Raw genomic sequence first — 72,089 nt, forward strand, 5'->3', positions numbered from 1 at the left:
TTTTCTAGACATATTTTCTATTGAGCCTGTGGTGTCAGCTGCTCTTTTTTTGTTACCTTCCTTAACAAACATTTCATCATGCATTGTCTGTGAGTTCTGGGTAAGCATCCTGATGGACATTAGAACACAGAGATGTAAAACAGAGAACACTAATTAAGACAATACAGACACCCCTCCCCCGATATAATCTTGCTGTTGATCTTGCCATCTTTGTGGATGGAAAGATCTACTTGGATATATGAGTACCTCAAACATCCCTGGAGTCCCTGGGTGATGAAGATGGTTAATGTGCTCAGGCGCTAGACCAAAGGTCCTCAGTGTGAGCCTGCCCAGGGGCACCTTAGAGGCTTGGTGATCGACTTCAGAAAAATCAGCCTTCGAAAACTCTATGGGGTTTAGATATGCTACAGATCTTCTCTGACGCACATGGGTCACCCGGAATCAGAGGGTAACTGGTCTGTATGTGCCGGAGCTGACCCTTGAAGAATAAGGTTTTATAGCAGAAGCCTAGTCTAAGATCTCTTTTCTCCGTAGAGTTTTTTTTCTTCTAATTACCATAAATTATCTGCCATTTGAAGGTAATCTACATTATCTGAAGCCCTAAAACAAACAAAAATCTAAAAAGGCTATTACACTTGAAAACATAAAAGGAGACTCAGCAGGGAAGTGCTTTTTCTGCCACACCTATAATTTGCTTTCTGATTACAGGGGCGTTCCACCCTCTTTGAACTTTGTTTCCCATCCCCACTGAAGAGAAACCAAAACCTTGCTGCTGTCCTGTCTATTGGGACCCATAGTGACCTTAATTAGGGTTTCTGAGGCTGTAACTCTTCCGGGGAGCAGTTGGTGGGTTTGAACAGCTAACCTCCATGTTAGGTGTCCAGTGCTCATCTGACAGTGCCACCAAAGGCTCCTCACTAGAGAAGTGTGGGTCAATTAAACCTAGGTCTTGCCCTGGCCCTTGCTAAAATGTCCCAGCAACTGTGCAATTCATTAAAGGTCTGGATGTTTCTCTAGGTGGGCCTCCCTTTTCCTATTCCTTCGCTTCTGGCAGCAGGAATTAAATTCTATTCTCGCTATCAGAGTACCTGGGCACATTACACCTTTCTATCACAACAGTATGATTTCCATCTACTGCCCTGCTAACAGGGCGATGATGAAACTGGCGTGAAGCCATGACCAAAACACCAACCCCACTGCCATTGCACCAATACTGACTCAGAGCGACCCTATATAGTGTTTCTGAGACTGTAGACCTTGACGGGAGGAGACAGCAGCCTCCTCTTCTTCCCGTGGACTTCTCTGTTAGCAGTCCAAAGCTTTCCTGACAGTGCCACCAGGACTGCTTTAAAGCCATTGGTGGGAGCATGCATTTGCTCTGCCCGTGCATTCATCATCAAACATCTCTTAGACATCTTTTTTTTAAATTAAAAAAACCTTTTTTTTCTCGTAGACATCTTAAGATGTACGGACCACACTTTGCACAGTCCTCCAGGAGTGGAACCCACCCGAACTGCAGTACGAGAGTTCCGGTGGAGGGTTGAACAGTGGGTACTTGGTGCCCAGAGCTACCTGCTCTGCAGAAGGAATTGAAACAAGAGGCGGATAGACCTGTTTATGTAAACACAAACCAGGTCCTTAGTGGTGCAAATGAGTAAGTGCTTCACTTCTAGACCAACAGTTGGTGGGTTGAACCTAGCTAGAGGTACCCCAGAAGATAGGCCTGGCAATCTGCTTCCTGATGGTGGCAGCCTTGGAAAGCCTTCGGAGCAGTTGTACTCTACACACCTGGGGTCACCCTAAGTGGGATGTGACTCCTTGGCAATTAATAACATGTATGCAGTGTAGCTACTGTGCTCTGCCACTTGCCAAGTCTGTACAAAGCACTTTCAGGTTCAAGTCCTTGACTCCCAAGGCAGAGGTGACTATTCTTCCAGCATCACAGGAACCGGGAGGACCTGAGATGACAAGTGAGTTGCCCTCCATCATCCAGTCTGCAAGCAGTTGAGTAGGGATCAGACCTGCAGTCTGACCCCCCCCCCCCCCCCCCCCGTTCTTTGGCTCCTGAACACTTGACTGCTCCCCCCTCCCCCCATGGGGCAGGGATGGGGATGTGGATGCGAGTGGGCAAAGGCAGTGTATTTGTTCCAAGATAGGCACTACCTGAAAATGCTTGGGACCGATTAGAGTGAACATGTAAAACCTCAAGCCAAAACAGTGTCCCTGTTCTCAGCCACTCCCAGCCGTTTTTAGGTCCCTGCAAAGAAAATGTGCCAGTGACTGCTGCACGGAGAAGGGATGCAAATGCGGCTTCAAGGAAGAGGCACTGGAGTGAGTGCCGCAAAGGCTGGCTCAGGAAGCTGCCTCCGGGCTTACATCAGTCTTTTTCTGAGCCAAGTGTGTTTGAAGACAAAGCTTTACAGGTTTCCGGGCTTCTTTTCCAATTTGATATTCTAATGATAACATATTGATTAACAAAACACACTAGTGGGCTGAACTGAGCATGCTTATGAGCACGGAGGGTAATTGAAAAGAAGAAATGGCTGTGTATTTTTTCATTTAGGTACTCTCAGAGCAATCTGCTGTATCCTGGCTCTTCTGAAAAGTAAAAAAAACCAACCCAACAACCCAAGAAATCCAGACCCAGTGGAGTTAGTACAACCCAAGTGTTGTTATATACCATTTGCAGAGCTGTCAGAACACACAGCTTCTGAATCTTGGACTCGTGTCTACCCTCTTAAAAACCAAACTCACTGCTATCAAGGCAATTCTGACTCACAGCCACCCCAAAGGGCAGGGTAGAATTGGCCTTGTGGGTTTCTGAGACTGTAACTCTCAGAAGAGAAAGCCTTGTCTTGCCTGGGGGAGGGGTTGGTGACCTCAAACTACTGATCTTGGGGGTTAGCAGCCCAATGAGTTATCATTACACTGCCAGGGATCCTGTACCTCTACCCAAGTCTATATGAAAATTAAACTGAAGTAAAACCCAAGAGCACACCTCACATCTGCTCCAATGAGAACCCCTGGTCGGTCTCAAGGGGGCATTGGGCAAACGACCCGGAAAGTTCTGGCAGTTGGTGGGCAGGGCCGGGCATGTTAAACTTCTACAGGATCGTCCCACACAGCAAAGAACTGATCCCTTGGTGTTCCATATCAGTAAACTGTTCATCCTGACCTCAGTCAAGAACAAATAGTTGCTACATATAAATACAAAGTATTTTTGCTACACACAGAATTTCTCAGGAAAGCCAGTAGTAGATTAAGGAAAAAGTCTAGTGTTTTGTTTGAAACATTTGTTTCAAACTAAGCTCACCCATGAGTTCGCCATTTGAAAAATAAGGTTTTCTGCTGTGTGGGAAAAAGCTACGGCTGGGCAGTCCTGGAAAGATGTACTCTCAGACACCCTGCCATGGGGTCATCTATGGGCAGAGCTGTGATCCATAGGGGCAGAGTGAGAAACCACCAGACGCTCCGGAGAGCAAGACAGGGCTTTCTACTCCCGTAAATACTAAAGTTAACTCTCTGAAACGCAAAAGGGCAGGTCTGCCCTATCCTATATGGTGGCTATGAGTAGGCATCAACTCAATGGCAGTGAATTATTTTTTAATGAGTCCCAATGGATGCCAGAGCAGAGGGTTTGTGTGGCTGGATTTTTTGTTTGGGGCAATCTCTCTTAGTCCTGCAGGGGTATTTACATATTAAAACACACATGTTTAAAGGATTTTGCTTTAATTTCTGTAGGTCATGTTTTCTGAAATTGGTTGGGTAGGTTCAGGTTTCTCTAAGACTTGGTATTTCAGGTGGTCAAAGAGGGCCTTACACAACAAATGTACAAATGTGCTTGACACAATGAATGGATGGATGGATGGACTGTGATAAGAGTTGTACGAGCCCCCAATAAAATGATTTATTAAGAATTATTTTTTTAAAGAGGGGCGTACAAGTGATTTGTTAGAAAAAGGAGTCTTTTACAGGATTGCTTCTTTCATAGATGAGGAAATTCGGACCCAAAGCAGTTAAGCAACTAGCCCCAGGACACGGTGTTATATGCTTACTCTATCATTTGAATTTGCTTTAGTTTTAAATTTTGGAAAGGGAGAGAGATTACGTATGCGGTAAAATATGTGATGAGAACAAGCTATTTGAATTCTGGCAGCTTAGATCCTTTGGGGGTTGGTGGAGGGAAAAAACCCCAACAATCCTGCGTCTTAATTCTCTGTCAGGGTTTGGGGCTAGAAGAGTGGGGGGGGGGGGGGAACATTTATAAGAACCACGGATCTGCCAGTGAACACGTTTTCTATGTAAGGGCCTGTGGCATTCACGCTGGGATGCACGGTGGCTTGTACCGCCGCTACAAGAGGGAGTCCTTCCATTCACCACGCACTGCAGCAACCTGAGTGTCACCTCGAGTCCAGGCCGCCAATCTCGTCGCAATTCTTAGGCAGAACGATTCCACCCAGTCACAAACACTCCGATTCCCTGGAGCCCCAGGGGAGGCAGCCATAATCCCAGGGTTCCCTGGCTTTGGGGGAAGCAGAGCAGTGCTGGTGGGCACAGCGCTGGGAAAACCAATACAAAACAACAAAAGGCAGGGAAACGAAAGACCCAAAATAGAGTCCGCACAGGTTTGTCGCAGAGGGCTCGAGTCCTGAGACGGTGAATAACACTGGGTACCCTTCAGCGCGTGATTGTCTCATTGTTTCATTACCGCGGCGGGGGGGGGTGGAGGGGGGCGGGTAGAGGAGAGAAGGACAGAGGGAGGAGAGTGAGCGCGCGCTCCAAGCGGGTGAAGGGAGGGGTCGGCTAGCTCATAAACCACGCCCCCATTGCCTGGGCAACGACGCGGAGCTGGGCGGGCCAGTCGCGCGCTCTTTCACTTCCCTCCCAACCCCGGTCCCCCTCTGGTCCTGCTCCCTCCTCCTCCTCTTCCTCCTCCCCCTTCTTTCCTCCCCCTAATTCTGAGCACTCCATTAAGTCAGTTTCTTGCTCCACAAAATGGCCACCGAGTTCGGCACCTGCGGTCACGTGACATGCAGTTTCGAGTCTCTTTTTGCTTAACTCCAATTTCGAGGGTATGTGAGTCACAGCGAGGGCTGAAAAAAAAAGGGGGGGGAATATTACAGTATAGCCAAGTCGGGGCAGGGTTGAAATAAACATATCTAGGGCGTACACTGGCAAGCAAGTAACTGGAGGTTACGGAGTAGGAATGGGGACATCAAAGGCCTAGACTTTACGGCCTCCCTGATGGTAGAAAGCCGGAGACGACGAATTCTCTCGAGGTTTCGAGAATTTCAAACCCTGGGATACCAGCGGTAAACCGGGAAAGTGAAGCCCTGGGCGTTCCGAGAATTCTCAGGTCGGGCGACCGGAGAAGCGGAGCAAGCGGAACTGACTAGGAAATCCCGCGAGGCTAGGGCTAAGCGAATACACAGTAGCCAGGCAGAAGTCGTAGCGGTAGGGGGAGGGCACACGTCTTGCGTGCTGACGTAAGCAGCCTGTCGTGTGGGTATATTAGGTCCGTGGCCGCGCCGTGCGCTCCAGACCCGCAGTTCTCCCGTGAGAGGGCCTTCGCGGTAGTTCAAACTCACTCGTTCAGCTGTGGAAGACTCCGAGTTCTCGGTATTCTTCAGGGATGAGTCATGTGGCGGTGGAAAATGCGCTCGGGCTGGACCAGCAGGTAAGCGACAATGAGCCTGGCTCTCGTCCTGCAGGATTCCCTCACGTAACCCATCTATTCGAGTCATCGCGCAGGGTTAATTAGTATCCTTAGTGCCCCTTTTCTGAGGACTCGAACTTATATAGCTCGGTGCGCCGGCTCCTGGCGGCGCGGGGGGGGGAGGGAGTCAGGACGGCGGTAAGAATGCCGTTGGGGCTGTTGACTGGGCTAGGGTCCCGACTTGGCCGGTGGTATTGTCCCCCGGCCGAGCACAATGGCGGCTTTTGTGTGTGCGTGCGCAGGCTGGAGGGGGGAGGGGGCGCGTGCTCGCAGCGACGCGCACGCGCGAGCCCTTTAGCTACTCGGGAAGGGGGGAGGGGGCGCTACGGAGCGCGGAAGGGGCCCCTTTGTCGCGAGCGCTTTGAGCCTCGCAGCCATCGCGGCTGGGGTTCTCTGAGAGGGGGACTGCGGCCGTGGAATGTGGGCGCGGGGGTGGGGGAGGGCGGCCTGCGTCGCAGCCTCCTTTGTGTGGCTGCTTGGCGCCGCGGCCCACGAGAACCAGGGGAGAGGCTAGACAGAATGGAGTGGATATTTTGTATCTTCCTGGGCTTCCTTCCGCTGGAGCGAAATGCCTCTAGGTTCCACCGGGTTTCTGTAGACCCTGCGCGGCGGCCCGCGAGGCCGCGTTTCCGGAGTGGAAAGTTTTGTGACGCAGATAATTCTGGGAGGAGGTGGGGGGAGCAATGAGCCGCTGCGTGCGCGGTGGCGCTGAGCTCTAAGAGACTGGGGGGCGGGGGTTGATCATCGGCGGGGAGACCTCCGGGCAATCCAGGGATGGGCTTGACCCTTTTCCTGCGCCCTCGATCCAAATAGCCCCGGTAGAATTCTGCGGAGGGCTGCGCGCTGTTTGGGGCGGTGCCGCCTCCCGTAGGAATGTATGTTGATGTTTGGGGCGTTCGATCCCGGGATCGGCCCGAGGAAAACGTGATGTGACTTCCAACTCCAAAACCCAATCAGTCGGGGTTGAGTCGTCCAAAGCTATGGCGAACCTATAGAAAGAACAGAGTTGAAGTGCCCCGTGGGGGTTCCGAGGCTGGAAATAAAATCGTTACCCATCTTTACCTCACGGAGTCGCTGGTGGGCTCAAACGACACTTACCTTTTCCGTTGCTGGCCAAATCCTCACCACCACCCTCCCCCCCCCACCCCCACCCCCGAAACGAACCCTGGCGGGGGAGTCACAGTGGCCCTGTGATGGGGAACGTGGTTTCAGAGAAAATAAGCCGTTTTGTTGATCACTTGTTGCCCGTGGAGTATTTTTTTTAAGTAGGTCGGGCCGCGGGTTTTGTCATCTTAACCAGAATCTTCTGTCCCTTGGAGGCAGAGGAGAGAATGATCCGAGGAGGAGGGACCTAGAGACTGAACCTCTGGGGCTGGAAGTTCCTCTCCTTTGGAGCCTCGAAATTTTAGAGTCTAAAAGTGTGTTACTTTTGCCTAGTGCAATTTACAGGAAAGGAGGGAGTCGATTTCAGAAATGCTAATCAGGGACAAATGAAATTTACCCTAGATTTTTTTAACGAGTTGAGTCACCATAACCTTTTCAAATTAAGTTTCCATCTAATGGTGCCTTATTAAAAAGATTCTAGGCAGGCATGGACCTAATTTGGACTTGAAATAAATTTAACTTAATATGTAAATTGACACATTGGAAATTATTATGGCAACATGTACAAATGTGCTTGACACATTGGATGAATGTATGGATTGTGATGAGATGTAAGAGCCCCTAATAAAAGTATTTAATAATGAATAAAGAAAATTGGCACATTTATGCCAGTGGAAATTCTGGAACCGAGGCTGTATATAGCCATCTTTTCTTTTTTTTTCTTTCTAAGGTACAGCACTGCTGCTAATTTCAATATCCCCATTAATGTTTGCAATTGAACCATATCATTTTGAGCTTTTACCATAGGCTTAAATTTTTTTCTAGTATAATTCTCCTTTGCAAACAAGTGGCCACAGTATTCTGTGATAGTTCAGGGCCTTAAAAAACCCACTTAAGTCAAGTAATATCTGAAACCTAGTGTAGAGTTGCTACAAATTGGAATTGACTATGGGGGTTTGGCTTTCTGGGTGTGTGTGTGTGCTTCTAAGTAGTTCCTGGTTAGTCGTTATAAAATTGTAAGTATGTTAGGCTGTGGGTCAGTGTAAGGGGATGGCTAGAAGTTGAGGTTGGAGGCAATGAAATATCTTAGCTCTAAAAGAGCATTGTGCTTTTTTTTTTTTAAGCAGCTGTCTGACCAAAATCATGTTTGAATTTTTTGTTAAAATGCAAGAAAATACCACCACCTTTTGTTAGAGTTGAAATTGAGTGGCGCAGTTATATGTAAAGTGTCCAAATGCTATTAATTAAAAATAAATACTTGGGGGGGGGAGTAAATAAACAAATACTTGGGCAACCTTAGGAAAAGCGCTAAGAAATGAACAATTGAGAATTTGAACATTTTCAGGTGTAAATTTTAGGTTTAAAATAGTTCCAAGTAGAAAGTTGTTGGATTGAAAACCAAATGAATCTTTTGTATTTGAGATTGTATTATGATTTAGATATAATATTAGATTTTTTTGTTTTAGTTTGGTGGTGGTTGGGTGCTGTTGAATCATTCCAACCTTGTATGCAGAGAGCTGTTTTCCAGGCAGTGGCCATCCATGAACTCTTTGTTTGGTGATTATATCAAGTCCATTCCAATTCATAGCGGCCCTATAAAGATATCTGGGCTTGGCTGTTCCCTAGGACTTTGAAGTAATAAAATCTTTACAGAAACAGGCTCTGCCACATCTTCTAATGCAGTGGTTCTCAACCTGTAGGTCACAACCCCTTTCACAGGGTCGTCAGATTTCCTAACAGCAAGATGACAGGAAGTAGCAACGAAAATCATTTTATGGTGGGGGGGTCACCACAATATGAGGAACTGTATGAAAGGGTCATGGCGTTGGGACGGTTGAGAACCACTGGTTCAGCCCTCCAATCTTTTCAGTTAGCAACTGAGTGCTTAACCACTTCAACACCAGAGATCCTTTGTTTAATGATTAGGAGCCTTTACTGTGAAGAAGTCATAGAGAAAACATTCCCCTCCCCCTTTTTTGTTAGAAAATATTTCATACATGAAGTTTGGATCTGTTTTCTACTGGATTGCACCTTCTGCGGTGTGACATTGATTGCTAAGTAGTAGTCTTGTCACATTCATCATTACGAATTTTACTTAGACAAAATGGGAAACTTTGAAGGGTAACTTTTCTCAGTATAATGATTCAGAACTCTTTTCTTCTCTAGTTTGCTGGCCTAGACCTGAACTCTTCAGATAATCAGAGTGGAGGAAGTACGGCCAGCAGTAAGTCAAACTGGATTTAAGTATTTCATTAGACTTGCTTGAAATGTAGTCACGTCCCTTCCAGTTTTTACTGTGTAATGAATTTGTCAACGAATCCATCTAAAAAGCACCAGTTGATTCTCTTGAGTAAAGGTGTTAATAATTTAAAAAGCGTAAATGTTTAATCATTAAAGGAGCATTACACAGTAGCCAGATCTTTGGCAGAGTTAATAAAAGTGATACTTCAGTTTACACTGAATCTTGGTGTGGTAGTTAGACTTTTGAATTAAATTACTAAGTTGTTTGTTCAGCCCTCACAATAAATTTTAGAGAACATTGTTTTATATCCAATATTAGCTCCCCAACCTCCCCTGCCATAACTCCAAGCAACTATTAATCCAGTTACTATCTCTAGATTGAGAAATACAACTGCAAACTTCTTTGGGAGACAATGTGGGTGTGATCATTTGGGGGAGGGGGAACTTGTTAAAGATTAGTGTTAGGGGCCACTACTTGGAAACTGACTGCTTTACCTGCAGTTTCTTCCTGTCTCAACCAAAGACAGCAGGTGAGTGTGGACTTTAGGCTTGGGAGGGACACTGTTTAGGCAGAACACAACACCCCCCCTTTTTTTAAACGACTGAGGACCTTGGTGGGGCACGAAATTACTTGATTAAAAAATTATTTTCATTTTATTTGCCATTGTTTAAAAATCTTTTAGGAATTAATCATTGTAATAGAAATCCTCAAAATTGATTATTTGATCTAGAAGTGAAAATGTTAGAATTAATAATAAAGCAGATTGCTTTGACTGCACTTTTTGAAGCCCCCCTTGCACATTGTTTGCTTATGCTTGTCTACAGTAGAATCTGAAGTTATAATATTTAACTGTTTTTCTACATTTTAGTATTTTTTCAGCTTACCAAACCAGAAACAATGAATACTCTTAATGAACATGATTTATTACATCAATTCTCTGAAATCATAGCAGGCCTTTTTTTAATGTGTGCGGTAACCACTAGTGGCTAGTTAAATGTATTTGAGATTTCAGCTTGGGTTCCAAGTTGAATTTATAAGATATCCTTACAGAGGATAACTAATTTGAAATTAGATACTCTGCCTCCCCCTTTCAATTTCCAGATAAAAGTAGCTTTATTGGAATGCTTAATGATGTTTTCCAAGAATCTTTTAATAGAAATTTTGGTGAGAAGGTTTGGGGCTTTAAATTTTATTATTTCTTTTAGAAGGGCGCTATATTCCTCCCCACTTAAGGAACAGAGAAACTGCTAAAGGTAAGTTTTTACCTAACAGCATCTCACAGATCTAATTACTTGTGTTGAGAAGTTAAATGAATGCCAGGGAGAGAGAAAGAGACACACTGCTCACCTCATCTTGTCAGGATTGACTCAATACTAGGACTTACTACTTTGGGGCAAAGTCATTTACTGTCACAGAGGACATTTCTTTCCCCCTCTTGAGAGGTGAAGGGCATGCCTTATACATTTTCCCTAGTCTTGTGTTTACTGTGTGTGTAAACATTCACAGTGTGGCTTCAGTTTGGCAAAGGAAAGATAGTAGCTAACATGTCGTCCATGGATTATAGCTGTAATTTAGAGCTCCAGTAAGTTGGAGGTGAGTCTCTAGTCTCCATTTTAAGGGTTTTTTAAAAAAAAGTTTTACACTACTGCAGAGTTGGTTTAATCATCGTGAGAGTTCTCAGTATTCTTTAGAAAGTTCTAACTGGTATTGACATTGTTTACAATGTACTAACGTGTTGACTCATGTTTTAGTGATTTCCCCCCTTGGAGAGGCAGTATCTCAGAGTTGAAGCTGGAAGAGATCTATCGTGATTCTTGCTTACAAAGGCTGATGGTAGTGGGAGGTATAGAACGGAAGGAAGGAAAGTAGCTTCATCAACTTGTAAACTATCTCTGAATATATAATAGGTGTCATTGACTAGTTAAATCCTTTAAACCTGCCATTGGGCTAATTTATACTCTAACCATCCCCTCTTACCTAGGATATTTATTACCTGTACCTTAGAAACAATGTCCATAGCAGAAGTATAGAGAGATGGTTTCCTTTTTCTGTGTATTTTGTGTTTACCAAGCACCATTCTCAGAGTTTTTATTCTGAAACTTGCAGCTTATTTTTATTTAAACAAGCATACTGACCTGCTTGGGAATGTTTTGGGTGAATACTGCCTCAAAGAAATTAAAACAATATCTCCTAGAAAATTCATTCATGTCTATAAAATGACAAAATTGTGATGATCACAGATCATTTACTTGGTTCATTATAATAGTGCATGTTCTAGTAGCGAATTTAAGTTTTTTTTAATGCTGATGTAAGTCAACTGTTTACATTCCCATTTAGTGCTACAATTTCCACAGAATTTTGGTCATAACAGCGAGATAGTGTTGAGGGCTTCCTATTAAGAAATAAAGAATCATATAAAGCATGTTGATTTCTCATTAATAGATTAAAGTGGGCTTGTAATTTTTTTTACTGTTGAAGGGTTCTACGATAAAGACAGTTCTGGGTGGAGTTCCAATAAGGATAAGGATGCATACAGCAGTTTTGGATCCCGAAGTGATTCCAGGGGCAAGTCTAGTTTCTTCAGTGATCGTGGAAGTGGGTCAAGGGGAAGGTAAGTACTGTGTTTTGTTTATCTTTCACATGATCTATGTGTACAATAGCAATTTAGAACTCGGGTCTCTTATAATTACTGTCTTCACTGTAATTTTATTAACCCTTTAGAATTCCTCCACCCTTAATATAGATCAACCTTCTTGTTTGGTACTAAGCAAATGCCTGCTTAATTGTGCTTTCTTAGCTGTAAGAGGTCTTTACTAAGGTGGACCTGTTTCACCGAAATTAGATAAAAATTGTTTCTCCAGTTTTATATATCTATTAAGGAGTAAATTCATATATTGAATGGCCTAATTAGGTTGAGGTTTTTGTGGATTCTCAATGACAGGTTTTAAGCACCTTGTGTTTTTTATTACATTACACGAGCATGGTTAACTGACCTCATGCACCTAAGAGCTGTGGTTAGTCCTGTGTCCTGATTTTTCGCAAATAGGCCTAAACCTAAAAACATCTTAATGAAGGTTGGATAAAAGGTAGATTATTTTCTACCTTTTATCCAACCAAAGTCTGTCATGCAAGTAACTTGCCCATAAAGTGCGACATCCTACTGTAACTGGGACAATTGAAAATTAGTATGTTTTCTTCTTTACTTTTATTAAATATTCTTGTACGAGCATTTTTAAAAGGCAGGTCTAAGCTACTTATTAATTACAAGTATTTGAGACCTGGTTATTTAATTGAGGTTAGTTGTGATAGAGTAGTTCACCAGATTTCCTGGCATTATTGGGTTTCTATTCTAATAAGTTGCTTGTGCTTTTCAGGTTTGATGATCGTGGACGGAGTGACTATGATGGCATTGGCAGTCGTGGGGACAGGAGTGGCTTTAGCAAATTTGAACGTGGTGGAAATAGTCGCTGGTCTGACAAATCAGATGAAGATGATTGGTCAAAACCACTTCCACCAAGTGAACGCTTGGAACAGTAAGTTTTAGAAATGTATGTCAATGGTGAGCAAGCCATACTGCTTAGTATAACCAAAAGGAAACTTAACCAATATTTTATTCTTAGGGAACTCTTTTCTGGAGGCAACACTGGGATTAACTTTGAAAAGTATGATGACATTCCAGTTGAGGCAACAGGCAATAACTGTCCTCCACATATTGAAAGTGTACGTATTTTTACTGACTTTTGAGACATTGAAGGCAGTATAAATGGGGTCTTGTTATTCATAGAAGTCCAGTGTCACTTTCATGACTAAGTTTTCAGGCCACTATTGAAGAGTTGGGTTTAGACATATGAAGACTTTTCTCAAAATAAGGTGGTTTGTTTTCCATTCTTGTATGTATGTCTTAGGGTAATAGAGGAATGAACCAGATAAGCATTTTTAACTTTTAAACCTGTTTGAATTTCACAGTTCAGTGATGTTGAGATGGGAGAAATCATTATGGGAAACATTGAGCTTACTCGTTACACTCGCCCAACACCAGTGCAAAAGCATGCCATTCCTATCATCAAGGAAAAAAGAGACTTGATGGCTTGTGCTCAAACAGGTAAGATCACCTAACTAATGCAAGGAAAAATTGTTCAAAATGATTTTTAACTGGGCTGCTTCTAAAACTGTACAGCAAAGAGGATTTGTCTAGATTTTATGGGGAAGCTTGAGTACCTACTATTTTTAATGTGCCTAGTACAAGTCAAGAGTAGCCAGATGAGTACTTTGGGTCCTCTATTGCCACTTGCCATTTTGCTACGGAAACATTCAACACTATGGAGTAGAAAGGCAAAGATTAGCAAATAACCCATGCTCCACAGGAAATGTAGTTTGGGTAAGGATCCCTTTATGATATGAATGAAGGTAGCACCTGTCTTAGGAATAGGGAAAATTAGAAGCTTTGAATTAAGACTGTTTAAAATGAATTTAGTCAACATGTAAGAGGCGGTATAAAATTGCCCCCTTTTTCGTTTTATTTTTTAAATCATTTATTGGGGGCTCATAACTAATCACAATCCAAACATACATCCATTGTATCAAGCACATTTGTACATTTGTTGCCCTCATCATTCTCAAAATGTTTGCTTTCTACTTGAGCCCTTAATATCAGCTCAGAATTGCCCCCTTTTAAGAAATATACAGAACCAAAATCATTCAATAATTTTGCTGCTTCCTTAAGGAAAGGTGGTAATGCTGCTATGTACTACCAATATAACATACTGTAAGGGAATGTAAATTTTTAAGGGCAAACTTATGGGACTCCATGAACAAAAATGATCAGTAATTGGCACATTTTCTGTAAAGGACCTGACGCGATTCTGGAGTACCTACAGTCATAGTTATGTGTAATTTAACTGTCTTGGCTGCATTCCGATACAGTTTGACGGGCTAGGCCTTTTCTCATCTCTGCTATATATGATTAACAAAGTCACTTAGAATTTTCAGCTTGGCTGTTAGTTTTTGGGAACTGTTTGGCATAAAGGGAAATTAGACATTAACAGGGCACTTTGTAACAGTATTTGAAAGTAAGCTGAGCCGCCTTCCGTGATTGCATGACTGTCTTGTCTTAACAGGGTCTGGGAAAACGGCAGCATTTCTCTTGCCTATTTTGAGTCAGATCTATTCAGATGGTCCAGGCGATGCCTTGAGGGCCATGAAGGTAAGGCTAGCATTGTAAAACAGGAGGGAGACTTTAAAGCAGCTGAGCTTTTTAACTCTCGTGCTAAGGCAAAGTCCAATGTATTTAGTGAAAAGATATTTCCAGGTATAATCCTCCCATTTATTTCTTAGGAGAATGGAAGGTATGGGCGCCGCAAGCAATACCCCATCTCCTTGGTGTTGGCACCAACACGAGAACTGGCAGTGCAGATCTATGAAGAAGCCAGAAAAGTACGTGCATCTTAATATAGTGGTTATTGGCTGCTGTTTGTTGCAATGAAGTGTTTTATGACCTTGTGAAACTCTTGTACTCATAAGGCTGATAAACCCACTTTCCTTACAGTTTTCATACCGATCAAGAGTTCGTCCTTGTGTGGTTTATGGAGGTGCCGATATTGGCCAGCAAATTCGAGACTTGGAACGTGGGTGTCACTTGTTAGTGGCTACTCCAGGGCGTCTTGTGGATATGATGGAAAGAGGCAAGATTGGATTAGACTTCTGCAAGTATGTTGGAGATATTTATTTGTTTAAGCAAATGGGATGCCATTTGTGTGACTTTATGGTATTAGCATTTTGTGAACTTCAAAGTAAAAGCAATGATTATCTGTGTAAAAGGTTTGTGCTTGATCTTTAATGTGAGCAAATTGGGTTACATTTTGATATAATGACCTACAAGTAAGAGGAGCTAATCTGGCTATGTTACGCTGGTAATTCGTTGGTGGCAAGAATTTTTGTGTGCATGCAGTTTATGAGGCAAAATGATTGACTATCTGGATGAATTGTGGGTGTTTTTATCCCTTAAGATTTTAAACTAAATTTTACTTTTTCCTTTTTGTAATCGTTTTATTAGGGGTTCATACAACTCATCACAATCCATATACATACCAATTTTGTAAAGCATATTTGTACATTCATTGCCCTCATTATTCTCAGAACATTTGCTCTCCACCTAAGCCCCTCATTTTTCCTGTTCCCCCCTCCCTCACGAACCCGTGATAATTCATAAATTATTATTTTGTCATCTTGCCATGTCCGATGTCTCCGTCTCCCTTCACTCACTTGTCTGTTGTCCCCCAGGGAGGTTGCATGTAGATCCTTGTCATCAGTTCCCCCTTTCCAACTCACCCTCCTTCTCCCCTTCCCTGTATCGCCACTCACACCACTGGTCCTGAAGGGATCATCCTCCCTGGATTCTCTGTGTTTCCAGTTCCTACCTCTACCAGTGATAGTGGGGATGGGGAGGAGCATTTAGGAACGAGAGGGAAGTTGTATATTTCATCATTGCTGCATCGCACCCTGACTGGCTTGTCTCCTCCCTGAGAGACCCTTCTGTAAGGGGATGTCCAGTGGCCTGCAAATGGGCTTTGAGTCTCTACACCTCACTCCCCCCCCACCCCGCTTCATTCACTGTAAGATTTTTTGTTCTGATACCTGATCCCTTCGACACCTCGTGATCACACAGGCTGGTGTGCTGCTTCCATGTGGGCTTTGTTGCTTCTGAGCTAGATATGGCTGCTTGTTTACCTACTAAGTTTTACTTTTGATGACAGGTACTTGGTGTTGGATGAAGCAGATAGAATGTTGGATATGGGATTTGAACCTCAGATCCGTCGGATAGTTGAACAAGACACCATGCCGCCAAAGGGCGTTCGCCACACCATGATGTTCAGTGCTACTTTTCCTAAGGAAATACAGGTACTATTTGAGGCAAATTTTACTTCTTCAAGAATGTTTATTTCCACAGTTCATGATGTTTACTCTTTTTTTTTTTCTTTTCAGATGCTTGCTCGTGACTTTTTGGATGAATATATCTTTCTGGCTGTAGGAAGAGTGGGCTCTACCTCTGAAAACATCACACAGAAAGTGGTTTGGGTGGAAGACCCAGACAAACGGTCATTTCTGCTTGACCTTCTAAATGCAACAGGTAAGGTTACAAATAATTTTAGCTTCACTCTGATAGCTTAGATCATTACCGTTGGGTATGTTTTAAGTGCAAAGAGAACTAAGCCACTTAAATAACGAAAACCTTAACATTTTAAATTTTAGGCCGGGATTCACTGACCTTGGTGTTTGTGGAGACCAAAAAGGGTGCAGATTCTCTGGAAGATTTCTTGTACCATGAAGGATATGCTTGTACCAGTATCCATGGAGACCGATCTCAGAGAGATAGAGAAGAGGCACTCCACCAGTTCCGCTCAGGAAAAAGCCCAATCCTCGTGGCTACAGCAGTATGTATATATTTTCAAATTCAGAGTGTTCACACATTTGTATTCTTTAAGAAGGGCCACATATAACTAACCTTATTTTCCAGGTGGCTGCAAGAGGACTGGACATTTCAAATGTGAAGCATGTTATCAACTTTGATTTGCCAAGTGACATTGAAGAATATGTGCATCGCATTGGCCGTACAGGCCGTGTTGGGAACCTTGGTAAGGGCTTGGTGTTTGATCTAATTGCCATTTTTTCATTGGCGCTTTTGCAGCAAGGAACATCTATTTCCAAGGAATGGGAACTACGTTTAGCAGTGAAAATAATTGAAATTGGATTTTTATCTTTTAAAATGAGAAATTGTACTTTCAGTATTAATTAATATTTCATGGGGACAGTAAGTTGCTTCATGTACTTTGTTTTTTAACTGTTTCAGGACTTGCCACCTCATTCTTCAATGAGAGGAATATAAACATAACCAAGGATTTGTTGGATCTCCTTGTTGAAGCTAAACAAGAGGTGCCATCTTGGTTAGAAAATATGGCTTTTGAACACCACTACAAGGGGAGCAGTCGTGGGCGTTCTAAGAGGTATTCATGCTATTTGCTCTGGGCAAGTAAAGTGTAGGGGTTAGCATTTTAAATATTTAATAACCTCAAATTTTTCCGAGGCTGCCTATACTTTGATCCTTTGAAAGAAGGGGTAACACCAAGTTAGAACCAACCCTTTATTGTTCAAGCATTTGGAAATATCACAAAAAAATATGCCCAGGGAGGGAATTGTTTGAGTTGCTGTCTTCATGGACCATCATTTTTCTTTTCCCTTGTAGCAGTAGATTCAGTGGAGGATTCGGTGCCAGGGACTACCGACAAAGTAGCGGAGCCAGCAGCTCCAGCTTTAGTAGCAGCCGTGCGAGCAGCAGCCGGAGCGGAGGAGGTGGTCATGGGAGCAGCAGAGGATTTGGTGGAGGTAATGACCGTTTGTTGTTGTTTTAATTCCAAGCATACTTTAAAGCATGGGGGAGGAGGTGGGGATGCTTAGCACTGGGGGGTGCGTTCATATTTTAACACCATCTGCTGTCTCCCTTCACCCATGTTTCAGTTCATCCCCCTGGGTTTGAAAGTGATTAAAGAAGTCTTGTTTTTTGATTGACTGATTGATTGTATTTGTTTCTTTAGGTGGCTATGGAGGCTTTTACAACAGTGATGGATATGGAGGAAATTATAACTCCCAAGGGGTTGACTGGTGGGGTAACTGAGCCTGCTTTGCAGTGGTCACCCTGCCAAACAAGCTAATATGGAAACCACATGTAACTTAGCCAGACTATACCTTGTGTAGCTTCAAGAACTCGCAGTACATTACCAGCTGTGATTCTCCACTGAAATTTTTTTTTTTTAAGGGAGCTCAAGGTCACACGAAGAAAAGAAAGGAACAATCAGCAGCCCTGTTCGGAAGGTGGTTTAAAGACTTCATTGCTGTAGTTTGGATTAACTCCCCTCCCGCCTACCCCCATCCCAAACTGCATTTATAATTTTGTGACTGAGGATCATTTGTTTGTTAATGTACTGTGCCTTTAACTTTAGACAACTTTTTATTTTGATGTCCTGTTGGCTCAGTAATGCTCAAGATACCAATTGTTTTGACAAAATAAATTTACTGAACTTGGGCTAAAATCAAACCTTGGCACACAGGTGTGATACAACTTAACAGGAATCATCGATTCATCCATAAATATAAGGGAAAAAAACTTATGCGGTAGCCTGCATTAGGGCATTTTGAATACTTGCAGATTGGGAGAAAACAAAACAACAAACGTCTTGAAGCATATTAATGGAATTAGTTTCTAATGTGGCAAACTGTATTAAGTTAAAGTTCTGATTTGCTCACTCTATCCTGGATAGGTATTTAGAACCTGATAGTCTTTAAACAAGCCATTCCAGTCATGATGAGGTGATGTATGAATACATGCATACATTCAAAGCACTGTTTTCAAAGTTAATGCAAGTAAATACAGCAACTCCTCTTTCAATGTCTAGGCAGATCATTGATTATGAGCTAGCCAATTGTGGGCATACATTACAGGGAAAGTTTAAAGGTCTGATAACTTGAAATAGGTTTTTAGGAGAATTCATCTACTTAGACTTTTTAAATGCCTGCCATAATGAAATTGAAATGGTAGAATGGCTGACCACAGCAATGACCAGCCCTCATTACAGGGCCCTGGATGATTTTTGGTCTAATAACGCATGCTAGTGTTGATGTTTTTTGGTCAAGAGGGTATGAACAGGAAGAATTAATGCAGCAGGCTTTCTTTTAAATGCCGATTCACATTACTCTGTTCAAGCTGCGTTGAGATGTTAAACTGGCTTACTATATAGACTTTGTAAAAATGGCTCCAGAAGAGTAACAAACTGAAATCTTGTGAGATCACACAGGTTGGAAATATGTACATTAACTGCACAAGGTGTCAATTCTGCTATACAGTGCAGTTTTAGTCAGTTTTAGTTGCATAGGTTTCCATTGTATTTATAGTCTGTTTATGCTAAATCTGGCCAAAGATGAGCATTGTCCACCACTAAAATGCCTCTGCCACTAGGAATTCTGTGCTAATTTTGTGGCCAGAATGCGGTGATCAAAACGCTCCATCTTTTTACAGTGGCATAGGAAGACGGCAAAAATTTCCTAAAGTGCAATAGATTTTCAAGTGTATTGTGCCTTGTTCTAAAACTTTTATTAAGTAGGTGCACTTGACAGTATTGAGGTCATTTGTTATGGTGCTATTTCAATTAGTCTAGGTTTAGGCCCTTGTACATTTTGCCCATAACTTTTTACAAAGTACTTCTTTTATTGCACATTCAGAGAATTTTATATATATGTCTTGTGTGCGTGTCCTTAAACTTCCAATCTTATTTTGTCTCTTGGAGATTGATTGATGAACGCAGCTTGTCTAGGAAGGGGATGGGACTAGATTCTAAAATTTATTTGGGACCATGGGAATGGTAGTAGGGAAGAAAACTATTTGCACACGACAGATTTCTAGATACTTTTTGCTGCTAGTTTTATGTAATATTTATTGAACATTTTGACAAATATTTATTTTTGTAAGCCTAAAAGTGATTCTTTGAAAGTTTAAAGAAACTTGACCAAAAGACAGTACAAAAACACTGGCACTTGAATGTTGAATGTCACCGTATGCGTGAAATTATATATTTCGGGGTAGTGTGAGCTTTTAATGTTAAGTCATATTAAACTCTTAAGTCAAATTAAGCAGACCCGGCATTGGCAGTGTAGCCATAACTTTCTGATGTTAGTAAAACAAAATTGGCGACTTGAAATTAAAACATGCCAAGGTTTTGATACACTTGTCTTAAGATATTAATGAAACACTTCAAAACACTGATAAGAAGTGTCCAGATTCTCAGATGTTTGTTGCGTGAGTTTTGTTTAGTTGTGTGTTTTTTTTTTTTTTTCAGTGAATGTCTGGCACATTGCAATCCTCAAACATGTGGTTATCTTTGTTGTATTGGCATAGTCAGTGACTTGTACATTCAGCAATAGCACTGGAGCAAGTTTTCTTGGCAAGCAATATTTTCTGTTAATGTTTTAAAAATCATAAGAATGGGTTTAAACTTGCTGAATGTAAAGATTGACCCTCAAGTCACTGTAGCTTTAGTAATTGCTTATTGTATTAGTTTAGATGCTAGCACTGCATGTGCTGTGCATATTCTGATTTTATTAAAATAAAAAGTTGAACTGCACAGTCTCCTTTGTTGCTGTCAATTGTGGTTTATTAGAAGAGATGAAAATAAAAGTTGTGCTTTTGCCTGAAAATTTGTAAGCTGTAATTTCTTGGTTGTTGCCCAGGACATTCTTATGTGAAGAGCAATTATTCCAGTACCATGAATATCCTCAACAAATGAAAATAACCAGTTTGATAGCCAAGAAGGACTTTTTAAAATCTGTACCTGGCGAGAAAAACCAGGTTTAGAATCAGCTTAACATGGGTTAGATTACTTGAAAGATCATTGAACCAAATGAGTTTCAGTCTATCTAGGAATCTTGGTACTGAATGTTTTGCACAAGTCAAGGGGGAAAGCATGGCGCTCGCTAACCCTTCACCTTTGGTTTTAGTCCCTTGATGGTCTGAAAACTAGTAAACTGCAGAGATCTGAGCCTTAAGAAAGTAAGTTGAACCAAATGCATTGGCTCTTTTATTAATAGGCTTTGAGGGCGCTTCTAAGTTAGCCAAAGTAACAGTTCCCGTCTCTTAAAACATGAGGTACTTAGCCTCTGTTAGAGTCCGATCATTTGATGGCCAATATGGATGTGAACTGAAGGCTGTAGTTTACTTTTAGGCTTCACGCAGAAAACAGTCCTAAGAATCCATGGCCTTCTGTACTTGTGGCCTCCTAAAAGGGACTTGTATGCTTTCCACCTTTTCAGAATGTCCATGCAAATTCAATGGCACACAGTCCCCAAGCTTCTCTCACCTTTAAACTGGAGTCTAAGCAGTGAGTTACTCTGCCCCTGGTGATCACAGTAGATCTTTGTGTACTTGATAGATCTACATACAGGTCACAAGTTGTGCAAAAGTATTTCAGCAAGCTTCACCCATAGTGCCATACGTCAACTTTATTTATAAACCCCCCAAAAAACCAAACTGCTGAGGAGTAGCTTCTGACTCCTGTAAGGTTGATCCTGTAAGCATTTGTGAAGCTTTCACCATGGGTTTGGCCCATCAGCCTTGGGGTCAGCAATGCCTAGCCCCGCAGGGCTGCCAGAACTGCTTACGGTTCAGTAACTCCTTTGTGTATGGCATTCTCTCACCTGGTAGGCACTTTTTGTGACTAGTGCTACAATGCACTCTGGTATATGTGTATCTTGCATCTGTCAGAAACCAAGAACCCAAACCCATTGCTGTTGAGTTGAATCCAACTCCGCAACCATAAAGGATGGAATAGGGGCTGCCATCTGGGAGGGGTAGTGCCTGCATACATTCTGGTCATTGGGTATGGCACGCCCTTGGTAGATAGGCCCTTCTAGTTCCCTTGGAGCCCACAGACATCAAGTCACTCACTCAAAGTGACCCCATTGCTCCTGTGGGTTTCCCAGGCTGTAAATCAGGAGCAAACAAGCTTTTTTTCTCCCACAGAGCAGCTGGTGGGTTTAGCACCCCAACCCAGCAAGGCCCCTTCCTAGGTTCCTCCGTGCTCTTATTGCGAATTCTCCCTGCTGGTGAGGAAACTATTTAAACTGCTTTCTCTCAGGAGCAAGGGAATACCACCTTCCCAATTTACTCTGCAATTGCCCTGACATCAGAACCACGGGGTTCTTTACTATGAGGTAGGAATAACAGCTCCAAAACCACTACCATAATCCCAAAGGGGGCTGCAAAACCAGATGATCAATACTTCACCTTGGGCTAGGGGCTGTTGTACAAATGGCACCGCAGGTTCCATGTTGGGCTGCTATCCGAAAGGCCGGCCAATGGAACCCACCAGGTGCTCCTTGGGAGAAAGGAGGCCTGTCCTGTAAAGACAGGGCCAGTTCTACTCTTGTAGGGTTTGCTCTATGACCTGGAATCGACTCCGTGGCAGTGTGTACAAAAGTTTTCAATTGTCGGGTGTGTATTTTTTTTTCCTGAAAAGGAGTTAGTAAGCCAAATAAATTTGGGGAACCTTTGCTTTACAGGGTTTACTATGGCTGCAAACCTTTACAGGAACTGATGGCTTCCATCTTTCTCCCACAGAGCACTGGTGGTTTGAAGCACCCAACGGCGCCACCAGGCTCCCTTTTGTGATGAGGGAACTTTTCATGTCGAAGCCCTGACGGTGTAATGATAAAGCGCACAGCCACTGACCTAAATGTCAGCAGTTCAAACCCACCAGCTACTTTGTGGGAGGAAGATACTAGCAGTCTGCTCCCAGAAAGACTTCAGCCTTGGAAACTGAGGCAGTACCACCCTGTCCCAGGGCAGTCGGCGTCCATAAAGATTACAGCAGTGGAACTCTGTCCTATAGGCTCTCTGGTGGCATAATGAGCTAAATATTGAGCTGCCAACCAAACTGCCAGCAGTCCAAACCCAGGCAGTCTGCTTCCGCGGAGATTTTACAGCCTTACAAACCCCTATGGAACAATTCTGTCTGTCCCTACAGTAGCTCTATCAGTTGGAGTTGACTTGAGGGCCGCAGGTTTGGGTCTTGGTATTTAAAGTGCCATTTCTTGGTTTCAGTAGTCAGCAAAATAGAACTTGAGTCACAAAAACTAATCCTCTGTCCCCCTACCCCGAATTCTTTCATTACTCTTCCTGGGGTGGGAAGTGAAGAACCACGAGGACAACTTCTGTCCCCTGCGTCTCTTGACTATCTGGCTGTCCTAAGGCTAGTGCGTGGTAGCTGAAGATTGCTCATACAGTGCTGCCTCTTCCCTGCTACGTTCAACGTAGGCCACAGAAACAGCTGCCCCTCACCTCGTTTCTCCCCTCCCCCCACACACCCCATTGTGACAGCCATGTTTACTTCTCCCTAAAAGCACCCCAGTTTTGTTCAGTGTGGCAATGTGCTTTTCTAAGAAGGCTAGCGTCCCCTAGTTCCCTTTGCACCTAGGGAAACTTTGTTTCCCAGTGGTGGCCCGTGACATAGAGGTACAAATCCCTGTAATAACGAAAGTGCCCATTCCTAAACAAAGCTGTTTGAGAAGGCTTTTTGATTTCTTCTCTTCTAGATCTTGGAGCATAAGGCCCACGAGTGGAGGAAGTTGTCTATCTGTTTGGTAACCATGGTGGCATGGGAAGATGAGCGAGCCTGTGGCCTTTCTGAAGAGCATGGAGAACTCACAACCCCGGCTTACGCCGTCTTCCTCTCGACCTCTCGTGGCATGAGAAAAATAAACCTCTATGCGTTTCTGCCTCCAGTGCATGGTTTAATCTGTTTATTTGGCTTTAAAGAAGAGAAATGGGTTTTTTCACAGGTTACGAGGCTAGAAGTCCAAATTCAGGCATGGGCTCTAGAGGAAGTCTTGTTCTCTGTTGGTGCTGGTTCAGGGGCAGGGGGCTGGGTGGGGTAGAGTGGAGAGGAGCATTCTAGTGGGCTGCTTTTGGAACATTTGAACCAACACACAAAATGGGGTCCTGCACTTTTATTTTCGACCCCATATTCTATGAAAACAAGGAATCAATTTGATCTCTGACATTGGCTTTCAAATGAACATGATGCGACCCAGAGTGAGGAATACATTATTGCATTGTGATTTAGTATGCTCAAACACACAGAGACACTCATATATAACTGAATCAAAATGCAAGGGGAATTAAAGGCTTGTTCACACACTGTCATTGAGTCCATTCTGACATGATGGCTCTATAGGACAGAGTAGAACTGCTCCCTGTGGGTTTCCAAGACTAAAAAAAATTTTTATTGGGGGCTCATACAAATCATCACAATCCATGCGTACATCAACGGTATAAAGCACATTTGTACATTCGTTACCCTTATCATTCTCAAAACATTTGCTTTCCATGTAAGCCCCTGGCATCAGCTCCTCATTTTTCCCCTCCCTCCCCGTTCTGCTCTCTCTCATGACCCCTTGATAATTTATAAATTATTATTTTGTCATATCTTAGACTCTCCGACATCTCCTTGCACCCACTTTTCTGTTGTCCATCCCCCAGGGAGGAGGTTATATATAGATCCTTGTAATTGGTTTCCCCTTTCTCTACCCCACCCTCCCTGCACCTTCCCAGTATCGCCACTCTCACCACTGGTCCTGAAGGGATCATCCATCCCGGATTCCCTGTGTTTCCAGTTCCTATCTGTACCAGTGTACATCCTCTGGTCTAGCCAGATTTGTAAAGTAGAATTAGGATTATTGGGGAGGGGGGGGAAGCATTTAGAAACTAGAGGAACGTTGTATGTTTCATCGTTGCTACATCGCACCCTGACTTGTTCATCTCCTCCCTGCGACCCTTCCATAAGGGGATGTCCAGTTGCCTACAGATGAGTCTTGCGTCCTCACCCTGCACTCCCCCTCATTGACAATGGTAGGGGTTTTTGTTCTTTGGTGCCTGATACCTCATCCCTTCGACCCCTTGGGATCACACAGGCTGGTGTGCTTCTTCTATGTGGGTTTTGTTGCTTATGAACTAGATGGCTGCTTGTTTACCTTCAAGCCTTTAAGACCCCAGATGCTATATCTTTTGATAGCCGGGCTTCATCAGCTTTCTTTACCACATTTGCTTATGCACCCATTTTGTCTTCAGCGATCATGTCAGGAAGGTGAGCATCATGGAATGCCAGTTTAATAGAATAGAGTATTCTTGCATTGAGGGAGTACTTGAGTGGAGGCCCAATGTCCAAGACTAAATCTGTACAGGAGTAGAAAGTCTCATCTTTCTCCTATGCAATGGCTTGTAGTTTTAAACTGCTGACATTTCACTTAGCAGCCCAAACATATAACCCACTATGCCGCCTACTCTATTCACTTCCATCAAGTCAATGCTGTGGGTTTCTGAGACTATCATTGTTTGTGGGAATAGAAAGCCCAGTCTTTCTCCCAAGGAGCTGCTGGTGGCTTCAAACTGCCAACCATGCGGGTCACAGGTGAATGACCGAACCACTACACCATCAGGGCTCCTACTATGCCACCTAAGTGCAATCAAATAATTTTCAGTTCATAGCGACCCTATAGAAGTTAGCAGCCCAATGCCTGTCCTACAGTACCAAACAAGCAAACTCATTGCCACTGAATCAATTCCAACTCATAATGACCCTATAGAGCAGGATAGAACTGCCCTGTGGGTTTCTAAGACCATAAATTTTTATGAGAGTAGAAAGCCTCATCTTTCACCTCAGGAGTGATTGGTGGTTTTGAACTGCTCACCTTGCAGTGAGCAGCTCAACTTACAACCCACTACGCCACCAGGGCTCATCTACTTCTGACAAGCACCCTGCTATTAAGGAATGATTGTTATTTTGCTTCTTTAGAGTGTGTTAATGGTATTGCAGTTACTCTGTGGGGGCAGGCCTTACCATCTAGTGACACAGTCAAACTTGAACTCAGTGAGACTCCTTGTTTTTCCTGGTTCCAAAAGTTTTCCACCTTTAGCAGAGTGGAAATATTTGCATTTTCCTTCTCTGACAGGTTTCTGCCTCACACAGGTTTGGGCGTTCACAGGTTTTACTGTACACATTTACCAAGGAAATGAAATGTCTATGATTTGCTGCAAATCATCTGCCAGGGGTGGGGTGGGGTGGGGCAAGCGAATGGATCTGAGTACAGATAAAACAAGATTGGCAGTGAGTTAACAATCGTTAAAGTTGGCTGATGACACTTGGGTGTTTACTATTAAATTGTCCATGAAAAGTCTTTGAAAAGAGTCCCTTAGAATAAATTCCAAGGGCTGGTGGAAGACACCTTTCTATTGTTAGCAGCTCAACGCATAACCATGATTCCACCAAACCAAGCCCACTGCCATTGAGTCAATACAGACTCATAGCACCCCTATAGGAATGGGTAGAATTGCCCATGAGTTGCCCAGACTGTACCTGTTTACAGGCGCAGAAAGCCCTCATAACCACTACGCCACCAGAGCTCCTTAAATTGCTATGGATGCCTCTACACAGGTACACCTCTTGCCAAATCTGGTCACTTTATTGTCCCTACAGTGCCAAATTACAAGATCAAAACCAAGCAGAGAATATACATTACATGGTCATATAATTAAACAGTTATAATCCAAATATCTATATAACACCTTCTAAGTCAAGAAACAGGCCTTTGCTAGATACCCATCATCTATCCCTTCCACCTGCTGCTCTGCAGGAGTAAGATGAGACTTTCTACTGCTGTAAAGAGTTAAGTCTCAGAAACCCAAAGGGGAAGTTCTGCCCTGTGCTACAGGGCCCCTGTGAGTCAGAATTGACTCAATGGAAGTAAGTTTGGTTTTAATCTCAACCACAGGAGCCCTGGTGGCATAGTGGGCTATGTATTGCTATAACTCCAAGGTCAGCCAGTCACTCTATGGGAGAAAGATGAAGCTCTCTACTCCTGTACAGAGCTACAGTCTCGGAAACCCACAGGAGCAGTTTTTCTCTGTAGGGTCACTCTGGGTTGGCATCCACTCAGTGGCAGTGAGTGTGCTTGTTTTATTGAGTGATGTGAGTTAGGCTCTGGTGTGCTAACCATAAGGCCTGCAGGCTGTCTGTGCCTGAAAAGGTTTGAAGTCTCCCCAAACTCATCTGTAGACAACAGGACATCCCCTCAAAGAAGGGTCACAGGAAGGGATGAGTCAACCAGGGCACAGTCTAGCACCAATGAAACACACAATATTCCTCTGGTTCTAATAGGCTTCCTCACCCCCATTCCTCCCCCCCGCCCACTATCATGACCCCAGTTCTGCCATTCAGTTCTGGCTAGACCAGAGCATGTCCACTGGTACAGATAAGAGCTCTCACGACACACAGAATCCAGGTCAGATAACCCCTCAGGAACAGAACTGGGAGTAGCGATACCAGAGGGTAGGAAGAAAGTGCGGGGAGGAGCGAGGAAGGGGGAACCGATCATGTAATCCCCCCGCCCCCCGCCAAGGGAGAGGAACAATAGAAATGTGGGTGAAGAGAGACAGTGATTGGTGTAAGACATGAAAGCAATAATAATTTATAAATTATCAAGGGGTCACAAGGGTGGGAGGGAGGGAATAAAGAGGAGCTGATACTAAGGGCTGAAATACAGAGTGTTTAGAAAATAATGACGGCAACATATGTACACAAATGCTTGAAACAGTTGGTATATGGAATGTTAAAAGCTGTAAGAACCCTCAATAAAATGATTTTTTTTAAATGACAGTCTTAGAAACCGTATACGGTGTCACTCTGAGTCACACTCAACCGGATGGCAATGGAGTTTACTCTCAACCCATTCTAACCTGGAATTAAACACAGTGACAGTTATATAATATCCTGTCAACTTGCGAAGGGGTGGAGTCTAGCCTGTTAATCTGATGGCCTCATTTGGAGGTGCCACAGAGATAAATAGCTCACTGGAAGCCAGATATACACAGACTCTGCTAGTATTCTTGCTGACAAGCCACATGGAGATCGCTGATGGAACCAGAGTCCTGGAGCTGGAGGAACCACGTGGAAACCCATGCCAGTGCTGAGATGCTTCCACCACCACTGGACCCACAAGACATTCCACCCACAGGCCTGTGATCTTCCTGCATTTGGCATCATTGCATGTGTCCCGTGAGTCTGAAGAGGAAATTATACACTGGTATCAGATATATGGGCTAGTATCAGATTTATGGACTTGATCTGGATCAGGCTGGGATGTTTTCTTAATGTACAATTGCTCTTTGATATAAAATTCTTTCTTACACACATATGAGAGTATAGGAATTAGTTTCTCTAGTCAGCCCAGATTAACACAAACACTGCCCTAAGGTTTATTGTTCTTCCTGGCTTGTATTTGCTTTGTCTATTTCTTGGTTTCCATCGCTGCATACTATTCCACGAATACTACAATGTATTCTATTATTCAAATTCACTGTTATCGCTGGACATCTAGCATTTTGCTATTGAGAACAATTGCAAGCAAAGTCTTTATTATAGAGTTTTCCAGCAAAAACAACAGTACAGAAGGAGTAGTATAAATGAAACCCCATGGCCCTGCACAAAGCATCAATAATAATCAACATTTCAAGTGTGAGAGTTCTTCATAAAGGATACATATCAGAATTTCTGGAGGACTTTTGCTTAAAAAGCGCCTGCCTGTTAGCAGAGGCTTATATCTTCCCATGATGCTGGGTTCAGCGGAGCTTCCAGACTAAGACAGACTAGGATGAAAGGGCTGATGAGCCACTTCTGAAAATCAACCAATGGAAATCCTTTGAATCGCAATGACCTCCCCAACCAAACACGAGAGGGTGTAGGCATTGTTTTGCTCTATTGTGCATGAGTCACCATGAGTCAGGGACTCACTGCACAGGGACAATAATATAATTTCACAGAAGTTCCAGCCCTGTGCCCAGAGATTTTGTTTTATGAGTGTGGGAATGGAGTATGGGAATTTATAGCTTGACGACATTCTCCTCTAGACGTGGGCGCATCATCTTCAGCAGGAATCGCTATCTTAGTGGTTCCTCATTGACCTACGAGCAAGTCCCAGGTCCCAAATTCTAAGTTTTCCCCGAACCCTTCCTCAAGGAGCCCTGGTGGCCCAATGGTTGGCCTGGCTGTTACTTGAAAGATGAATGCCTTGAAACCATTGAGAAAAAGCCTAGCAATCCGCTCCCATAGAAATTGAGCCTCATTGCTCTTGAGTCTGTTTCAAATCACAGTGCAGACCCTCTAGTGCAGAGGCGAACTGCCTCTGTGGGTTACCAAGACAGGAATGTCTATGGAGAAGGGCCCTGCGGGGCATAGTGGGTGATATGTTGGGCTGCTAACTCCAAGGCCAGAAGTTTGAAACCACCAACCGCTCTGAGAGAGAAAGATAAGGTTTTCTACCCCCATGAAGAGTAACAGCCTTGGAAATCCACAGGGGCGGTGGCCATGAGTCAGAATGAACTCGATGGCAGTGAGTAAATGTTTATGAAAACAGACTGCCTTGTCTTTTTCCTGGTAAGCGTTTGGTGGGTTCAAATCACTGACCTTTGAGTGAGCAGCCATGTGCTTTAGCAACTGCACCACCAGGATGGCCTAGGAAACCCTAACGGTCAGTTCTACTTGTCACATGGGGTTGCTATCAGTCAGAATCAACTAAACATCACGCAATAATCCTTCTTTTTTTGAATTCTGGCTTCAGTCATCCTCAATCACGCTCATTTCTCCGAACCTCCCAGGTTTTTTTTCTCACATTCTGGCTTTGGCCCAGGGAGTCCCTGGGTAGTGCAAATGGTTCGGCACTTGGCTACTAACTGAAAGGTTGGCACCGCTGAAGAAAGGTGTGGCGATCTGTTTCCAAAAGGCCACAGGCTTGACAATCCTGTGGAGCACGGTTCTACTCTGAGACACATGGGGTCACCATAAGTTGGGATCAGCCCAATGACAGTGGGTTCTTATGTCTTTGTTGCTTTTGAACATGTTCTCGCTGCCAAAATCACTCCTTCCTTTCCCCTTCCTCCGGCTAATTCTCCTCCTTCATATCTCTTGCTATTGGATCAGTCAAGGAACTGAGAGGAACAGAAGCCCACTTGGCATGACTGTTTTAAACCTTTTATTATGGATATTTAAATTTGCTTACGATAAAAGGAATTTTTGTTAGTGAACAATTCCATGAGTTTTAACCCATGTGTGAATTTGTGTAACTGTCGCCACAATCAGGATACAGAACTGTCTCCTCGCCTCTAAAAATACTCCCATGGTATTTCTTTAATTCTTCATAAGTCATATCCACCCTTCTTCAGCACAATAGTAATGCCTTTCTCAGAATGCAATATAAATTGGTGCTGTTAGGTACCATCGAGTCAGAACTCTATGTACAACAGAACAAAACGCTGCTCGGTCCTGTGCCATCCTTACAATTGTCCTTGTCTTCGAACCCACAGATGCAGCCACTGTGTCCGTCCATGTTGTCGTAGGTCTTCCACATTTTCATTGCCCCTCTACTTTACCAAGCATAATGTCCTTCTCCTGGGACCGGTCTTTCATTACAATATGTCCAAAGTACGTAAGCTGATGCCTCACCATCTAAAGGGCAGTCTGGCTCTACTTCTTCCAAGACAGGTGTGTGTGCCCTTTTGGCAGTCCCTGGTACTTTCAATAGTGTTCACCAGCACCACCATTCAAAGAAATTGGTTCTTCTTTAGTCTTCCTCTTCCGATGTCCAACTTCCCCATGCCTATGAAGTGATGTGGAGAATAACATCGCTTGGGTCAGGTGCACCTTAGTCCTCAAAGTAACATCCTTGCTTTTCAACACTAAAGACTTGCTGCGCAGCAGAGTTAGCCAAGGCAATGCGTCATTTGATCTTTGGCTGCTGCTTCCACGAGCACTGAGTGGACCCAAGCGAGATGAAATCTTGACAACTTCAATCTTTCTTTTGCCATATAAATGGAATAATTGAATATGCTTAATTTGGGGATGACTTTCTTTCATTCAGCATAATACCTTTGCGATTCCATCATGTCGTTATGTACACTAGTAGACTGCTCCTTTTTTTTTCAAGTTTAGAACATTTTCTTCATTCTTTTTTTAGTTTTAGTTTTTTAACATTTTATTAGGGGTTCATACAACTCTTATCACAATCCACACATATACATACATCAATTGTATAAAGCACATCTGTACATTCTTTGCCCTAATCATTTACTTTTTTTACATTTTATTAGGGGCTCATACAACTCTTATCACAATCCATACATATACATACATCAATTGTATAAAGCACATCTGTACATTCTTTGCCCTAACCACTCTCAAAGCATTTGCTCTCCACTTAAGCCCTTTGCATCAGGTCCTCTTTTATTTTCCCCTTCCTCCCCGTTCCCCCCTCCCTCATGAGCCCTTGATAATCCACAGATTGTTATTTTGTCATATCTTGCCCTATCCAGAGTCTCCCTTCACCCCCTTCCCTGCCGTCCATCTCCCAGGGAAGAGGTCACATGTGGATCCTTGTAATCAGTTCCCCCTTTCCAACCCACTCACCCTCCACTCTCCCAGCATCGCCCCTCACACCCCTGGTCCTGAAGGTATCATCCACCCTGGATTCCCTGTGCCTCCAGCTCCCATATGCACCAGTGTACAACCTCTGCCCTATCCAGTCCTGCAAGGTAGCATTCGGATCATGGTAGTTGGGGGGAGGAAGCATCCAGGATCTGGGGGAAAGCTGTGTTCTTCGTCAGTGCTACATCGCACCCTGACTGACCCATCTCCTCTCCTAAACCCCTCTATGAGGGGATCTCCAGTGGCCGACAAATGGGCCTTGGGTCTCCACTCTGCACTTCCCCCTTCATTCACTATGGTATATATATATATATATATATATATATACACACACACACACACATATATACATTTTTTTTGCATGATGCCTTATACCTGGTCCCTTTGGCACCTCGTAATCAATCGCACAGGCTGGTGTGCTTCTTCCATGTGGGCTTTGTTGCTTCTGAGCTAGATGGCCGCTTGTTCACCTTCAAGCCTTTAAGACCCCAGACGCTATCTCTTTCGATAGCCGGCACGGCTCCTTTTTTTTTTTTTTTTTAGCACGGCTCCTTTTTAATGCTGAGTGGTATCCCATCGTACGGCTGTGCCATCCGTAGCTTATTCAATCACACGTTGAAGGACACTAGCATGGTTTACATGAGTACTACTGCTATAAAAAATTGGCGTAAATGATTTCTGGGAATATAATTATTTCTCTGAGGGTAGATCCCTAGGTAGAATTGCTGGGCCACTTGGTAAATGTGTACACAATGGCCGAACTGTCTTCCAGCGCAGCTGTACTCTTGTCAACTCCCACCAGTAGCGTCTCAGAGTTCCAGCGCTTCTGCAGCCTCACCAGTACTTGGAGTCGTCAGTGCGGTTTTTATTTTAGCCATTTGAATGCGTGTACTTGTGTCTCACTGTGGTTTTGTTTTGCATTTCCCTAATAGTTGAGCAGTTATTTAGGTACTTGTTTGGTATATAAAAAGGACATCAAAAAATTCATGGATAAGCGGAATTAAACCATAATGGCAAAACAAACAAACAAACAAACAAAAGTAATGGCATTTTTCAACAAAAGCCTTGGAGCCTCGTGCATCTTTATCTGCTGAGTAAGCAGGTTCTAAAACCCAGGCACTTGTAATGAGCAAAATGGCTGCCTCCGATCTAAAATAAACTTCACTTTGAATCAAACCGCAGCTTGGGTTAAAAACTGCTTTTGCTGCTCTGAAAAGACAATCCAGCTTCTTGCAAAACGTTGAATTGCTTGTAACCCAGAAGGGTCGCGATGTCAGCTTGTACAAGACATTCTTAAAGATGTTTGAAGAGACTGGTTGCATGGCTTCATCCGAGAAGAACGCCTAGGCTAACATGCACCAGGAGGTTAGGACATAGAAATAATTAATTTTAAGAACGGTAGTTTAACAACTCCCATTGTAACTTTTTGCGATGTACTCCATTTGGTTCTGTAAGCACATAGCCCTTTGAGTCCACTCAATAAAAACCTGTTCTGTAACTTGGGGCACTAGGAGCAACTGCCTGGATGCTGGTGTCTGTCTCTCCCTTCACACATCTCTGTTTTCACTTCTAACAGAAGATAAGACAGGTGCTTCATCACAGTATTGCTTTGATGAATTATCTGTTCAATTATTTGCCCACTTAAAAAATTGGGTTGTTTGCTTACATATTGTTGTGTTTTAAGAGTTTTTCATTTACAGTCTAGATAAAAATTCTTTGCTGGATAAGTGATTTGCAATATTTACTCCCAGTCTATTGTTTGTCTTCTTCCTCTTAGAAATTTCTTTGTCGATGAAAATTTTACAATTTTGATTAAGTTCAATTTCTTGGCTTTAATCTTTTATAGCTCAACTTGCGGTCTTATGTCTAAGAACTCTTCACCCAACTACTTAGGTCATTTTTTCCTATTTTTTTTTTTATGGAGGGTTTTCTCCCCCTTTCCTATGTTTTCTTCTAAAAGTTTTCCAGCTTTATATTCTACATTGAGGCCCAGGACCCATTTTGTGTCTCGGGTGGGAGGATTTTAAATGACAAATTCAATTTCTTTGTTAGATATCAAATGATCCCATTTACCTATTTCTTCTTGGGCAGTTGATGACTTACATGGAATTGGTCCATTTCATTTATAGCAACGTATCCTGGTGTCATAGTGGTTACTTGATGGGCTGCGATCCTCAAGGTTGGCTGTTTGAAAGCACCAGCCACTGCTGTTTCCGCAGAGTCAGTCGCAGAAACTCACGGGGGCAGTTCGACCAATAGTCACCACCAACCCTATGGCAGTGAATTCATCAGTTTTCTGACTCACTTATTGTCCTTGTAGCAGTCAGTCCCCAAGTTGCAAACATCTGGCTTACGTATGTACAATCCTTAGTTATGAATCAAGCCCTGTAAAACCTATTCTATTAAAACTTTGAGGTACATACAACAGTTCATAATAGCGAATACGTGCCACCACTTTGTGATATGCATCAAAACACTATTAGCATTACTACTGTATTATTACTTTAAAGTTACTTTGGTGTATCTGAAGCATTTCTTCCATTTTTTTTCTTCAATGTGTTTTATGCATAGAAATATACACTATTTACTAAGACAAACATTTGACTAACTGACATTAGATATTAACTATACCTAACTTTTCCAGTTTACATACAAGTTCAAATTAAAACCAGATAAAGGCTCTATACCCTTATTATCATTTTAATACTACAAACTAGCATATAATTCATTGATTTCTTCTGTTTTCTATGTTGTTGACGTTGGCTCTTATCTTTACTAGCCTCCCCCCGCACCTGTTTTTGTTGTTGTTGCTTGTTTTAGGTTTATTTTACTCTCCTTTTCTGGTTTTTAAGATAGACGTCAAAGTGATTGGCTTTAGCGACCCTACGTACAGCGGAAGTAAACATTGCACAGTCCTAGGCCGTCCACACAATTGTCACCTTCGAACTCACGGTTACAGCCACTGTATCCATCCATCTTGTTGAGAGTCTTCCCCTTTTCCCTGCCCTGCTACATCACCAAGTAGGATGTCAAGTGCGTGACACATCTTACTATCTTTACTTGAAGGAGCGCTCTGGCCCGACTTCTAAGACAGATTTGCTAGTTTGGGGGCAGTCCACGGTTCTTTCCATATGCTTCACCAGCACCCTCCTCCAAACACATCGGTTCTTCTTCAGTCTTCCTTATTCAGAGTCAACGTTCACCTGCATAAGAGGCCATGAGAAACACCGTGGCTGGGTCAGGTGCATCTTAGTCCTCAAAGTAACATCCTTGCTTTTCAACACTTTAAAGAGTTGTGCCGCAGACTGATCCAATGCCGTGCATCATTTTATCTCTTTACTGCTGCTTCTATGAGCACTGGTTGTGGATGCAAGTAAGATGAAATCCTTGACAACTTCAGTCTTTTCTCCGTTTTTCATGATGTTACCTACTGGTCCGGTTGTGAGGATTTTGCTTTTCTTTACATTAATTTGCAATCCACACTGAAGGCTGCAATTCTTGGTCTTCATCAGCAAGTGCTTCAAGTCCTTCTTACTTTTAGCAAGGAAGGTTGTGTCATCTGCATATCGAAGCTTGTTAATATGTCTTCTTCTAATACTCCAAGTCCAGATTTTCAGATTATTTGCTCAGCATACGGACTGGATAACCATGGTGAGAAATACAACACCTTTCTTGATGTTCAACCATGCAGTGTTCCCTTGTTCTGTTCACACAACTGCCTCTTGATCCGTGCACAGGTTCCTCATGAGCACGATGAAATGTTCTGGAATTCCCGTTCTCCTCAAGGTATCCATAGTTTGTTGTGGATATGGAAGGATTGGCAAGGGATTGGAGAGCACACATAACAAGGCACACAATCGAATGCCTTTGCATAGTCAATGAAACACAAGTAAACATATTACTGGCGTTCTTTGCTTTCAGTCAACATCCATTCAACATCACCCGTGATATCGCTTGTTCTATGTTCTTTTCTGAATCCGGCCTGAACTTTTGGCAGCAACCTGGCAATGGCCTACTATAACCATTATATGATCTCCAGCAAAATTTTACTTGTGTGTGATATCAATGATTTTATTCTGTAATTTCTGCATTCTGTGGGGTCACCTTTTTTTGGAATGGGTACAAATATGGATTTCTTCTAGTCGTTTGGCTAAATAGCTGTCTTTCAAATTTCTTAGCGTAGATGAATGAGTGCTCCAGCGCTTCCCCAGCTTGTCAAAACATTTCCATTGGTATTTTATCAGTTCCTGGCTAATGCTTTCAGTGTGTCTTGAAGTTCTTCATTCGGTACCATTGGCTCGTGCGCTTTTGCTTCCTCTTGAAAGGATGGAATGTCGACCAGTTCTTTTTGAGACAGTGACTCTGTGTATTCCTTCCATCTTCTTTTGATGCTTCCTGCATCATTCAATATTTTGTCCATAGGATCGTTCAATGGTGCAACTCAAGGCTTGAATATTTTCTTAAACTGAGTGTGTTCTTCCCTTTGGGTTTCGTAACTCTAGGTCTTTGAACATTTCATTATGATATTTGTCTTCTCTAGCTGCCTTTTGAAGTTTTCTGTTCAGCTCTTTCACTTTATTCTTTCTTCCATTTGCTTTAGCTACTCTGCAATAAAGAGCAAGTTTCGGAGTCTCTTCTGGCATTCACTTTGATCTTTTCTTTTTTTCTTGTCTTTTCAATGATCTTTTACTTTCCCCATGAATGATGTTCTTGATGTCCTCCCCAAACTCATGGGTCCTTTCATCATTAATGTTCAATGCATCAAAGCCATTCCTTTGTTGTTGTTAGTTAACATTTTCTTTATTACATATACAGACACGCACACCGATATGAGGGGGCTTCACAACTCATGGATCAAGTCTGTTCTTGAGAGAAATGGTCTATTCTATTTACTCAGAGAGTCATCACTTCTGTTGTCTTTTCTTCCTTAATCAAGTTTTGCACTTTCCCATGGTATTATTTCTCTTCTGTGTGAAGAGCTTTCTTTACCCTCCCTTTTACAGTAAGTAAGCTGGTGACATATTCTCTTAGCTTTCCTTCATTTGAAAATGCATCCATTTTATCTATATTTTTAATATAATTTTTGCTGGACATGAAATTTTGAGTCGACAGTTTTTCTCTTTCAGCATTTGAAAATGCTGTTTTGCTGCTTTCTGGCTGCATGGTTTCTAATGAGAAATATACATTCATTCGAATCGCCATTTGACTATTATTGATACATTGTTTTTCTTTGATCTCCTTTCAATAGTTTTCCTTTATCTTTTTTGGTTTTAATCACCCTCCAATCTCCTGGCAATCCTTCTGATTGGATGAACCCAATGGTCGTTAGAAAGGCAAGGGAGCCTGGTTGATGAAGTTGATAAAGTCAGCTTCTAAGGGCGTAGGAAGCCAAGAATGGAGTTGGGAGCTAATGAATAACAGACATGTAAGATACGTCTACCTCCTAAAATCCTTTCCGATTCAAATCTAGCTAAGTTCTTCTATACTGCTGTGGTAATTGCTCATCTATTTGGCTCCCTAGATGCTTCCCTGAAAAGCAGAACTGTGTCCTGTCCACTCTGTTACCCCAGTAGCTACTCAGAGATAACCCACAGAAAGGGTATGGGAAAGATGAAACAGGAAGACTAGGCCAGAGCCTAAATAGTCACAGGGACCAGTGTTCACTTAAGATTCTACTCCTGATCTGACCACCTGACAGCCCTTCACGGACTGAACACCCCACATTATTCCCATGCCTTCAGGTCTTTCCATTCTGTTCCTGCTCCTTGGAATGCCAATTCTGACCAGTGGTAGGTGAGATGAGATTGACAGAATATTGGTGATTATTGAAGGCATGTGATAAGAACATCGTGGTTCATTACACCAGTCTCTCTACGCTTTTGTCTGTTTGAAAATTTTAAATAAAAACAACATTTAAAAACAATATTCACAAAGGGACCAAACAACCCAAGTGTCTAACAACAGATGAATGGATAAGCAAAAAAAATATGGCATATCCATACAGTGGAATATTATGCATTCATAAAAAGGAATGAAGTTCTGATCCAATATGGATGGACCTTGAAAAATATAATGTTAAGTGAAACAAGCCAGACACAAAAGGCTATACCGTGTGTTATTCCATTTGCATGAAATATCCACATGCACAGAGACAGAAAATGGATTAGTGGTTGCCAAGGATTGGGAATAGGAGCCAATGGAGAGCAACTGCTAATGGAGATGGGGTTCCATTTTGGGGTTATGAAGATGTCCTAGTACTTGAGAATGGTGATGCTTACACAACATTATAAATGTATCAAATGCCACTGGGAAAAACGGTAAATGTTATGCTTTAAGTGTTTTTACCGGAATAAAAAACAAATGAGATTTATGGGGTACACGCTGTGAGCTAGGACTTTTGATGCCAGATGCTGTGAAGATACGGCGATGACCCAGTCAGTGCTGATTGAAAGGAGGAGGTGCTAGTTCCTTCCTCCCACCGGAAAATGACCCCACTGGTCATAAAACTGATGCCAGTCTTAGGTGGTTTGTCCCTGAATAATCATATCGGACTCATCTAGGATTCAGCCCCTGCCCAGGAGAAGGTTTTCTTGCCCCTCAAAGGGGACAATGCCCCTACACTCTACCTCAGTGGTGTTAGTCTGGATTGATAGAGAAACAAATTCACAGACACTCATATGTGTATAAAAAAGAGCTTTATAAAAAAGACTAATTGTATATTAAGAAAACATCCCAGTCCCGTCCAGATCAAATCCATAAGTCTGATATTAGCCCATATGTTCAATACCAGTCTGTAAATTCCTTGTTGTGCAACACATGCAATGATGCTGTGTGCAGGAAGATCACAGGCCAGTGGGTGGAAAATCTTGTGGATCCAGTGGTGGTGGAAGCATCTCAGCGCTGGTGTGGGTCTCCACGTGGCTCCTCCAGCTCCAAGGCTCTGGCTTCATCAGTGTAGCTCCATGTGTCTTGTCAGCGGCAAGATGAAGCAGAGAGAGAGTGTGGGTCTGCCCTCCAGTGAGCAATTTATCTCCATCGTGCCTCCAAATGAAGTCATCAAGCTGCGATCTGATTGACAGAGTAAATCCCACCCTTTCACTCTTAATAACCTCAAGTTGACATCAGATTATCATGCAACTATCACACCAGTTCTAGGGGCATGAGTTCATCATTTTGGGCTTCAGAAGCTGTTGAGGTTCAGGGGCTATGGGAGGCACAGAAACCCCAGGTTCAAAGGTCTTGAGGATGAAATGCCTAACCTACACAACTGGGCATCTATAGAAAACTCTTATTCTCATTGGACAGGATGCTCTGGGTTTCCTCCAACTGCAGTAGCAGAGAGAGACTAGATGAAGAAGCCCATCTGGTGGCAAACATGCTGAGCTCTGGAATAGTGCTGGAATGGGGGGTGCAAGTCCATACTGACAGTCCCATTTCTATAAAGCTTAAAAACAGCCCAAACTGATTTATAAAAGTAGAAGACACACTAGTTCACACATTACTGAAAGTTTGTAAATATCCACGACAATGGACAGCTTATAGCAATCTAAATATGAGTTTACTTAGCACTTTAAAAAGGTTTAAATGGAACATTCATTGGATCTTAAATAGCACAAGGACAAGACAACTACAGAAACACATCATCCGGATGCAGGAGTGCCATCAGAAAGAAGTCACAATAGTATCTAAGGATTTGCTGAGATACAGAGCTTCAAAAGGGATGCGAAGGTCAAAAAAGGCTATCAGACAAACATGGGTAGTGGGGCTAGCTAGGACTTTGAATACGAGTTTGTATTTAATATATTTTGTTGTGAGACCTGTGGGTTCATCCTTTGGAAATCAACAACTGAGCAATACAGTTCTTGACCCAGCGATTCCATTCCTAGGTGTCAACCTACCAGAAATGCAGATATACACTTACCCAAAGACAAACATGTCTGTAGCAGTACTCTTATGTAACAGCTCTTAACATGAAACTACCCCAAAGCCCACCACCCACAGAGACTGGAGTAATGAATGGTACAGTCATTCAATGGAACACTAGGCAGCAAGGAGAATGCAGAAGCTGCCACGGCCACATGGTTGAATCTCATAAATAAAATGTTGAGTGAAAGCAAACATACTGATGAGTCCATTTATATGAAGGTAGACTAGTCTACACGTGACTGACAGTTTTAACATAGCCTTGATCATGGAAGGTTCCTAGGGTATGAAGTGCTTTTTGCACAATCATCATCACATATATTTTTTCACTGTCATGTCAGTAGTGCTTTATTGAGATATTACTTATATATAGCAAGGTGGGGACATTGGGGGTTCAGTGGTAGAATTCTTGCCTTCCATGCAGAGACCTGGGTTCAGTTCCCCATCAAGGCACCTCATGCACAGCCACCATCTGTGTGTCAATTAAAACTTGCATGTTACAATGATGCTGAACAGATTTCCGTGGGCTTTCCAGACAGACAGACTAGGAAAGAAACGACTAGTGATCTACTTCTGAAAACTAGTCAGAGAGAACCCTGTGAATCACAATAGCCCATTGTCCATGGTGTTTCCACGAGTCAAGGGCTGACTAGATGGCAGCTTACAGCACCACCAAAGTGGATGAAGTGAGCAGCTCTGTAAGGGCGTGCTGCCCAGGGTCTACCCTCACGTCACCTACACCTACATTAAGCCACAGACTACTTCCTACAGTCCCAAGAGTTCCCTTTCACGGTTTCCTGTGTCTTCATGATGACCTCAGGGTTAATCCCAAACCAAAAAACTCCCTGCCATCAAGTCCATTCCGATTCATTGTCACCCCAGGGAAGTGGTGAATAATTTGCCCATGTCACCACTGTGGTACATCAAGCTGAGAGACCAGAAGTACTGAGTGCTGCGCCAACGCCTTCTCAAGATTACAATGGTGCTGCCCAGCTGGATTACATGAAGAAGGGCATCAGCATTGGAGGAAGATTCGTTAACATCCTGTGATATGCAGATGTCACAACTATGCTGGCTGAAAGTGGAGAGGACTTGAAACACTTGCTGATGAAGATCAAGGATTGTAGCCTTCAGGATGGATTACAACTCAGTGTGAAAAAAACCCAAACCCTCACGACTGGACCCAATAGGGAACACACATCCTGAAAAATACAGAAAAGATTGAAGTTGTCACGGATTTTGTCTTGCTTGGATCAGAATCAATGCTCAGGGAAGCAGCAGTCAAGAGATCAAAGAATACATTGCATTAGGTAAAGTGTTGAAAAGCAAGGTTACTTTGAGGACTAAGGTATCCTTGGCCGAAGCCATGGCATTTTATATTGCCTCATATGCATGTGAAAGTTGGACACTGAATAAGGAAGACTAAGGAAAAATGGATGCACTTGAGCTCTGGCATTGGCGAAGACCATGGACTACTCAAAGAACAAACAGATGTGTCTTGGAAGAAGTACAGCCAGAATGCTCCTTAGAGGCAAGTTAGATGGGACTTGGTCTCACGTACTTTGGACATGTTGTCAGTACAGAGCAGTCCCGGGAGAAGGACCTCATACTTGGTAAAGTGGAGGGGCAGCGACAAAGAGAATGGCCCTCGACAAGAGGGATCGACGCCGTGCCTACAGCTATGGGCCCAGGCCCAAGAGCAATTGTGAGGATGGCCCAGGACCGGGTGGGGTTTCCTTCTGTCGCCGTACATGGGGTCGCTATGAGTTGGAACCAACTTGACGGCACCTAACAACAACAAGCCCTCGCCGCAGGCTGGTTAGTGGCTGAGAACCCTGTCTTGAGCTGGCATTCTTAGCCAGCGTGTTGTTGTTACATTTCTCGGGTGTGTGTGTGGGTGATACCTCAACTCTTGGCTTCCCACGAGAACGAATTCACGCGGCAGCCTGGTTTGTGATCCAAACGGGTTTTTATAAAGGACAGAAGCGTCAGGTTTTTCAGTCACTGAACACAGGCCGCCTCATGCCACCGCACACACCCCCCCACACACCCCGGTTGGCGGCCTGAGGCCAGAGAGACGCAGCACAGCTGAGCAGACAGCGGAGAGGCAGCCAGAAGGGACAAAGAGCAGTGGTCTGTCTCCAGGTTCCAGCCATTAGGGCCCTCGGCTGGGCTGAATTAAGCCCACCTGGCCTAGTTTGGGCCCACCCAGGTGTACCGCCTCCCGGGGTTAAGGGTACTGAATTTGGGAGCATGCCCTTTAGAATATATTGGCTTCCAACTTCCCGTAGGGGGTGGTGCCATGTAGAGCGACAACCCTTGGTTCCTGTCTCTAGCGCCCTAACAGCACCTTCCTGGGAAAGGAGGCCCTGGCCCCCCTTCCCCATAGCCGGGCAGGGAGCAGAGGGGGTGGCTGTGGGAGGCACCAGGTAGTTATTTTTTAACTCCGGTTATTTTCCAGAGCCATCTCCCATCAACACTCTGGACAATGCCCTGGAGTCTGAGGGTTGTCAGTACCAGGTACAGGCAGGGACGCTAGTGCCAAGGGAGAGACTGCCCGATGGGGAAGGAGTGGTCACCAACCAGTCAAACTGGGTGGGCAGGCAACCAGCTGCACAGGAGGCGGTCCCGTATGGGGAGGTCAGTGTTGGTGAGTTGGGGGCTGGCTCTCACTCCCTCCCTCCCCCTGCCCCATACCAGTCTGGTCAGAGGGTGTTTTGAGGATTCCCATAGTTTGCCACAGGCCAAACCTGAGGTGTATCATGAGCTTTCATATGGATTTTGCCCTCAGATGAAAGTACTTTCTCAAACAGGAGGTTCCTCAGGACACAGCCTGGAGGGAGGGCAGGGCTGGGGTGTCTGGGAAGCCTCTGGGCGACCCAGAGTTCTCATCTCAGGCCAGAACTCAGTTGCCACTGTTTCTCAGACCTCTGGGAAATTTCTAAGCTTCATTAAGAAATTCTCCCGCTGTCAGGAACAGAGGCCCCACCTGGACTGGAACTCTTCGAAGTTGGAAGCAGATAGAGCAGACCTGGGTCAGAGGCCAGAGCCTGGTTTCTCCTGCTCAGTGACCCTCTCACTAGTTTCCCAGCAGCTGGGTGACTCACCCTCTTTCTGGAAAAGAAAGGATCAGAGAGGCAGATGACCTGATCGATTTATTTACCTTTCCTTACTGAGATCGGGATGAGGAAGGAAGAGGAGAGACCTCAAAATAGGGAAGACAATTGGGCAAAGACAGGAGTCTTTCATTGCGTGCGCGGGTTTCCTGTTAACTCACTGACCTTAACTTACAGCCGGACACGAGCCCACACTGCCTGGCCTGCTCCTGGCCTAGCTGAGGGTCCCTGATGACTAGACCCCGAAACGGCTGTTGGTCTTCAGCAGTCGTTTCCACATAGCCCCCCTTTGCTGGAGATGTGCTGTTCTTCACTTCTACACGGTGGAAAGGAAGCCACACGCACATCACCTCCACACCCCAATTCCTGTGTACACTCCTGTCTCCTAAACTTTTTGGCTGACGTCAGGGCAGACACACGGTGGCCCTGGCTCCGTGCTCCCTGCCACTTGATGACAAGCTGAGGGACAGAAAATCCCGTGTTTCTGCTCTGACCTATCCCAGAGGTCGACTCTGCAGCACAGGGCAAAGAAACAGCAATGGTTATATGACAAAATAACAATAATTTATAAGTTATCAAGGGTTCATGAGGGAGGGGGGAGCCGGGAGGGAGGGGAAAAAAGAGGAGCTGATACCAAGGGCTCAAGTAAAAAGCAAATATTTTGAGAATGACGAGGGCAACAAATGTACAAATGTGCTTGACACAATGGATGGATGGATTGTGATAAGAGTTGTACCGGCTCCCAATAAAATGATTAAAAAAAAAAAAAGAAACAGCATTTCACAAGTTGATGACATGGGGCACTAAAAGGCTGTAAGGTTTCACTCTTCAGATAAAAGACTTCCTGTTTGTTGTTCCCTGGAGCTGAGTCACCACTGTCAGAGGCAGCTGACACAAACAACTTACTTAGTCCTCATGGGGCTTTGACTTGAATTCCACTCCTTTGATTTCAGCACGTTTTCTCATGATGTTGACACACAAAAAAAGCTGGGGGCAGGGGGGTGTTGCTAGAACCACCTCTTTCTAAACAGGAAGTCATTCAAGGCTGGGGGAACAAAGAAGCAGCAGCAACTTGGCCATGGGTACAAATGTAACCACACCTTAGTTGGGCCAGTCCCTCCAGAGAGATAAGGAATCCGGCCACCTACACATGACCCCCCCTACCCCCAGTCTCAGTGAACTCAGGGTGAAATAGAAACTTCCTGTTTATTCTAGTCCTTGAAAGCCTCCAGGGCCCGAAAGAGTGGGGGCTGAGGCCCGGCTGGGGCACGCTGAAAGACAAGGAGCTGCTGTAGCTGTCCTGAAAATTGTGGTGTCTTCTGTCCCATCACATCTTCCCAGTCCCACCCAAGGACAAGATGGAGATAATGACGCAATGATACGGAGGAGCTGCCCCAAACTCATACCAGATGCTTTCAATGAACTAATTTTAGCCTTCCAGCATGCTTCTGGAGGTGGAGATGGAAAACAGATATAATCATGTGTTTTACAGATAAGAGTTGTAACAGGGCCGTTCAAATGACCCAATCCAGGTCAAGTCATAATTTTAAAAGCTGAGTCAGAACCTGGCATCCTTTCAGGCCCTCCTCCCACTTCAGCTGCTTTCTCCAAAATAGTTCTAGTCACTCCATTACTTGGCCCTTTCATCTTAGCAGTGGGGTGGTTATTCATTTCTTAGCAGCACTAAACTCGCAGGCCCACCATTTCCACCCTCTTCACCCCAGCGATCTGTGAGAAGAGCTGAACAGTAAGCGCCCCAGAGCAGTCCAAGGTGATTCTCAGGATGGCACAGAAGTCAGGCAGCCAGGATGCTCAAACGTTGCAAAAATTACATATGCTGAGCATACAGAGCAATTGGGATGCTCATTCATTGCTAGTGGGATTGTAAAATGGTGCCGCCCCTTTGGCAATAGTCTGGAAGGTCCTCAAACGGTTATGTATGTACCCCTGACTGTCAAGTATCTGACTCTTGGAGACCCTATTGCACAGGGTAGAACATCCTTGTAGGATTTCCAAGACTGTGATCTTTACATGGAAGCAGACTGACACATTTTTCTCCCACGGGGCAACTGATGAGCTCAAACTATTTAACTTTTAGTTAGCAGCCAAGTCAGGGCTCCTTACATACCCTATGACCCAGCAATTCCGCTCCTAAGTATCTACCCGAGAGAAACGAAGATCTATGTCTGCATAAGACAAATGTTCACAGATCATTATTTTTTAAATTATGGCATAAATATGCACAACAAAACAGTCTCCAATTCAACAACTTTTACATGTTTAATTCAGTGTCATTGATTATATCCTTCATGTTGTGCAACCATTATTGATATCCTTTTTCAAATCATTCCACCACCATTAACATAAACTCAATGTCCCCTAAGCAAAAAACTCCTCCTCCTTTGCCCATGGTAAGCATTGATCAAGTTTGGTTTCTTTTTTTGTAGTAGTAGTAGTATTTTTTTATATCATACATACATTTCCATAGTTAAATCTCTTTTATAAAGAGTGTATGTACCCCATCACAATCAGTTCTAATGCTCCCTTCCCCGTTCTGCATTCATTGCTTGCCCTCCAATTTTCCTCATTCTCCTGTAACCTCTGTCCTCAATAAATCATTGCATTAGTTATTGTCTCTATGTCTATAGATTATTAATAGTACCCCCCCATGCAAACAATTAAATATCCATTGGTACATGACTGTATTAGCAAAACGTGGTAGATCCACACAATGGAATATCATCTGATCACAAAAAAATGAAGTACTGATACATCCTACAACATAGATGAACCTTGAAAATATTATGCTAAAGGAAAGACACCGACCCACACACAAAAAATCACAGAAAGTAGACTAGTGGTTGTCAGAGAATGTGGGGAGAGCAGATTGGGGAGTGACTGCCAATGGACAGATTTCTTCTTCTCCTTTTGAATATTTTTATTGACATCTAATCCACATGTCATACAATTCAATAGTTCAATCATGCAATCATATCAAGAATAATCGTACAATCATTACCACAATCAATTTTGGAACATCTCCCCCGCCGCATGGTTAAATTGCTTTTAAAATGAGTTGTATAATCATAATCAATTCTAGTGCTCCCTCCCCACTCTCATCTTCATCGTTTACTTCAGAAATCCCTTCACCCTCCCTATGTCCCACACCTTCACCCCTACATCCCCTATAAATCCTTGCATCAGTTATTATCTCTATGTATCCACTCCTGTGCACAGATTTCTATTTTTTTTAATCATTTTCTTAGGGGCTCAGAAAACTCTTATCACAATCCATACATACATCAATTGTGTAAAGCACATTTGTACACTCATTGCCCTCATCATTCTCAAAACATTTGCTCTTCACCTAAACCCGTGGCATCAGCTCCTCATTTTCCCCCTCCCTTCCCACTCCCCCCTCCCTCATGAACCCTTGATAATTTATGTCATATCTTGCCCTGTCTGATGTCTCCCTTCACCCACTTTTCTGTTGTCCATCCCCCAGGGAGGAGGTTATATGTAGATCCTTATAATCGGTTCCCCCTTTCCACCCAACCCTCCCTCCACACTCCCGGTATTGCCACTCTCACCACTGGTCCTGCAGGGATCATCTGCCCTGGATTCCCTGTGTTTCCAGTTCCTATCTGTACCAGTGTACATCCTCTGGCCTAACAAGATTTGTAAGGTAGAATTGGGATCATGATAGTGGGCAGGGGGTGGGGTGGTGGGGAGAAAGCATTTAGGAACTAGAGGAAAGTTGTATGTTTCATCGTTGCTACACTGCACCCTGACTGGCTCATCTCCTCCTCGCAACCCTTCTGTAAGGGGATGTCCAATTGCCTACAGATGGACTTTGGGTCTCCACTCCGCACTCCCCCTCACTCACAATGATAGGATTTTTTGTTCTGATGATGCTTGATACCTGATCTTGTCAACACCTTGTGTTCTCACAGGCTGTGTGTCCCATGCACCTGCGTGTCCCACGCACCTGACTCACCTGACTTCACTCCATGTGACTTCTTTTTGTTTCCTCCAATGAAGAGGGATATGAAATAACAGTGATTTGACGATGTAGAAGAGGTGAAGAAAAAAAAATCCCGAGAGAGGTGCTGTCAGCCATCCAAACAGATGAGTTTGAAAGATGTTTCCAAGGATGGAATTTCAGATTTGACAAATGTATTAATGAATTGGAGGATACTTTAAAGGTGATAGGTTGTTTTTGTAAAAATAAATAAAGAAATCACATTGGGAAAAAAAAATCCGTTTTTGGGGGGTGGGGGTGGGGTAGCCATCTGTTTGGGAGTAGGGAAGGTTTGGGGGATTTTTTCCCTAATTTTTTTTATCCGATTAAAAAGTCCACCCTGGAGAATTCAGATCACACTATTCCTTCCATGATAGAGAGAAGATCCTCCTTTCACTATCAGTCAGATCAGTGGGCTGTTGCCTCAGACTGAAGAAGTGAAAGCCCAAAGTTTGCTCTTTCTTGTTCCTGGGAATTATGGCCAGAAACCTAGAGGTGGGGCCAGGAGAGAAGTGGCAGTGAGTCACAAGGTCACGTTACTAGGGTTGAATGTTAGATCGATTTAAAGAGAAACTAGAAGCAGTTGGTCTTTGGCCACGTTTCTATGTGGATCTATGGAAAATATCCATCACCGAGATTGCGCCCCAGCCAAACAGCTATTTTGAGATAGCTTTACCGTAATACTGGCTCAAAATCCAAGTCAAGCTCGTTAATCATGGCACTACAGGAAAAGAACTTGACTTCACCGATAAAACTTGATCTAGGTTGGGCTCACAGTCAGACTTTCCTGTTTCTCTTCTTTCTACATTCCGCAGAGCAAGATGACACCTGTGGAGGCTCTCACACGTCTACGTTTCAACTAGTGGGCTGGTGATGGGAAGTGATGATGGGAACCCATGGTGGGAACTGCTGGTGATGGGAACTGTTGGTGATGGGAACTGTAATGGTTAAAAGACACTGCTCAGTGGCGCTCCCTGTACCCATACTTACCATGCAGCGTCCCCCTGTGACCCATGGTGGTATAGCGTGGGGAGAGTCAGATAAAGAGAGCAATTCCCCCCCCCTCCCACACACACCCTGAAGTTGCATGACCTGGGCAGAAGCTTATGTTCTGGCTGGAGCTTGGCAAGAATTAGGGAATAGGATTACAGGGGGCAAATATAGGCGTCAACATATCTTGAGTACCTAAAAAATTCTGCCCTGGGAAATCTAGAGAATGCCAGCGCGGGTTCTCAAAAGGTGATCCTTGAAGCCAAGCTTAGGGGAGCTTAGGAACAAACAGGGAGAGGAGACTTCAGTATTAGGGTCCACTAGGACAGAACAGTGGGGGGGTGCACCTCCACCCAGCCCCCACCCCCACTCCTGCTGCACAAGATAAGGAGCCTTCAGTGGAGACCAGGAAGTGTAGCAGGAGAACTGAGAAAGTGCTGTGTCAAGGAAGCCCAGAGGGGCGCACGTTTTAATGATGTCAAATTCCGTAAAGTGCTTAATACACACCCACTGTACTGGGAAACCACGGTCAAGGAATCCCTGCTGAAAGAGCTGTGCTCACCCCTCTGAGCGCTGCGGGCTCTTTAAATTTCCAGAGGCGGTCTGGGGGGGGGGGGGGGAGGGCTGGGGAGGGGAAGACAAGGAAATTCCATGGGAGTTAGATGTACTCTTTTTTGATGAGATTTGGAGCACTCCTGTGGGACTCCAGGCTGATAGCAAAGCAGGTCTCCATGGGGAACCAGCCAGGCCCTTAGCTGGTAGATTTCCTACTGATAGGTGGACCAGGTGAGTCAGGGCCTTCAATAGCCCTGGAGTTCTCCCCAGTCACCAGACGGGCAGGAGAGCAAATCAGTTCCCTTCCACTTGCAAAGCAACCTGCAAGCAATGGCCCAATCCAGGTGCCAGCGTGGCTGATGTCGTGGAGGTGCCCAGACGGACACGCCTATCAGTTCCAAGGGCGGGTAGGCAGGTCACTTGCGTGGCCAGGCCTGCCCCGTCCAGATCTGTGAACTGGGCCAGGAGGGCGTGTGCAGGCAATTACTGGAGCAGAGCGCACACATCACCCGATTTCCCCATGACCTGCTGCTACTCGCTCTTCCTGTTGGGGTCATTGAGCCATGTCCTGGTAGTTACTTTCAATAGCGTTACCAAAAAGGGAAGCAAAAAGACATAGCCCTTCTCTTTGAACTTACAGGGAAGTACAATGTTTCCAAGTCCTGGATCATGAGAAGGGAATTCTGGGGAAGTCACTTACAGAGGCTCTTGGGCACTAGCAGGATTACAGAACTAACAAAGGCTTTTTTCCTGTGATGTTTTTATTCATCCTTGTGATACCACGTCTGTCTGAGTCGCATTTACCAAGTTCTTTTGAGATTTGTATGACTTGAAACTTAAAAAAAAATAATCTTATTGGGGGCTCTTATATCTCTTACAGCATTCTATACATCAATTGTATCAAGCATATTTGCACACATCTTTGCTGCCCATTTTTATGTAAATTGTGGAAAATGCATACATACAGAATAAAACATTTGTCATTTAAACATTTATTTGCATGTAAAGTTGAGTGACCTAAATGATGTTCATCATGTGGTTAACCAGCACCATTATCACCCATTTCCAACTGTTCCCATCACCCTGAACAAAGCCAGTGTGTCTCATAAGCTAGGAGTCTTCCTCTTTTCCTCCCTTCGGCCTGCTCCTGGTAACTGCTGATAAACTTTGGTCTCTGTACCCTGGTCTCTTCCAGATATCTCATACAAATCCTATTCCGAAGTGCCTGAATGTGGAATCAGCCAAAATTTTCAACAGATGAATGATAGCCTACATACAATGGAACTTTACTCAGATCCTTAGAGGCAAGGATGACAACACTTTGTCTAACATACATTGGACACATGGTCAGGAGAGACCAGTCCGTGGAGAAGGACATCGTGCTTGGTAAAGTGGAGGGGCGGTGACAGGCAGCGAAGGCTCTCAATGAGATGGATCGACAGTGGCTGCAACAATGGGCTCAGGCCAAGGAACAACTGTGAGGCTGGTGTACGGCCGGGCAATGTTTCATTCTGTTGTGCACAGGGTCGCTATGGGTTGGAACTGACTCAATGACATCTAACAAGAACAACACAAAGAGAAATGAAGTCCTGATACATGCTACAGCAGAAGGACAATATCGTCTGAGCCCACTACCATAGGAGAAACACCAAGGAGACAAATCTTTGAGACCAAGTCCCAGACAAAGGAGTTGGAAGTCTGTCTACCAGCTATCACCCCCTTTATGTGCACCTCATAAGAACCACCTTGAAAAAAGAGACCTCATATCGGCTGGTGTCACTCCTTTGAGGAACGGGAAAAGAGAGGTCATCTACTTGATACTCTATAACCTTGAGACAAGGCTGCGACAAATGCTCAGGCCCTCCACAGGAGTGAGAGGAGAACTTAACTGGAAAACCAAGTTCAGACCAGAAGGGGAAGCATCTACGTTTCAGAGGAAGCACTGGGTATGGTGGGTAAATGGGGAGGAGCAACCTCACATGGGGAAGGGATGCTGAACAATAGTTGTATGGAACCTACAGGGAGAATAAATTGGGTTCCATGTTCCTGGTAAACCACGCTGTGGACTAAGCACCATGATGACCTTAGATGCCGACTTGACAGGGAACATGGCATCCCCCAAGGGCCGTACCAGAAGGACTCGGAGTGGAAGCCCGACTGAACGAATTGGGCCCTACCTCAAAACTACCTGTAGCCCTTGGACATAGGACCGAAATTCCTTGATGGGAGAGAAAGAAAATGATAGTCACTCCAAGACTGTGAAAATGGCCCTCGTTGGACCTTGGGTGGGAACCCTGGCTTACTGGGCATCCAATGAAAGGGAACCCAGAACCACCATATATTTACTATCTCAGTACCCTGCTTGCTTTAATATGACAAATATTAATTTGATAGGCAAGGATCTGCCCTTGGAAGGAATGTTACAGGAAATTTTCCCCTAGCACCAATCCCCGTGCTGAATGTAAACAGCGCTACATCATTTAAGCAATCAATCTGTACAAAGCAACAACTGATGAATTGCGGCTGGACTATACTCACTTAAACTCCTCATCTTACCAGGTCCCTGAATTCTATGCTGTTGGATCAATTATTGATGTTATCAATGCAATGGCCTTATATCCCAGGGGGATGATTGATGATGTTTTTCTTTTCTATTTGTTTGTTTTTCATAAAATGATAATATGACTGCTAGAGTAAACCAGAGTTGTTCATAACCCAGGGACAAGTAGATGGATTCTGGGCTCCCATTTAACTCTAGCCCCAACCCAAGAACAGTTAGTTCTTATAATATGATCCTGCTCGATACTCACGTTCATGGAGAGATCACTGAAGATAAGGGTGCTACAGCCAACTGTGCTGAAGAAAGCAGATGGTGGCCAGCTATTAACTGGAATAGTGTCTGAGGTCTTAAAGGTTGTATTCAGGCCAGAAGCCATCTAAGTGAAGCATCAACTAAGTCCATCTGGAAGAAGCACACCAGCCTGTGTGATCCAAAGATGACAATCACAAAATCCAAATATGATGAAGGGAAAAGTGTCCGAGCTTAAATTGCGAACACCCAATTTGCAGAAAGCGATGAAGGACAGTGGGGGCCCAAAACCCATCTGCAGAGTAGCTGGTCAGATTAAGCCTCTGCAGATCCCCTCTAGCCACATGCAAGGGACTCAAACCGCTTTACTATCAGACAGAGATTACCGTAAACTTCATTATGGTGGACTGAACATGGTATAATATGATACTAGTCTGTTGACCTCCCTCTTGACCCAGCCTGAATTTGCTCTAGGCTTAAATATTTCTCGCTGGTTCCATGACAGAAGTTTCTTCTTTAGCTTTTCAAGATTGCTGGCATTTTTTTCTTTCTTACTCTTTCTTTCTTATTTTTTAATCGTTATATTATTCTTTTCTTCCTATTTCATTTTGTTCTTGTTTTTTGTTTCTGTTAGGTTTCCCGGTATATGAAGGAGTGAAGACAATAACTGATAGGGAAAATAACTGATGCCATTGTTTATCTCAGATGGGGGTGGGGGGTTGGGGAGGAGTAATTGGGAAGCAAGAATGTGGGAAGTGGGAGGGAGCACTAGAACTGATTGTGCTGAGGTGCATACAACTCTTTTTAAAAGAGACTTAACTATGGAAGTGTATGCTATGTTAATTTTATATCAGTAAAACTATTAAAAAATCGTTTCAGAGCACCTGGTGGTTTTGAACTGCCAACCTTGTGGTTAGCAGACCAACTTGTAATACATGACTCCACCAGAGCTTCTTTATGGTTAAATATCTATAACATAATATTTGCTATTTCAACCATGTTTTTGGTTTTTAAAAAGCAAAGTTTTCTAAGGAGCTGATACCAAGGGCTCCTCTTTTTACTTATTTTTTTTAAAAAGCACAAAATTTTCTTGTGGTGAAATAGATATAACACAGTGTTAGCCATTTCAACCTTTGGACCTGTACAATAAATGACAATTAAATAGCACCCCCATGTTGTACAATCATCACCATTATCCATTTCCAAGTTTTTTCTTCACCTTTAAAAGAGGTGTAGTGTAGTGCCCCTTAAGTAATACTTTCCCTCCCTCTTCCCACCTCTTTGGTTCATGTAAGGAGGATCCTCTGTAATTTATCTTTGTAACTCTTTTTTAAAAAAATCATACGTCAATCGTTTAAAGTACATCTGTACATTTGTTGCCCTCATCATTCTCAGAACACTTGCTCTCCACTTAAGCCCTTCTTTTTTAAAAATCATTTTATTGGGGCTCATACAACTCTTATCACAATCCATACATACATCGATTGTATAAAGCACATTTGTACATTCATTGCCCTCATCATTCTCAGAACATTTGCTCTCCACATAAGCCCCTGGCCTCAGCTCCTCATTTCCCTCCCTTCACCCTCCCCTCTTTCTCATGAACCCTTGATAATTTATAAATTATTATTTTGTCATATCTTACACTGTCCGGCCCCTCCCTTCGCCCAATTTTCTGTTGCCCATCCCCCAGGGAGGAGGTTACATGTAGATCCTTGTAATCAGTTATCCCTTTCCACCCCACCCTCCCTCCACGCTCCCAGTATCGCCATTCTCACCACTGGTCCTGAAGGGATCATCCGTCCTGCATTCCCTGTGTTTCCAGTTCCTATCTGTATCAGTGTACATCCTCTGGTCTAGCCAGATTTATAAGGTAGAATTGGGATCATGATAGTGGGTCAGGGGAAGGAAGTATTTAGGAACTAGAGGAAAGTTGTATGTTTCCTCATTGCTACACTGCACACTGACTGGCTTGTCTCCTCCCCGCGACCCTTCCGCCACCCCCCCACTCCCCCTCATTCATAATGATATGATATTTTGTTCTTTGATGCCTGATACCTGATCCCTTAGGCACTTCATAATCACAGGGACTGATGTACTTCTTCCATGTGGGCTTTGTTGCTTCTCAGCTAGATGGCCACTTGTTTACCTTCAAGCCTTTACAACCCCATCAGCCCTCTTCACCACATTTGCTTATGCACCTGCTTTGTCTTCAGCAATCGTGTCGGGAGGGAGAGCATCATGAAATTGTCAGTTCAATAGAACCTAGTATTCTTGCATTGAGGGAGTAATTGAGTGGAGGCCCAATGTCCATCTGTTAAGCCCTTCTTTTTAACTTTTCTTAAGGGTACAATTGGGAGGCAAAATGCACTCTCTATGTTGTGCAATTACTGCTGTGATTTGTTTTGGGGATTTCCCATCACTTCCAACGGAAACTCTGTACCCACGAAAACTCACTCCCCGTGCTCCCCTCCTCGCAGTCCATAGGAAGCTCTGATCTTTGTGTCTCTATGCATTTGCCTGTTGTAGTCCATTCTTGACGTCCTTTCTCAGTTGCAGATTCAGTTCACTCTGAACACACAGCCTACCCTGAGCTCTTTCCCCACTGGCTCTTGCTAGGAAAAAAAATCTAAATTAAAATAAGAATTTTTAGTAAAAATTTCAAAATCTTTGAATAAACAAAACCGTATTTCCACTCCAAGACTTTGAGGGAGAAAAACATGAATAAATCATCACGTAGTTAACCACTTGCTACTCAGGCTCAATCAACACTTGTGGACCACCTACTGTGAGTCTGGTCAGTGCGCAATCAGCACAAGGGGTCTTCTCTGCCCGTTTGCAAGTGGGCGTTTGCTTGAAAACGAGCCAGAGAGTTGATACGAAGTTGGTAGAAATGGCCCATCTCATATGTCATCATGTATAACGGGATCAGACCCCTGTGATCCAGAGAGTTTTTGTTAGCTGATTTTGGGGGAAGTTGATCGCCATGCTTTTATTCCTAATCCACTGACACACAGGTGGTGGCTGTACAGGAGGTTCAATGGCTGGCAGTCAAACCCAGGACTCCTTCATGAAAGGTGAGAATTCTACCAATGAATCACTACTGCCCTCTGATTCAAAGTAGAAGAGAAGTATTAAATGAACAGAGAAGTTGTGGTCAGTTTTATTCCTATCTTCAGAACCCTGAGTTTGCCCTATGAAATAGTTGAAGTTTATTGTGTCAACCTGGCCGATAAACACATGTGGGATTAATTGAAGGACAAAGAGATAAATGGAAGGGTGAACCTGGCCTTTCTAGCTCTCAGGTCTCTCGCTTTCTAATGGTGGGACCAGGGTGTAGCTGCCTTAGCTAGTTCCCTGCTTCAGCTGGCAAGCCTTATTTCCTGCAAGACATGCCCGAGGAGAAGCCACATGGACCTAACCTGATGCAGTCCTGGGTGCTGGAGCATCCGTGTGGAGACCCCTGCCAGCGCTGAGATGCCTATATGCTCACTGATTTGGTTTTCCTCCTGCAGTAGGTGCCATTGCGTGTGTTTTGTGAGATGGAGGAGGACTTTGTGGATTGGTGTTGGACATGTGGGCTAATGTTGGATTTATGGGTTTGGGCAGCACTAGGCTTGGATGTTTTCTTAATGTGCACTTACCCTTTATATAAAACTCTCTTTTATACATATGAGTTTTTGTGGGATTGCTTCCCTAATGTACCCAGACTAACACCTTTACTTTTCCCCACTTTCCTCGCTCCATCTGTCTCTCCCTTGCTCACTTCCTTATCCTTCCTTCCTTTAAAGAAAGGTAAGTTTATTCTCTTGAAGTACTCACAAGGGCAGAGCTAATCTTGTTCTTTCGTCTGTGCATGTGCAGTGTGTGTGTACTTTCCTTTTATTTCAAGAACAAAGGTCGGAGGGAGGGAAAAAAGAGGAGCTGATACCAAGGGCTCACATAGAAAGAAAATGGTTAGAAAATGATGGTGGCAATATATGTACAAATGTGCTTGATGTTTAGATTCTTATAAGAGGTGTAAGAGCCCCCAACAGAATGATTTTTTTTCCAGAATGAATTTTTAAAAAAGAACAAAGGTAATCTAGAAACATGGGTCTTCCTTCCTGACTGCTAGTTGCCCCAAGGCAGCCATGGAGTTTCTTGTATATCTTCCAGAGAGAGCCTATGCCTTTACAAAGAAATTACAATATCATTTGTAATATTCTATACACCATCTACACGTTACATTTTTGTTGTTAGGCGCAGCTGAGTTAGTTCCTGCTCATAGCGACCCTATGTGCCAGAAGGAAACTTTGCGGGGCTGGTTCCGTCCTCACAAATCATTCCTCGATTTGAGTCCATTGTTGCAGCCACTGTGTCAGTCCATCTCCATGAGGATCTTCCTTGTTTTTGCTGACGCTATAGTTTACCAAGCATAATGCTCTTTTCCAGGGACTGGTCTCTCCTGAGAACATGTCCAAAGTAAGTGAATCGAAGTCTCATCACCCTAGCTCCTAAGGAGCCTTCTAGTTGTACTTTCTCCAAGACAGATTTGTTGGTTCTTCTGGCAGTCTGTGATACTTTTGGTATTCTTTGCCAACACCATCATTCCAGCATCGGTTCTTCGTAGATCTGCTTTATTCATTGTCCAGCTTCGCATGCACTTGGCGCGCTTGAAAATTACATAACAGTAAATCTTCGAGATCTTTCTATATCAGCAAATCTAGCGTGTTCCCATTTGGGGTGTGTGATACTATCATAAACTTGACTAGTGTACTATCAATAGACATTTAGATTATTGATAGTTGCTTGCTATTACACACAGTGCTGCAAATATGTTTTTGTTTAGAGATCATCTTGTACACATGTGAGTACATCTGTAGGATGACTCAAAAGGTGGAGTTGGTTGGCCAACAGGCTGAGTGGTTTAACTTTCCATAGGATTTATCAATTTGCCCTCCAGAGAGGTTATCCCTATTTACATGTCCACTAGTGATAACTGAATGTACCACTTTCTCCACACCCCCTTAAACATAGATGATTAGTTTTCTGTGGCTGAGGAACAAGTTACCACAAACTCAGAGGCATAAATAACACCCATTTATGAGCTCACAGTTATGTAGGTTGAAGTCTGCCATGGCCTGGCTGGGTTCTCTGCTCAGAATTGTATTTGTTAGTTGCTGTCTAGCCCATCAGCCACTCTGCGGGAGAAAGATGAGGCTGTCTGCTTCCATGGAGTCCTGGTGGTATAGTGGATTGCGAATTGGCAGCTAACTGCAAGGCTGGTGGTTCAGAACCCCAAAGCTGCACTGCATGAGAAACATGCGGGTGTCCACATAAAGATTCACAGTCTTGGAAACTCTAGGAAGTACTTCTGCTCTGTCCTATAGGATGAACTGAATTGATGGCAGTGGATTTTATGGACTTACTCCCATAAACTCATAATGACACTCTAGGACAGGGTAGAACTGCCTATGTGGCCTTCCAAGACTGTAAATATTTATAGGAGTAGAAAGCCTTGTGTTTCTCCTGCAGAGATGGCTAGTGGTTTTGAATTGCTGACCTTGTGGGTAGCAGCCCAACATATAACCATTAGGCCACCAGGGCATTATGAGTTGGAACCGACTCAAGGGCAGTGAGTGAGCTCCCATAAAGATTTATAGTCTTGGAAATCTTTATGAGGGGTTCTACCTGTCCTATAGGATGACTATGAGTTGGAATCAACTCAATGAGAGTCCATTGGGTTTGGGTTTGATAAGGCTTAAGTCAGAAGCTCAACAATGTCATCACAACCAGAGCTCTTCGTTCCTCCCAGCTGCTCTCATCAGAGTCCTGGGTTTCATATCCACTTTTGCTCCTGAGAATTTATAAGATGGTTGACAAAACTCCAAGAGTCATATCTTCATACCACATCATTCAAATAAGGAAGTAAAAGACAACACGCACACACACACACACACACACAGTTGGACGTGTTACGGGGAGGGAATGGTTCCTCTGCTAAAGCTCCAAGTATACTTCCTCTGACATCTCATAGGCCGAGACTGGATCATATGAGCTCCTAGCTGTAAGGGAAGCTACAGAGCACATTTCTCATATTTCCAGTCTCTAGAATGGAGTAGGGGTTTGGAAACAGCCAGTTCACGATAGCATATGCCCGTGAGAATGTTTGTGTTGCAAGTAACACGAGACCCAAATAAAAATGACTCAAATAAAAATAATAATATAGTTTAACCATCTCATATAACAAGAAGGCCAGGGCTACGAAAGTTCCAAAAAAACAAGCAAAACTAAAACCAAACTCACTACCACTGAGTAGATGTAGACTCAGTGACCCTATAGGACAGGGTAGAACTGCCCCTGTGGGTTTCTAAGACTCACTCTTTACAGGAGAAGAAAACCTCATTCTCCCTTGGAGCTGCTGGTGTATTTGAACTGCTGACCTCGCAGTTAGCAGCCCAACGAGTAAACACTACACTACCAAGGTTCCCAAGGAAGTTCCGGGGTGGTTAATTCAGTTACTCAGTGGTGCCAGCAGAGATTTAAATCTTTTCTGTTTTTCTACTTTGCTGTTGGCTCTGGTCCTTTCATTTCTGATTGCAGGGGGTCACGACAACTGCAAGGGTCATAGAGCATCCATTAGCGTGAAGAAAGATTGCTCTGCTTTTTGTCTTTTTCTGAAAAGTGAGAACAAATTTCCCAGAAACTGCACAATAGATTTCTTCTCAGAACTCAAAGGCTACAATTGTTATCATCTTTTATTTGGAAACCAGTCACCATGAAAGGGAATTGACTTTGCCCAACCAGAATTCTCCCCCAGGAGATCAGAGAGGAGCCTCCGTGCCTTGAAGTTGATGAAGTTGACCTACACCAGTGGTTCTCAACCTGTGGGTCCCGACCCCTTTGGGGGTTGAACAACCCTTTTACAGGTGTCACCCGATTCGTAACAGTAGCAAAATGACAGTGATGAAGTAACAGTGAAAATCATTTTACATTTGGGTGGGTCACCACAACATGAGGAGCTGTAATTAAAGGGTCAGGGCAGGAGGAAGGTTGAGAACCACTGCCCTAACCCTAAATGAAATTGGGAGTTCCATTAACAGAGGAGGAGGAACGACTGTTGGAGAAGCGGTTGGTAGTATCTCCCAACCCTTAATTTGAACTGGAGTTTATAATTGCCCTGATTTTTTTATTTGCCTGTTTTTTTAAATAGATATCAAAGTTTATTAGTGGTTACTAGGGTCCGTATACAGAAAGTGGGGGGTGGAGGACAATGGGGATGGAAAAACTATAGGTACGCTTGCAAACAGATTCTTGTAATTGCTGTCAATAAGGTTAAACTTGTAATTAATTGAACAGGCAAAAGTTGTGTGGTAGATATACAAGGGGGCTTCAGAAAGTTTGTGGGAGACTTCCATTGTTTTAAAATGTATTTGCAGTCATTACTGGGGCTAGTTTTTGCTGGTTTGGTTGCTGGCCTGCTCTTCCACCTGCATGGCTGGGTGCAGCGCCTCCTGAAACCTCGGAGGGCTGGCAGGTGCTTGGTAAGGTTGGCGAGGGTGGATGGTGCTTTGTTCTCGATGGTCTCCAGGTCATAGTCCGGCTGCTTGGTCATCGTGGGAGAGCTTAAGTCACGTTGGCCCTGCTTTGAGCTGAAGATGTACAAGGAGTCTCGGGCAGAAGACACATCTGGGAGCGCCAGCTACGAAGTGTTCAGGCTGCGGTTCTTTTCTGGCACCCATTTGCCTGGTTTTTATTATTAATTTTACAAGTATTTACTGAGACTTTACCAAATCTCAGTTGCTACTCTAAGTCCTTAGTATTCTTATTAAGAAAGAAAGACTAAGCTTTACACCAGCTCATACAGAGTGGAACTGTTGATGGGTAGTGGCATTGGATTCTGCAGTATTGCCTGGAACATGAGCCACACCGTTTGGAGAGGGTCCTGCATGGTCGGTGCAGCTTAAAGAGTCACACATGGTACAGACACTGTTCTCCATGGACATTTGCCTGGTTTTCCGTGTAGCTAACATTACACTTTCCCAAATGCTCCAACATCCTTTTCACTAGTTATTCGATTGTATTTTCCACATGGTCAAATCCCTCAGTCTTATCCTTACCACCCCCACCACTCGAAGGAGCTCCTTCCCCCTAACCAACTCTTTGCTCTCCAGGCCTGCTACACAGCTGTCATTCTGTGACTTCCTTTAGTCATTCATTTAGGCCTTTCTGGCTCTTCCCTTCTGTGCTGGAATTTTCCTGTGCGCCACCTTCTTTGCTATTGCTGCTTTGAACGCCCTTTTGCATGGAAATGTTTTTGGGGGCTTATGCCCAAATTGAAAATGTCTTTAATCTATCTTCTACTTGATAGATTAGTTTGCTGGACAGAAAATTCTATGTTAAAATAAATTTTGCATAGAGTTTTGAAAGCATTGTTCTACTACCTGCTAGCATTCAGTGGTTCTGTTGAGAAGTCCAATGCTATTTAAAAAAATTATTTTATTGGGGCCTCGTACAATTCTTATCACAATCCATACATCCATCCATTGCGCCAAGAACATATGTACATTTGTTGCCATCATCATTCTCAAAACCTTTGCCTTCTCATCCAATGCTATTTTGATTCCTGTTACTTCATATGATATTGTGGAGGTTGACAAAATGTCAGGGGGACGTCAGAGGTCCTCTAACTTTGCAAGTCGGGAAGATGATCAGTATAAGCAGCCCAAGGCTGATTGCTATGGAGTAGAGGTCAAACATACTTCCACACCAACATTTTACCAAATCTGACATCAGCCATCACTTCCATGACTCTCCCTATTTCTCTGCTATCTTTGGTAATTCATTGTTATGGCCACATAGAACTCACAGACCATACTCATGTATATAGGGTTAATTAGGGAACTAAAAGGTTACAATTCAGGATCAGGAATGACTTGGAATACAGTTCTTCTTACAGGAAAGCTTCTTGGCTGTGTCCACAACCAGGCTTCTCTTTCTCTTTCTCTCCCTATCGTCTGTAAACCTTCTGCCCAAAGGTGCTCAGCTCTGTCAGTCTATTGATTGACATTCTAACTGTAGCTGGCTTGTTCTGTGGACTGGGAAACCTACTCTTGTGCTGTAGTCTTCTGGTTCTGTTGCTGACCTTTTTCACTGGGTCCGCATGTTCTTGTCATTGATTCTTGCCATTTTTAGTATTACAGCTCTGTTTCCTAGGTCTGGGAGATTTTCGGTGCAGGGACCCTGGGTCCAAAAGACATACTTATCTTAAGTGCCTAGTGATCTTTTTTTTTCCTTCTTCAGTATTTCAATAGTTTATTCCAACCCATTTCTTCTTTTATAATCTAAAACATCTTGATTATGTTGCTTGATGAGATAGGCCCACAGGAAGACTGTGGTGCCCAAGGTCAGCCCAACTTTCAGCCAACCAGGTTTGCTACTTATCGGCGCCTGAAAGTAGAACTTCGACCTCACTGAAAGACCACTCGGGAGCCGGACCGGGGTCAGCAGCCGGTAGAAAGGGTGCTGGACCGCTGGCGGCGCCATTTTGACGACTTGGCTCCCGCGCCTAGTGATCTTGACTATTCGTTGACATTTATGGGCAAGACACTTGTAAAATGCTGATTGGAAGCTGTGGGTATGAAGTGGGGTTTCTCAGCAGGTGGACTTTACTGCAGTTGGAGGGATTGGCAAATATCAATATGGAGGGTTTGTCTCTAGGAATGTTCTTGGGAAGAGGTGCTATGGGAAGGGGAGAGGGGTCTCTTGACTATGTGGGATGTTGCAGGGAGCCTGGTCAAGCAATCATACTGTTTTGTACTCACACTTTCAACTGATGGACCATTTTTACCTTGGATATCTCAGCCTTGAAAAATCAGCTTTTTAGGCTGACTAGTTATGTTGATGTTGGCATTTCCCTTCATCGGCTCCTAGGCTGTAGCTTTTGTCCCCCACTCTTCCAGGTCAATTGACCTTCCACCAGCTGCAGTCTATTTTTTCTCCTATCAGTAACATCTCTCCTATCCTTCTGACTAGTTCTTTTTTATTTTTTAAAACATTTTGACTAGTTCTTTTTTAAAAGCCTTTGCAAATGTTGAATTGGGCATGAGTGTGATTATCCTTTTCTGTTTTCACTTTTTACAGTCAGCATGTTTAGACCCCTTTTAAGTTTATGGAAACTTTGTGTAGAAAGTCGCTTCCATACACATCTTTCCCTTGGCACTTTGTCTCTCCTCTTATGAATATATTGTATTCCTGTGGTACATTTCTTACAACTGATATTATATATCATCATAAAGTTTGGTACTTTATAGTAGGGCTCCCTGAAACGTGTCCTTAATCATAAAGTAACTTAGGCAAATGAACGGAATGATGAGGTTAAAAAGCTGAACAGAACATGTCAAAGGACAGCTCAAGTAGACAGAGTAGAATTTTATAATGAAATGTTCAAAGACCTAGAGCTAGAAAAACCAAAACAGAAGAACATGCTCAAGATATCTTAAAGTGAAAAATCTAAAGGAAAATCCAAGCATCAAATTGTAATAGTGAGAGATTCTAGGGGGAAAATATTGAGTGATGTAAAAAGCATCAACTGAAGAAGGAAAGAATATGCAAAATTACTGTACCAAAAAGAACTAGTAGACATTCAATCATCTCAAGAGATATGATCAAGAACCAAGAGACCTGAAGGAAGAAGTCCAAACTTCACTGAAAGCATTAGCCAAAAACCAGTCTCCAAGGGTTGATGGAAGACTAATTCCATCAATCTGATGAAGTACTAGAAGACTCGCTCATCTATGCTAAGAAATTTGGAAGACAGCCTACTTGGCCAACTGACTGGAAAAGATTCATATCTGCATCTATTCCAAAGAAAGGTGCCCCAGCAGAGTGGTTGAATTATAGAACAATATCATTAATGCAAGTAAAATTTTGCTGAAAATCATCCAATAATGGTTGCGGCTGTACATTGAGAGGGAACTACCAGAGTTCAGGCTGGATTCAGAAGAGGACATGGAATGAGGGTTATCATTGCTGATGTCAGATGGCTCATGACTGAAAGCAGAGACTACCAGAAATATGTTTATTTGTATTTCATTGACTATGCAAAGGCTTTTAACTGTTTGGACCATAGCAAACTATGGATAGCCTTCAGAAGAATGGGAATTCCAGAACACTTCATTGTGCTTCCGTGGAACCTGTACGTGGATCGAAAAGCAGTTAGGTAAACAGAACAAGGGAATACTGCATGGTTTAAAATCAGGAAAGGTTTGCATCAGGGTTGTATTCTATCACCATACTTACTGAATCTGCATGCTGAGCAAACCATAAGTTGGATTATATGAAGAGGAATGAAGTATCCGGACTTGAGGAAGGCTTCTGAACAACCTTTGATCAGGTCTATCTAGATAAGATAGGCTGGATAAACACTCTGGAGGAGAAAACAACAGGAACTGATGGTTCCTGGGGGGACGTGGGCGAAGGGGAGGTGGGTGAAAGGAAGTGGTGTTAACAAACGCAGGGAGAAGGGAACAACAAGTAATCCAAAATCAGTGGTGAGGAGGGTGTAGGAGGCCTGGTAGGGCTTGATCAAGGGCAATGTAACTGAGAGGAATAACTGAACCCCAAATGAAGGCTGAGTATCATAGTGGGACAAGAGGAAAGTAAAAGGAAATAGAGGCAAGAACTAGGAGGCAAAGGGAATTTATAGAGGTCTAAACACAGGCATGTACACATGTAAATATATTTATATATGATGATGGGGAAATAGATCTATGTGCATATATTTATAGGTTTAGTATTACGGTAGCAGATGGACACTGGGTCTCCACTCAGGTACTCCCTCAATGCAAGAACATTTTGTTCTATTAAATTTGCATTCCGTGATGCTCACCTTCCCAACACAATCACTGAAGACAAAGTGGGTGCATAAGCAAATGTGGTGAAGAAAGCTGATGGTGCCTGGCTATCAAAAGATGTAGCATCTAGGGTCTTAAAGACTTGAAGGGGGAAAAAAAAAAGACTTGAAGGTAAACAAGTGGCCATCTAGCTCAGAAGCAACAAAGCCCACATGGAAGAAGCACACCAGCCTGTGTGATCACGAGGGATTGGGTATCAGGCATCAAAGAACAAAAAAATCATATTATTGTGAATGAGGGGAAATGCGGAGTGGAAACCCAAAGCCCATCTGTAGGTAACTGGACATCCCCTTACAGAAGGGTCACAGGAAGGAGACGAGCCAGTCAGGATGCAGTGTAGCAATGATGAAACATACAACTTTCCTCTGGTTCCTAAATGCTTCACCCCCCCCCTCCACTATCATGATCCCAATTCTACCTTACAAATCTGGCTAGACCAGAGGATGTACACTGGTACAGAGGGGAACTGGAAACACAGGGAATCCAGGACAGATGAACCCTTTAGGACCAGTGGTGAGGGTGGCGATATCGGGAGGGTGGAGGGAAGGTGGGGTAGAAAGGGGGAACCAATCATAAGGATCTACATATAACCCCCTCCCTGGGGGACGAACAACAGAAAAGTGGGTGAAGGGAGACGTTGGACAGTGTAAGACATGACATAATAATTATTATTTATAAATTATCAAGGGTTCATGATACCAAGGGCTCAAGTGGAAAGCAAATGTTTTGAGAATGATGATGGCAATAAATGTACAAATGTGCTTGAAACAAACAAAAAAAACAACCTTTGATATGCAGATAACACAACCTTGCTTGCTAAAACTGAGGAGGACTTGAAGCCCTTGCTGATGAAGATCAAGGATTGCAGCCTTCAGTATGGATTACAACTTAATGTGAAGAGAGCCAAAATCTTCACAACTGGACTAATAGATAACATGATTTTTAGTATATGTGCTGCCGAAGCAAGCATGTAGATAACATGACATAAAGAGAAAAAATGAAGTTGTCAAGGATTTCATCTTGTTTGGATCCACAGTCAATGGTCATGGCAACATCAGTCACGAGATCAAATGACACCTGGCATTGGGTAAATCTACTGCACAAGTCTTCTTTAAAGTATTGAAAAGCAAGGATGTTACTTTGAGAACTAAGGTGTATCTGATCCAAGCTATTGTATTTTCAATGGCCTCATATGCCCGCCACTTGCTGCAGTCCCAACCTCCAACCCTATTTCTAATAATACCAACACCACCCCGCCTCCCCAAACTCCTATAATTGTCAATGATGTTCCCCTTTATTTACCTCCTGGCACAACCCAAGTTCCGTTTTGTTACTCCGCGCCGTCCTCATCCCTTTGTAATAACTCTCTCACACTCACAACAGAAGCAGTTGCGCCCAATGGTTTTTTCTTTTGGTGTAATCATACCCTCACAAAACATTTGAATGCTTCCCTTCCGTCTTCCTTATGGTGTATGCCTGTTACTCTGGTGCCCCAATTAACTGTTTATACCACCGCTGAATTTCAATCTAAAATTTCTCCTCACCCCCTTTCCAAGTCAAAAAGAACTATTTTTCTCCCTGTCTTAATGGGCCTTTCATTGGCCTCCTCTGTCGCCGCTGTTGGTTTTGGAGGAGGAGCACTTGGACATTCTATCACCGCCACCAACGATCTGGCCGCCCGCCTTCAAGAAGCTCTGGATGACTCTGCACAATCTCTGGCGTCTCTCCAACGACAAATCAACTCTTTAGCTCAAGTTGTTTTGCAAAATCGGCGCGCACTGGATCTTATTACAGCCGAAAAGGGGGGTACTTGTCTGTTTTTACAAGAAGAATGTTGTTACTATATTAATGCATCTGGATTAGTTGAGGAGCGGGTAAACAATCTCAATAAGATCAGCAAGGAACTACTTAATTTCAGACGCCCGCCCCCAATGAATTGGTGGTCTTCGCCGTTATTTTCGTTTCTCGCCCCCTTTATAGGGCCGGTAATTGTTTTGCTTGTAATTTCATTGGGGCCCGTCATCTTTAACAAACTTATGTCTTTTATCAAACAACAAATAGAGGCCATCCAGGCTAAGCCCATACAGGTCCATTACCATCGCCTTGAGATGATTAGTCGGGGTAGCTCGGTATCTGACGATGAGTATGTGTCACCGGTAAAACCCTCTGCCCTTATGAGATGAGTTGGATAGCCAATGACGGGTAAGACTGGGTGCCTCTGACACCAACCTAAGACAGGCCCTGGTTCGCCTCCACCCAAGGTGGATAAGATGCGTTCACAGAAGCCGAAGACGGGTAAGGGTCAGAGCCGCACCTGGCAACCTAAGACAGGTACAACTCCCTAAGGGAATCTCTCATTTTCTAAATACATAAAACAAAAAAGGAGGACCTGTTGGGAGCTGATAGCCATTAAGACCCTGGCCTCAGACACGTAGCAGAAACTTGGCCGCGTTCTAACAGCAAGGCTAAGTTTCCTGCCCAACTTCGCCCCCACATTCCAAGCTACTGTAGCATGGGCAGTTCCGATAACTGACCTTGTTGCCATTAGTCAAAGTACTGAGCACCCATTGAACTGCAGATATACCACATTAGGAACATCGTGATAAGTTCACCCATACGTCACCACGATGTCTTTGAGTACTGTTGTACCTTATTTGGAACATGTGACTGATTGGTTGTTGTACAGTGTGCGGTTGTTACACAGTGTGCTTCATTGGAATATGTGCCTCCCACTTCCTTCTCTGTTGTGAATATATACCCAGAGTTTTGGCAAAATAAATGGGCTTGATCAGCACTTGTCTTGCCCCATGTCTCTCTTTCTTTTTCCCATCCAGGTTCGTTGCCCCTCCGGGTCACCGTGTGAGGGTCTCGCTGGACGAGACCCTAACAGATTCTGCCACCAGAAGAGGCAGGCCACTCTCTCTTTCTTTGCTTCACCTTCCTGTGGACAAGCCAAATGGAGCCACGCTGATGGCAGCCAGAGCCCTGGAGATGTTTCTACCACCACTGGATCCACAAGACTTTCTGCCCACTTGCCTGTGATCTTCTTGCATTCAGCATCATTGTATGTGTTGCATGAATCTGAAGAGGTATTTGTAGATTAGTGTGATAGTTACATAATCTGTTGTCAACTTGAGACTTAAGAGTGAAGGGGTGAGGTTTAGCCTGTCAATTAGGTCACAGTTTGATGACCTCATTTGGAGGCACTAAGGAGACAAATAGCTCGCTGGAGGCGGGACACACACTTACTCCCTGGGAGACATTCGTGCTGACAAGACACATGGAGTTACATTAGTGCCCTGGAACTGAAGGAGCCACATGGAGACCCCTGCTAGTGCTGAGATGCTCACATCACTACTGGATCCAAAAGACTTTCCACCTACTGGCCTGTGGTCTTCCTGCATTCAGGGTCATTGCATGTGTTTCGTGAGTGTCAAGAGGATTTTATAGTTTGGTATCAGACATTTGGGTTAATATTGGACTTATGGGCTTGATCTGGACTGGGCTGGGATATTTTCTCAATAGTCAATTACTCTTGTGTATAAAGCTCTTTCTCATATACAAATAAGTATCTGTGAATTTGTTTCTCTAGTCAATCCGGATTAACACAACTAGTATCAGACATATGGGCTAATATTGGACTTATGAACTTTATATGCACTGGGCTGAGATGTTTTCATAATATACAATTACTCTTTGATATAAACCTCCTTCTTATACATGCATAAGTGGCCCTGGATTTGTTTCTTCGGTCAACACGGTCTGTCACATGTCATTATTCCTCTTTAAAACTTAAAGATAATATTTAAAGCAAATAGTTCTTGTCATGGTTGGAGTAAATAATTTAAATTCTTAGAAGAGATTTTTCATTAAATTTTAAAAACCAAAAGGGTAATTACTGATTGTAACTGTAAACAAGCTTACTTTCCTAAACAAAAGAGAACCAACATGCTTATGTTCTCGTGATAAACACTGCTGTTGTTGTTAGATGCCATGCATTCAATTCTAACAAAACAAAGAAATCACCTATGTAGAGCAAAATAAAACACTGTCTAGTCCTGTGCTATTCCAACAATCAGCCCTATGTTTGAGGCTATTGTGTTGCAGCCACTGTGTCAATCCATCTCATCGAGAGTTTTTTTTTGTTGTTTTAATACTTTCATTGGGGGCGCTCACATCTCTTATGGCAATCCATACATTCATCCAGTGTGCCGAGCACATTTGCACATATGCCACCATCATTTTCAAAACATACTCTTCCCACTTGAGCCCCTGATATCAGCTCCCCATTTCTTTCCACCCCCTTGCCCAACCATCCTCCCTCACAAATTCTTGGTAAGGTATAGATTCTTAGTTCCATATCTTACATCGTCCTCTGTCGCCCCTCACCCACTTTTACGTTACTCCCAAGGAGATGGTTCTAAATTGATCCTTGTGATCAATTCCCCCTTTCTCCCCGCACCCTCCCCTAATCCTCCTGGTAGTTCTACTCTCATTGTTGGCCCTGAGGGGTTTATCTATCTTGGATTCCCTGTGTTGTGGGCTCTTATCTGTAGCAGTGTGCATGTTCTGGTCTAATCTGATTTGTAAGGTTGAATTGAGGTCATGATAGTGGGGGGAAGGAAGCACCCAAGAATTAGACAAAAAGTGTGTGTTTCATTGGTGCTACAGCGCACCCTGACTCATCAAGAGTTTGGATCCTTTTCTTTGACCCTCTACTAAGCATGATGTCCTTCTCAAGGGACTGATCCCTGATGATAACATGTCCCAAGTACATGAGATGAATTCTTGCTAACATCTCTTTGAAGGAACATTCTGGCTCTATTTCTTCAGGCACAAATGTGTCTGTTCCTCTGGCTGTCTATGGCATATTTAATATTCATCACCAATACAATAATTCAAAGACATCAACTCTTCTTTGGTCTTCCTTAGCCTTGTTTTTTGAATAACGTTCATGTTTTGTATGCTCCCCACCTCTGATAGGGGACAGGGTCTTACCCTGTAGCTATCATCCTTCTTTCCCCTTCTTTTGTGTCCCTAAAAATACAATACTATATGAGAGTGCTCAGAAAAGAAAGCGATATGCAGGACATTATCATGGTAGTCAATTGGGTACTTAATTAATGTGCTTATTTAAGAAATATTTGAGTGCCTATTATGTGCCCATTTAGAGTTATTTTTTTAATTCACCTTTATTTATTTTTTGCTCTCCTTTCCCTGCCCCGCTCCCTTTCTCATAATAATGACAGTCATATGTCAAATAATGTCAGGGGAGCCAGCCCCTAGCCCGGCAGGCACAATTGTACAGCTATAATCTATAAACAATTATAGTCAAGTCATAAAGAATAGAGAGATAGGAGAGAATGTAAAAATAAAAGCATCAGACACATTTTATGGTAGCATGCTCACCTGAAACTCGCCTGATGGTCCACGGGGAGATCCAGAGACCAGAGAGGAGCACTAGGGAGAGGGAGTGAGGAAGGAGGACGGGGGAGAGGGGACAGGGCCGGAGAGGGAGACCGGAGGAGGAGACGGGACCAGGGAGGGAGCATCGTTATTGTTTTGAGGCTGTTTGTAGGTAGCTATAAGACATACACAATCAGCAGTTACGTACTTCACCAGGTGGGTGGTAATCACAGTAAAGGCTCTGAGCTCACAGGTGAAAGAATGTCTGCCTCTACAGGGAGACAGAATCTACCATGCACTCACTTTGAGGCAGCAGAGCTGTTAGGGGAGAATCTGTGGGAATGACAGTTGTTAGTTTCCCACATTTTGCTATGAACCCTTTTCCCTTTCATAACAATAGTCTCATGAAATATTTGTCTTTATGTGATTGACGGACTTCCCTCGTTATAAATCATCCAAACTCATCCATTTCGAAAAGGGGAGAAGCACGGCCACATAACCACCCAACCTTTCCAAGGAAAGATCTCAAAAAAAAAGTAGAGAAGAATAAAATATCAAAGTTCTGAGCCTCCTGGGAGAACAGAAGCCCGAAGCAGACACAATCTGGTTATCGAGATGGAGGAAGGTCATGTAAGGAACCTCGAAAAAGCGGCATACTCTCAGCGTCCACTCCCCCAGTCTGCGCTCCAGTGCACCGCATTAGGAGAGAGGAAAAGATGGGCTGGTCCTTTGTTCCCCACCCCCATAAAGACTTAGTTTAATCTTACAGAGGACAGCGGCACTCCTTTGCCCATATGCCTGGGAGGGCAAGCCTATGCTAGTAGAGAGCGAACTTGATTGAACCTGTGCGGAGTAAATTAGTGTAAGAGCGCTTTAAGTTTATTAGCTCCCCGAAGCTCTGGTGTTGGAAAAAGACGCAGCCCACACAGCGGCTCCCTGTCAGTGAGGGATGTTTTCAATGGACCCTGAGTCAAGGGAAGATGTGGCTCCCAGTCCTCCAGGGGGAAGGGATGAGTTCCGAGAGGGCAGGTTGAGTTTCTAGATCAATTTTGTGTTGCCTCCTTTCATGGCAGCTGTTTCAGTCACTGGTCTACTCTCCTTGGCAACTGCAACAGCTGATCTCAAGGCAGGAAATAGCAATCGCATTGTGTTTGTTATAAATCCCTGCTCAGAAAAGGCGACTGCTACCCAGCCCAGGACCTTTGAACCTTCACTAGCTACAACTAGTGCACAGAAAATGTAATACACTCTGACACCACCTGATCAACAATAGACGCAAATATAAAGAATCTTATGTCTCAGAAACAGGAGGTAAATTTCAAGGCACGCGAAAACATAAGGAAAGGTGGCACAAATGGGTGACCAACACACAGACCCAGGCACAGGGAGAATTTTGGAAAGCATTCGTGTTGCCCGGGAGGGAATTCAGAAGAATAATGTTTAACTGCTTTAAACGGCTGGGAGAAAATTTTGACAGAGCTTTGGACAAAACTGGGGATGGAGGAGGAGTAACTCAACAGTGCAGAATAGAGATCCAGAAGCTAGACACTGTTAGCCATTAGCATTGGCTAACGCCCCGAAAGAGCAAAACAAGAGGAGAGAAGTAATGAAAGTCCAAATTGGTGAACTCAAAGACAAATCTCTCAAGGGCAAACTACAAAACAACCAAGAAAAAACAAAACAAAAAGCACACCCGTCCAAAAACTCTTAAGAATTTTATCAAAGGAACACTATCAAAAGGAACAACTTTGGCTTGATAAACACTCCCGAACAGAAAGAAGGAAAAAACCCAGAGAAAACAGTCTAAGATATACTGGAAGAATTACCGTAACAGCATGACCGAGCACAAAATACCTATCCGAGAAGCTGAATGAACCCCAAATAGAATTTACACCAAAAGAAAAGCACTGTAACACATAGAGGCAAACTTTCTTCTTCTTTTTTTTCCTGACTGGTAGATTGTTTTCTTTCTCTCTTTTTAAAAAAATTAATACATCATTTTATTAGGTGCTCTTACAGCTCTTGTAACAATCCAGACATCAATTGTATCAAACACATTTATACATATGTTGCCATCATCATTTTCAAAACATCTTCTTTCTGCTTGAGCCCTTGGTATCAGCTCTTTTTTCCCTCCTTCCCCCACCCTCCCACCCTAGTGAACCCCTGATTAATTATAAATTATTGATATTTTCATATCTTAAACCATTCACTCCCTTAACCCACGTTTGGTATTCATCCCCCCGGGGTGGTGGGGTGGAGGAGATTATACATGGGTCATTGCTGTCCGTTCCCCTTTCTCCCCCTTCTTCCCACACCTTTCCCTACCCTCCTTGTATCACTACTCCCATTATTGTTCCTGAATGATTTATCTGTCCTGGATTCCCTGTGTCAAAAGCTCTTTCTGTACCAGGGCACATGCTCTGGTCTAGCTGGATTTGTAAGGTAAAACTGGGTCATGATAGTGGGGGTGGGGAGAAGCATTAAAGAACTAGAAGAATGTTGTGTATTTCTTTTTAATTATTTATTTATTTATTTATTTATTTATAATTAATAAATCTTTTTATTGGGGCTCATACAGCTCTTATCACAATCCGTACATACATCAATTGAGCAAAGCACCCTTATACATTCGTTGCACTTGTCATTCTCATAATTCACCTTCCACTTGGGTTCCTGGAATCAGCTCTGTCTCCCTTTTTTGTTGTGTATTTCTTAGGTGCTGTGCCGCACCCTGGCTGACTCATTCCTTACTGTGACCCTTCCGTGAGGGGATGTCCAATTGTCTATAGATGGGCTTTGGGTCTCCACTCTGACCCCTTTAGTTTGCATTAATATAATTGTTTATTTTGGGTCTTCTGGTGCCTGATACCCGAGTCTGTGGAAACCTCTCTATCACACAGGCTGGCGTGCTTCTTCCATGTGGGCTTTGTTGCTTGCCTGCTAGATGGCTGCTTGTTTACTTTCAAGCCTTTAAGACCCCAGACACTTTATCTTTTAATAGCCAGGCACCATCAGCTTTCTTCACCACTTTTGGTAATGCACCCATTTTGACTGCAGCGATCATGTAGGGAAGGTGAGCATCACAGAATGCCAGGTTATTAGAACAAAGAAAGTGTTCTTGTGTTGAGGGAGTACTTGAGTAGAGATTCAATGCCCGTGTGCTACCTTAACAGTTAACATTTAAATATAAATAGACCTATATCCTTATCATTATATAGTAATATATTTACATATGTACATACCTGTATTTATACCTCTATAAATGTCTTTTGCCTCCTAATTCCTTCCTCTATTTCTTTTTACTTTCCTCCTGTTTGGTCTGTCTGCTGATGTTTTTGACTGTTTTCCAATTAGATCTGGTGAAATGCCAAGCCCTGCCCACCAATTCCGAAGTCTATTTTCGGGGTTCCTAAGGATTTCGTTGCTTTGCTGCCCTAGCTGCTCTGTTGTACTCCCTCCGTGTTTCATTCTGGTGGTGTGTGTGTGTGGGGGGGGGGGGGTGTCAGCCCAGGCACAATTTCCCCACTTTGTCTCTAGTGCTGTCCCCTGTAATACCGTGGGTCAGTGAAGGGCATCATGTCTCATGGTGGGGCCAGCCCTAAGGCCCTCTCTGTGCATTGGCCACTCTGAACAGAAATGTCATCCTTGAGGTTTGTTGGGCCAAGTGGCAGACCACATACACACACACTCTCTCTCTTTCCCTCTTAGTTTGTTCCCTTGTGGTCTGGGCTGAGCCTCCACTCTCCCCGCACTGTATCTTCAGTGCTGTCCTCTGTAGTGCATTCTTCTGGGAAGGGGGACAAATGTATCTGGGACTGGGGCCCAACTTTCTAACATCAGAGAAAAAGAATGGAAAGGATCCTGAGAGCAACTTGATGGGGGCGGGGTGGGGTGGGAATAAACTTGGATTTTTCAATCGAAACTATGCAGCTAAGAAGGCAATTGAATGATATATACAAAACCTTGAGAGAAAAAAAATTGCCAATTAAGAATTTGTATCCAGCAAAAGTATCCCTCAATACAAAGGAGAAATAAGGACAAGTAAAACGAAAGGAATTTTTTTTAAAGACCACCAGCAACTAAAAAACAAACAACAACCCCCAAACACTACAGAGAATTATTTGGACAGATAATTAACAACAGCAGGCAAAAACCTTAAATCAACACAGAAAATGCCATCATTGAGAAATCAACCCACTCAAGTGGGTTTGAAGAGACTATCACTTGCTCACTTAAT

The 72,089-nt window shown here is 43.5% G+C and overlaps 1 protein-coding gene and 1 pseudogene across 2 annotated transcripts; one reads left to right on the forward strand and one right to left on the reverse strand.

The window, feature by feature from the left end:
• Positions 1 to 5,519: 5,519 nt before the first annotated feature.
• DDX3X (DEAD-box helicase 3 X-linked) lies at positions 5,520 to 20,230 on the forward strand. 2 transcript variants are annotated; one of them, XM_075539279.1, is made up of 17 exons: positions 5,520 to 5,677; positions 8,987 to 9,044; positions 10,268 to 10,315; positions 11,541 to 11,673; positions 12,437 to 12,595; positions 12,683 to 12,782; positions 13,029 to 13,164; positions 14,180 to 14,265; positions 14,397 to 14,495; positions 14,608 to 14,768; positions 15,815 to 15,959; positions 16,044 to 16,188; positions 16,311 to 16,492; positions 16,576 to 16,693; positions 16,909 to 17,062; positions 17,305 to 17,441; positions 17,651 to 20,230. In XM_075539279.1, the coding sequence occupies exons 1-17, from the start codon at positions 5,633 to 5,635 to the stop codon at positions 17,728 to 17,730; spliced, it is 1,986 nt and encodes a 661-aa protein (XP_075395394.1). In that variant the 5' UTR covers positions 5,520 to 5,632; the 3' UTR covers positions 17,731 to 20,230. The 2 variants fall into 2 exon arrangements, with proteins under 2 accessions (XP_075395394.1, XP_075395393.1); XM_075539278.1 differs by having other exon boundaries at positions 5,521 to 5,677; positions 17,302 to 17,441.
• A 39,613-nt stretch (positions 20,231 to 59,843) lies between these two features.
• On the reverse strand, positions 59,844 to 60,074 carry LOC142434896 (NADH dehydrogenase [ubiquinone] 1 subunit C1, mitochondrial pseudogene; annotated as a pseudogene).
• Between the last annotated feature and the right edge of the window lie 12,015 nt (positions 60,075 to 72,089).

This window comes from Tenrec ecaudatus, chromosome X (genome assembly GCF_050624435.1).
Source record: "Tenrec ecaudatus isolate mTenEca1 chromosome X, mTenEca1.hap1, whole genome shotgun sequence".
NCBI classification, from domain to species: Eukaryota; Metazoa; Chordata; class Mammalia; order Afrosoricida; family Tenrecidae; genus Tenrec; species Tenrec ecaudatus.

Excerpts from the sequence above, each read along its gene's own strand:
- DDX3X (XM_075539278.1), top strand. The coding sequence starts at position 5,633 with ATGAGTCATGTGGCGGTGGAAAATGCGCTCGGGCTGGACCAGCAG. Across the intron at positions 9,045-10,267 it reads TGGAGGAAGTACGGCCAGCA|AAGGGCGCTATATTCCTCCC; the intron begins GTAAGTCAAACT and ends TATTTCTTTTAG. Across the intron at positions 14,769-15,814 it reads ATTGGATTAGACTTCTGCAA|GTACTTGGTGTTGGATGAAG; the intron begins GTATGTTGGAGA and ends TTTTGATGACAG.